We start from the raw sequence: 72089 nt of genomic DNA, 5'->3' as shown, positions 1-72089 counted from the left end.
TGGAAGGGCACTATTCAACATGAAAACAGACTGCATAGTTGCCACGTTTTAGGAGTGCTTAGATATGACATTTTCAAGGTTTCAGAGTACTTATGAATGACATTCAACTGTTAAATGTATGACACTAAGAGTGACACTTTTTTGCGTGCAAAATCAAGAAATTAGGTACATGTAAACAGATAAACATAAAAAATGACACTCATTTAAGCAAGGACAAGCTGTGAAAAGAAAATTAAACTGATGCAAATCACCTTATCCTACTGACAAACGATTGTATACCCACAATCTAATCCTACATGATTTTACACTTGTGATCACTTGTGATCACCACTGCTGCTTTCTGAACCACCAAGAAATTGCACTGACAGTGTAAAATTGGATGTATGACGTTACAACGCATACTTTTACAACGCCTACCCTTACAATGCATTTTTTACAACGCAACATCATTTACAACGCAGTCTTTTACAACGCATGCATTACAGCGAACTTTTAAAAACTACCTTTACAACTACCTTTACAACGCATTCCCTTACATCGCATACTACCTTTACAACGCATAACATTACTTTGCATGTAAGGTAAGTATTGGATAGTGTAGGGGTAATAATTACTATTCTAACTCCAGGGGGTGCAACAGTAGGGTAAATGTTGGATAGTGTAGGGGTAAAAATTACTATTCTAACTCCAGGGGGTGCAACAGTAGGGTAAGTGTTGGATAGTGTAGGGGTACTATGTGTTGTAATGCTATGCGTTGTAATGGTATGCGTTGTAAAGACTGCGTTGTAATGACATGCGTTGTAGTGGTGTGCGTTGTAGTGTCATGCGTAGTAATTGTTGCATTGTAAATGCATGCGTTGTAATGGATGTTGCGTTGTAAAAGTTTCGTTGTAATGGTAGTGCGTTGTAAAAGTTGCGTTGTAAAGGTTGTTTACCTGTAAAATTGCCAGATCATGACTGGGTCACAAAGGGCAAATGCTAGAAGCAGTAGAACTTAAGTTTACACAGTGAGCTATGTGTGTCTTTTAAAAACAGCCTCACTGTGATCGAAAACAAGTTGTTTATTTTATTTTGCCTATGCCCTCCCTAAAAGGATCGCAGCAATGACATCCTAGGACCCGGCAGGACTTGTAAAAAAAAAAATGCCTGATCCTGTCTGATGTTAGACACGTGCAGAGTCATGAGAACACTGAAAGGAGTTTGCCCTGCCAACAACAGTGACTGATTTTCAAATAGCAGAGAATATATTACTTCACTTACTATTTGCTGCAATTCAAAGCTGGCGAGCGTGGCAATTCATAACGGGCCGCTTATGGCAGCAATGAGGACTCCCAGTGAAGTCACAGGCTGGCCCCGGTCTGGAGTGGGACTCGTGAAGTCTGTTGCAGCATTGGTGGGCACACTTAGTCACTCACTTTGCCTCAGTCTTTTCCATGATGACAAGACAGTATGACTGTGACACGATTGTTGAGCGATCCGGACACCAGTCGCCACCCTGCTGAGTGTGCTTCGTGCGCCAAGACTGCCTGCAGCAGCAGCCAGCATTTTCAGGAACAGTGGCGTTAGGCCCCACTGCGACCCGGCTTGACCCATCACTGCTGTGTGTCTATTGTCCAGCAGCCTCTCCTCCTAGCGGACACTGTGACCATTGTCGGGGTTATCTTATCGGCCCTGCCTCAGGGTAGAGGGCGCTGCTTGCCAGACCACCCGCTGGTGCCGCGCTGTGCGGGTGACTTCCTTCTGCCTCCAGGGACATGTGAGTACTGCCTGTCGGAAGAGGGAAGACGCTACTGTGCTCCTGGCACTTGCATATGTGATTGCGGGCATATTCAACAGCGCTTAGCACCTGAGACCCCACTTAATACTTGCCCGTTGAAGCTCTCCGCTTTATACCTGCCTTCTCCATTCAGGAATCAGATCAGGAACAGTCAGCGCCGTGCACGGCTGTCAATCATTGGTAGCGCTTTCGCGCGCTACAAGATTGACAGCCCTGGGGACTCACATCGCCCCCCACCTACTACTACCAAGCTAGGTGGTGGTTGTGATCTGGTGCAGCGCTGCGCATGTGCAGGTGTGCTTGGCTGCACTTACCAACTTCACGCTCAGGCTGCACTCGTGTGATGGGAGGGTAGAAGGTGGGTGGGGTCATGTGCGCACAGGCAAACCTTGGTGGGTCCTCCACCAATGATTCGCACTGTGCTTCCTGCACTGATGTTAGCGCGCAATGCGCACTCATTTGCCAAAGGACCTTCTGCGCCATTGTGATAGGCGCACGCCACGGGCACTTGCCCCAGCCAGTAAATTCCACACACAGGCTTAAAACCAGCCCAAAAAGTAGCCCCCCGCCAGGCATGGGTTTTTCACGCACAATTGGGAAAAATTTCACCCAATTGTGCAGGAAAAAGCCCAATCTGGCAATACTTCACGTGGTACGTGTTACGGGGTTCTGCGTGTGGAGCACGGGGTACACGTGGCATCTGCATGTCCATGAGAATTGTAGTTTGTAGGGAAGTATCCCTGTCTATACTAGATACACCAGTGTGTCAAAATGTATCACCACTGTCCTTATCAGAGACAAGGTTCCAAGGTCTGGTACTGTATTTATATAAAGAACCAATAATCCAAAATACAAGAAACAAAAAACAAAGGCAATAATTAGCTGAGCCTCTCTGGCCCCAACAATGCATTAGCAGACCTATTCTGGAGCAGCGTTCCGGGGCAAGGGAAAATGTATTAACCAAAAGCAGACGCAAAAGGTCATGGTGCCTATATGGGTGCACATAGTCTCAATGACGTAATGGTCATATTCTGGAATGAAGTGCCGAAGCAAGGGAAAAAGTTGTAATATGAATTAGAAGTACTTAGAAGTATTATCAAAGGGCCAATATAGTGCCCAAACGTCTGCATGTTAACTTTAGGTGGTAATACAGGTGTATCCACTGTATAGTAAGGATGAAAAGTAGATAGGGGCAGATCAGCCTGTGAAGTTCATTATATTGATATTGGTGTTGGTAAGGAGCCCTTACGTGCCTGGCATGGGTTTATGGCATCACGAAGACCCCATCAAGTCCTACCGTCAGTTGTCCTTTGAAATGTCCCTGTCTCATGCACCTTTATGGAGAAATCTAAAGAGCAGGTAAGTCAGTTCATCAGTGTCCCAGGCTCATCTAGGCTGTATCGTCATTTAACCCTTGACTATCACTTTTCAACCTGTAGACCCAACATTGTTCCCTATAAAAGAGAACTGAATCCAAGTCACCATAGTAGGTATGTAGTTTGGTTTGTCAAATATTAGCCAGGTGATGTCATTCTCAGTGTGGGCACGCTCCAGAAATGCCTAGTCAATTTTGTGTTATTTTTCTTGCACCGCAAAGAGCAGTGGTGTTCAACGATCTAAGGGGCCGATTACGATGGCGGGCGGACAAAGTCCACCCGCCATCGCTGCTGGAAAAGGGACCGCCCGCCATAGGTGCGGCAGACCCGCAAAATGAATTAGGATGCGCCCGCCACACTGGCAGGCGCATCCTGTATGTTTACATTGTGGAGGGTGGCACTAGCCACAATGTAAAATTACATGTTTTACATTTGCATGTACAACGTAGCAGGCACCGTGTGGTGCGTGCCACCTTGTACATGCAAATGTAAGGGGGTACCATAGGTACCCCCCACATGCAGCCCCCCACCCCCATGGGGGCCCGCAACGGGCCCCCGAAGGCATTTTCCACCTGTCTTTTTGCAGCTGGAACTCCGCCGCAAAAGACAGGCCTCATAATGCCCACGGCGGTGCCTGCACGGCACTGCCCCCATTGACCCATTGTACCTGGTCCCGCAAGGAGGGCAGAAAAGACCCGACTTGCGGGACCGAGGTACCTTTCCCCTTGCCATCGCCATCCTAATTTGGCGGTGAGAATTCTAAGGGTGATGGTGGGAAGTCTGCCACCGCCGGGCCGGCGGTCCTCACTGCCAGCCCAGCGGTGGCGGATTGCCACTATCGTAATCAGCCCATTAGTTCGTGTAGAGACACAAAGAGATTCTGTCTTTCCTGTATTGACCTATAACATGGAAAATACAAACATGCTGCCATAAATATCTTCTTTCTACTGATAATGTTTAGCTTTTAGAAAAGATCAAAAAAAGAAAGGCTGGTTTCCATTTTCCTTGTTTTAAAAGCAGCTGTGTGAGTTGCCTTTCGCCCTCTCTGCTGGCTACTGACTCTGGCAGCAGACATTGTGACTTCAGAACTCAATTTTAATAACTTATTATAGGTGAGCCACTACATCATTTCTTTATTACAGGTGACAAGATGAGTCATAAGCCGTCTGTAATAAGCAAATAAGAGATTGGATTGCCAGCTCCCATATATTGTACTTTGATAACCGCACCACTTGCTCAGCAAATCCTATACCCTGAAATTTGTGAGTAGATCAGAAAAGGGTCATCCAAGTATGCAAATATAAATGTTTTCCCAAGACTGAGCTACCGAAGAAAAAACAGAAGCGGTAGTAGGTAAAGTTACAGGACTGTACAACGTTTTTAATACACAACCTAAGGGGCCTATATATGAGAAGGTTGAATTACATTTGTACCATGCAATGTGGTACATGCGTAATGCAAATCTCTAAGTCAGATTTTTGAGGCCAAGCAAAGGCACTTTTCGCGGCTTAAAAATCTATAATAATGCAATGCAGCGCCAGTCATTGCCTTGCGTTACTATGCCCTGGGAAGGCATTCCGTGGGTGTTGCATGGGTGTTCCTACACACAACGCCCATGGATTTTGACACATCCCCTGATTTATAACAACTTATAAACCAGGGGATGCGCCAACTTCTTACACCTTTCCAGGAGAGGAATAATGAGAAAAAAACGTATATATTTCTCCTTGTTTCTTCCTCTCACACATAGAAAGAGGAATATGCCTCCCAGGATTGGTTTTGAGCAGGAAGGTGCTCTTTCCTACACAAAAACACTCCTGCATGCAATAGAGGCACCCTTGCACCGTAGTGCAAAGCTGCCTGCGTTGGCACTAGGCAGCCCATTGTGCTCCAGCACATAGGAAAGGAAAGTAATATGCTGTATTCCACTAATACGGCACATTCCTGCCCTTTCCCTGTCATGCAGCGCAGTGCAGCGAAGCACGGCACGGTGTCTGCTGCACTGCGCCACTTTGTCATAAATAAGTCCCCACATTTGGTAGAGTTCCTGGTTAATAAGTCCGTCCAGAGCTGATGGAGTTTCCTACCTTCTCACCCTTACACTCTGGTAATTGTTTCTCAAGAGTGTTAGTTGGTGCCACCTATTCTCCCGCATTTTGTATATCAGTGCATTCCTTGCTTAGATTTGATTGAGAGTATTCTGAAACCATTTCCTGCCAGTAGTTTGTGACCATGTTTTCTGGGGGTGCATGCCATGCTCACCTTTTGTCATGGGTTGTCATGAAATATGTTGCTCTTGTAACTTGTGAGCATTTTGTATACGAGTGTGAATCTTGCTTACTGTTTCCTCCCGGTGACTCCCCCAAAAATTATTGAGTACAAAATGGTTTCAAACATCTAGATTTCCTTGAGGAAGCCCCCCAGATTTTGGATTTTGGATTTTTAGCCAGAATTATTCATGCTTCTAGCTACTCAACTTGGCAAACTCTTATATGTAACAGATAGATAGGGACTCCTGTTGCGTGAGCATTCTGGAAGAATTCCCAATGGGCCCTTATGCAGATTAAAATAAGCAGTTCCATACTACCAGGATCCACACAGGTTGACCACACACTAATGGCTACTGGAGAAGCAACCCAGGCAAGCTTGCATCATGGTGCAAGGGGGCCTGAATTGGAGCTAGGCTGCCTGAAGTGCTTCAGTGGTATGAGAGATCTGAAGTGCACCATATCTTAGTAGATATGACCTAGGTCAAACATGGGCATTGGGCATTTCCCCAGGAGTCGGGAAGGGTGGGGTCCTGTTTCGCAGTGGTGGGGGCCGGTTGTGTTACTGGGGGCCGGCTTTGCAGCGTTGCTGCAATATCAGCCACCAGTAACAAAAGCAGCATAGCTTCACACTAGCATGCCCCACTCACTGGGGGGGATGGTTCGACAAAATTGCCCAGGCTGCCTTCCGGCACTGTATATATGACCCATTTCTGTTCTCTCCCTTTCACAAAACGGAGTGAAACAAGATACCTTCCTACACTGTGTTGCGTGAAAGGCTAGTGAACCTGTCCCTCTCTTAATGCTCTCAACGTTAATTTATAACGTGATAATATTACCAAGGATGCCAGAAACAGAGTACGAAGAATATGTTCCTAAAAGATAAACGACGTTTCAATTACGATAAAAACAAAAATCAAGTATATTCAGATATCACTTTTAATTAAAATAGAAGGCATCCTTTTCACTTTTTTAAAGTTTTTTTAAAAACAAACAGATAACTGGCAGATAAATGAATTACCTTATGTGGGCAGCGTCACGCCAAAAGCTGATCTTCACCAGCCTGGAACAAAAAACTTCAAAAGAAGAAATTTCGAAGGCAGGTATTCCCTCTCTATGTTCCCAGAACCTACAACAAAGTCACAGTCATCTTCATCAGGACTGCCCCAACTTTTATGCAATTTCGAAAGGATCTAAAACCCCATCTCCTCGGAGAGCACTACTACTCCACTCCACGCCAGTACGTCAATTTTTCCCATATTAAAAGTGATGCACTTGTGGTGCAAGGGGCTTGTAAATAAGCCCCTAGATTTTACTACCAAGTGTATCCTGGTTCCTGGTCAATGACACAGAATCCTGCAGCTCCTGCCCTTGTTCAGAGTTCCATTGCTCCTTAACTAGCTTTGCTCTGTACAAATACCTAAACATACTAAAATAAATATGCGGACCCAAACCATCTCATCCTGTCTGTTTGCTTTAGGCAAAAAAATAGCGCTGATTCACATTTTCTCATTTTATGTTGGCTCTTTCAGGTGACCATTGGGCACCCACTTCTGTAGGAGAGATGCTGAGGGGTTTATTGTGACTATATGTGTTCAGGTGGAGCACCCACTTTTGTGCACCAATAGTGGAAGATGAAGTCTTATTTGCAGGCCAGATGGCCAGAACGCCCGTGCATGAACATGCAGGAGCTTAGTTATGAATAGTGCAGCAGGTGCAGTGGCACCTGGGCCCAGTGTGAAGGACCCACTGCACCTAATATTGACTGCCTTTTACTACTCAGCCACTCTTCTGGGGCCCATTTTCCTGACTTGCATTGTGGCCCAAGGAACTCTTGCAATGCCACTGATGATTTGCAGTATCAGGCATAAATTCCAAAACGAATCAACTTTTAGATCTTGTAAGTTCAATATATTGACTACTTTTGACCTGAGGTTTTAACATTTATGCAATAGGCTCCTAGAAAGAAGTATGTTTTGGAACTCAATAAATGGTCATTATTGTAGTGCTTATGGCCCTAGTGGCTGTACACAGGGCAATTGACAGCGCAGCAGGGTGAGGATGGGGTGAAGGCCTGGAAGCCTCGATCCTCCCACCCTGTGCTTATTGGGATGTATTTTAATGCTGCTAAATTTACAATTCCTATATGTGTGTTTTACCTGTATTTTTCCATGATATGTGTTTCTATCTGTGCAAATTGTTGTTTATTTTGTCCTTTTTATGGTCTATAGTGACAGGAATAAAGGGGCATATTATCAAGCCTGTGCGATAAAATTATCTCCGCTTTATCGGCCGAAAACGGCCGATAAAGCGGCGATAATGAGCTTGATAATATGCCCAATGGAATTCCAATCGAAGCCCATGTTAGATGTGAAGACATCTAACATGGGCTTCGATTGGAATTCCACAGAGCATATTATCAAGCCCATTATCGCCGCTTTATCGGCCGTTTTCGGCCGATAAAGCGGAGATAATTTTATCGCACAGGCTTGATAATATGCCCCAAAGTTTGCTGGAATGAAATGGAATGGTAATTATTGTAAAATTAATATTCCTATCTGTTACCGAAGGGTTTTCTCTGGCAGCCTCACCGCACGACACACAGCAACTCTAGAGAAAACACTTGCATTTTTTATTCATACAGTGGTATGGATCTTTATTTCTCGTGCTCTGGGAAGGCATGCGTGGCGAGTCTCAGAGGGAGAGGTAGTCAATTCATTCTTGAATATACGCTGGAAACACAAACACAACTCTGAATTTTTAATGTATGCAAAGAAATGAGCGAATGACAGCACACCACTATTAACATATAGTCGTCTGATCTTCAGTTTTTTTTCCGAACTGTCAGAGTGTATAAAATACAACTGGGTTTGCGGTAAATATGCTGTATTCATAACTTTACCAGAGAAACAAAATAAACGAGATACCCAAAGTGGGCCTGGATGGAGAGGGCCTCAGTGTTCCAATAAGGCACAACCATGGGACATGTCTGTGTGACAAAAGACAACTAACATTTGCGAATAACAAAGCTGTGCATTTCACTTGCTGGCTTGACATTGCATAAGTCTCTTAGGGGCATATTATCAAGGAACAGCGTTAAAATTATCGCCGCTTTAGCTAAAGCGGCAATAATGGGCTTGATAATATGCCGTAGAGAATTCCAATAGAAGCCCATGTTAACACTAGAACATGGGCGTCCATTGGAACTTTCAAGGGCATATTATCAAGCACATTATCGCCGCTTTAGCGGCAGTTTCCTGCCGCTAAATGGCGATAATTTTAACTCCCTTCTTTATTAATATGCCTGTTAGTTATATTGTTACCAAGGCTTAAAAATCAATAAAGGGAGGGCGGGGCCAACCAGGATGGCTGAGTGGATGTAATTTATGAGGTCTCCACGGCACTGTTGGAAATAATCAAGGTTCAGATGTCACCAAGCAACGCCATTGTGCACCTTTATTTATCGCAAGACCCTCGAGTCATGAATGAGCAGCCACGTGAAGGTCTGCTAAGTCCAGGGATGTAGAAGGATTCTACGAGATACGGGCTCTGAGGGGAAGTGGCGTGTAGGCTGTGTGTAGGCCAGGCCGCCTGAGGTGGTGGGGAGCCTGGAAGGACAGGGACGGAATGGCTGGCTAGAGCCTTAAAGAGGCATCGGCACAGCGGTGACACGGCATATCCAACTACAGAGACTTGTACTAACCTTTGGTCCTGGGAGAGGAGGTGCAACTTGCTCCTTGCAGTCACCGGGGCCATATATGGCAGCTGGTACTCGTCGCGCTGGTGTGCTACCCTGACGGAGGTAAGGCCAGACACGACGACAAGTGGAACTCTGGAGCTCCCAAAAAGCAGCCTCAACCGGATGTCAAGACCCGATAGGGTAGACATCAGTAGGCAAGGCCGATGACTTTCCCAGTAAGTTTGCCGAATGACGGTGGCAGTGCAATGCCTGACCCTAAGGTAGCGGCTCTTCACCTGTTGGAATGGGATGCATAACTCATGGGGCTCTGAGGTCAGTGAATAAGGCAATGGTGTGTCGACGGGAGCGAGCCTGATGCAGAACGAGCTGTAGACCAGCCTTTAAGGTGACAACAGGGTCATATTGCCCTAACACCAAACTGAAGCAATCACTCATGCCTGTCCAGATAGAGGGAGAGAGGAAACGGGCGCCCTTCCTAGCCATCTCTTGTCTTGAGTGGAGTGAGCTACAAACTATAATCTTTTAAAAAATATTTTTATTTGCATTTTCAAACAAACAACCAACATGGTACAGATGGTCACACTCACACCCTAATACCCCCCCCCCCTCCCCCACCCGCCTCCGGTATTCAATCTTGATACAGTGGAGGAAACAGAGTGCTTGACAAGATATGATTGCAGGAGAAGCTATATGAAGATCCCATCACCTATTCGTGATGAGGAGCAGTAGGATAGAAACCAGAGATTCTCAGATGAATTGGCCATGATGTTCCAGAGGTCAGGCTAGCGCTGCTGGGGAGCACAATTACAAAGGAGGAAGTTCGCAAGTCGATATCAGACCTAAAATCTCGTAATTTATCAGGTTGATGGGATACTTGCCCAATTCTATAAAAGCTATAGCTCTTCATCTGATCCATCACTTACTAATCCTTTTTAACTACTTGGCAGGATCAGGGGCTGTCACATCCTCCATGAGTAAGACAATTATCCAAGTAATACCAAAACAGGGCAAAGACTCAAGCCTTGCAGCTCCTTTCGTCCCATAGCCCTTTAAAATCTAGGCGCTAAACTGTATTAAAAAATACTTGCTGCCCGATTGAATGCTCCATTACTGAATTTGATTCACCCATGTCAATCCGGCTTTATAAAGTGTAGACATTCACCTGATAATATCCGACGACTGATGAACCTGGTCAAGAAGGTGACTAAAACGTCTATATCGGAGGTCTTATTGCCCCTCAATGCCTAGAAAGACTTCGACCGGAGGGACTGGCCCTTCCTATTCCACACCCTACATATATTCGGTTTTTGAGAGCAATTTATCAACAAGATTTGGGACAACTATTCGATGCCCAGATCCAGGGTTTTAATAAATGGGGTAAACTATGAGCTCTTTCGGTTAGAGAGAGGGACAAGGTAAGGGTGTTCTCTGTTACCCTTGTAATTCGCGTTCAGCAACAAATCTCTCACTGCCCAAATACATCATACTCCTAGCATTCAGGGTATTAACTCTGGTGATACAGAGCACAAAATATACCTGTTAGCAGATGATGTGCAACTATCCCTGACTTCCTCCCAGACTTCCCTAAAGACCCTCCTAGTGGAGTTACACCAGTTTGAATGCATAGCGGGGATTCCTATCAACTTACCCAAATCCTTCCTGCTGAACCTAACCCTATCAACCAGATAAATAGAAACCTTTGGGGAGCCAACGCCAATCCAGTGGGATAGGAAAGAGAATACATAATTGGATATTAACATCACTCCCTTTAGATCTCTATGGTGCCAATTATCCTCTGCTGCTCCAACAACTGAAACTTGGCCTTAAAATATGGGCACCCATGTACAATTCCTGGCTTGGGAGAATCCATGCCATTAAAATGACTTTTTACCTAAATTGCTCTACTTATTTCAGTGGCTCTCTATTAAGTTAGACTCTGGATTCCTCCTGGCACTGCGAACCCTAGTGACTCGCTTTATTTGGAAAACCGTAGGGCACGACTTCCATACACTGCGCTTATCTAAATCTTCGGGGGTCTTAACCCTGCCAGATTTTCAAGTGTATTACAAGGCAGTACAGTTGAGGGTAATTCCTGAGTGGTCTGTGCGTGAGTCAGATAATACTGGCTCCACATGGACAGAGAGTGGTGGTGGTGAGATATATCTAGGATTTGTTGTGGAAGCCTAAAGAGGAGCGGCCCCCTAATGCGCATCTGAGCACACCCACTAGGACCACTCTCAGGGTTGGGGACAACATGAATAGAGTGGCTTCATGGATATCCTTCCCCGCTCCATTTGCCCCGATTCACTATAATCTGCTCTTCACACCAGTGCTACCACTGTGCCCCTTTGATGCCTGGTTGCCTGGAGAGCTGGGACTGTCTGGTGATCTCTAACCTATTCCACAATTGGGACATTTTTACATTTGAGAACTGTCAATAAGACTTCTGACTACTGCCTAAAAAATGATATTGCTATAATCAATTAAAACACTGGGTGCTTCAACTGGAGGTACGAGTGACTGCAACCGGGGAGCTACCCCTATTGTGAAATTTTCAAGGAGGGGGAAAAGCACTAAGGGGTGTATCTCTTTTCTCTGCGCACTCTTGTTAAACACTCCAAACACCCACAGACCATGACACATGGAATTCTGTGACCAGACTTTGGGAAGCTCCATCCCTGCGACATACTGGCTTAAATCATGGAGAGATATCCCCATGTTCAATCAGGTACACAGTCAAAATATCGAGTATTAAATATCGACCTACCAAAATATTGTGTTTGAAATTTCGAAGGTCATGAATATCGATGTCAAGAATATCGTTGGACAGAATATCGATCCTAAGGTAAGTAATATCGATTTCATTTATATCTATGTAAGTAATATCGAAGTTAGTAATATCGATGGCATATATATCGATGTAACTAATTTCGATGTCACTAATATCGATATTTGTATTATTTTTATGTTTTATATTATGTATGTGTTATATGCATTTGTTAAGTATTTAAATTAATTTATATTATATGTGTATTTTTTTTATATATTAATACATTTATTTTTAAGTAAATTATATGTTTTAGTACCGGAGCGGGTTGTGGGTTTATAGGGGAATTGGGTGGGAAGTAATTTAATTGTAAATAATTAATGATTATTTTATGTGTAATTAATTTTTATTTTTATTATTAATTGGCAAATAATTATTTTAATTGATAAATTAATTATTTAATTGGTATTTAATGCAAATTTGTATTAAATGTTATGTTTTAGTACCGGAGCGGGTTGTGGGTTTATAGGGGAATAGGGTGGGAAGTAATTTAATTGTCAATAATTAATGAATTTTTTATGTGTAATTAATTTTTAAATTAATTAATAATTGGCAATTATTTAATTTAATTGATAAATTAATTATTTAATTGGTAAGTAATGTTAATTTTTATTAAATGTTATGTTTTAGTACCAGAGTGGGTTGTGGGTTTATAGGGGAATAGGGTGGGAAGTAATTTAATTGTAATTAATAAATTTTTTTGATGTGTAATGTATTTAGTAATTATTTATTTTTTGGAAATTAATTATTTTAATTGATAAATTAATTATTTAATTGGTAATTATAGTTAATTTTTATTAAATGTGATGTTTTAGTATTGGAGCGTGTTGTGGTTTTATAGGGGTATTGGGTGGGAAGTAATTTAATTGTAAATATTTAATTATTTAAACAATTTTTTTACTGATAATTAATGTATTAATTAATTATTAATTGGCAAATAATTATTTTAAACATAAAAAATGTATTTAATTGTGAATTAATATTTTTAAATGGTAATTATTTTTTAATAACGAGAAAAAATCATTAATTAATTGGTAAACTTTTTTTTAAATATTTTGTATATTGTTTCTTACATTTTAATAGTAATTTAAATGTTTTCTTTTTTTTATGATAAATAGTTATTTTTATTATTTTCATTATTTGGTGAGTAATATTTAATTATTATTATTTAATGGTGTTTGTTGTTAATTTATTGTCAATTAATTTTTTTTAAATTTCATTGCTTTTATTAATTAGTAATTGTATTTTATTGATGTTGATGTATTTAAAAATGTATTTATACATTCTTTCAAATATAAGAATTATTTATAAGTATGTTAAAATAAAAATCTACGCTATTAAACGCTTTCCCTGGTGTTACACCCTCTGGAGTGGGAATAGTAATTTTTACCCACCCGCTATCCAACGTTTTCCCTACAGTTGCACTCTCTGGAGTGGAAATAGTAATTTTTCCCCCTACGCTATCCAAATGTTTTCCTACTGTTGCACTCTTAGGAGTTGGTATATTCATTTTACCCCTATGCTATCCAACGCTTTCCCTACTGTTGCACTCACTGGAGTGGAAATAGTAATTTTTACCCACCCGCTATCCCACGCTTTCCCTACTGTAGCACTCTCTGGAGTGGGAATAGTGATTTTTACCCACCCGCTATACAACGCTTTCCCTACTGTTGCACTCTCTGGAGTGGGAATAGTAATTTTTCCCCCTACGCTATCCAACTCTTTCCCTACTGTTGCACTCTTTGGAGTTGGAATAGTGATTTTACCCCTACGCTATCCAACGTTTTCCCTACTTTTGCACTCACTGGAGTGGGAATAGTAATTTTTACCCACTTGCTATCCTACGCTTTCTCTACTGTTGCACTCTCTGGAGTGGTAATAGTAATTTTTCCCCCTACGCTATCCAACTCTTTCCCTACTGTTGCACTCTTTGGAGTTGGAATAGTAATTTTACCCCTACGCTATCCAACGCTTTCCCTACTGTTGCACCCACTGGAGTGGGAATAGTAATTTTTACCCACCCGCTATCCAACGCTTTCCCTGCTGTTGCACCCACTGGAGTGGGAATAGTAATTTTCCCCCTACGCTATTCAACTCTTTCCCTACTGTTGCACTCTTTGGAGTTGGAATAGTGATTTTACCCCTACACTATCCAACGTTTTCCCTACTGTTGCACCCACTGGAGTGGGAATAGTAATTTTTACCCACCCGCTATCCAACGTTTTCCCTACTTTTGCACTCACTGGAGTGGGAATAGTAATTTTTACCCACTTGCTATCCTACGCTTTCTCTACTGTTGCACTCTCTGGAGTGGGAATAGTAATTTTTCCCCCTACGCTATCCAACTCTTTCCCTACTGTTGCACTCTTTGGAGTTGGAATAGTAATTTTACCCCTACGCTATCCAACGCTTTCCCTACTGTTGCACCCACTGGAGTGGGAATAGTAATTTTTACCCACCCGCTATCCAACGCTTTCCCTACTGTTGCACTCTCTGGAGTGGGAATAGTAATTTTTCCCCCTATGCTATCCAACTCTTTCCCTACTGTTCCACTCTTTGGAGTTGGAATAGTAATTTTACCCCTACGCTATCCAACTCTTTCCCTACTGTTGCACCCTCTGGAGTTTGAATAGTAATTTTTACCCACCCACTATCCAACGCTTTCCCTACTGTTGCACTCTCTGGAGTGGGAATAGTAATTTTTTCCCCTACACTATCCAACTCTTTCCCTACTGTTGCACTCTTTGGAGTTGGAATAGTAATTTTACCCCTACACTATCCAACGCTTTCCCTACTGTTCCACTCTTTGGAGTTGGAATAGTAATTTTACCCCTACGCTATCCAACGCTTTCCCTACTGTTGCACCCACTGGAGTGGGAATAGTAATTTTTCCCCCGACGCTATCCAACTCTTTCTCTACTGTTCCACTCTTTGGAGTTGGAATAGTAATTTTACCCCTACGCTATCCAACTCTTTCCCTACTGTTGCACCCTCTGGAGTTTGAATAGTAATTTTTACCCACCCGCTATCCAACGCTTTCCCTACTGTTGCAATCTCTGGAGTTGGAATAGTAATTTTTCCCCCTACGCTATCCAACTCTTTCACTACTGTTGCACTCTTTGGAGTTGGAATAGTAATTTTACCCCTACGCTATCCAACGTTTTCCCTACTGTTGCACCCACTGGAGTGGGAATAGTAATTTTTACCCACCCGCTATCCAACGTTTTCCCTACTTTTGCACTCACTGGAGTGGGAATAGTAATTTTTACCCACTTGCTATTCTACGCTTTCCCTACTGTTGCACTCTCTGGAGTGGGAATAGTAATTTTTACCCGTACGCTATCCAACACTTTCCCTACTGTTGCACTCTTTGGAATTTGAATAATAATTTTTACCCTTACGCTATCCAATATTATTTATATTTATTTACGTATTTAATATGTTACATAATGTTGTATTTAATTAATTTTAAAAATATTGAAAGTATATTTAATTGTTGTTATGTATTAAATATAATTATTTATTATTATTTATGTTATTATTTTATGAGTGTTGATGTATTTTTTATTTATATTATTTGTTAATATTTTTAATTAATTTGATATATATATATATATTAATTAAGTATATATTATATATTGTATGTTTAATTTTAATTAAATGTTTAATATTAAATATGTATTATTTATTCATTTTAAACATTATAACAAATTTTAAAATAAGTTTAAATTATATATAAGTATTTTTTATTTAGTTTAACTTTTTTTTTTACTGAAAAAAACCCGATATTTTTAATTACGCTATTTTTAACATCGATATTTTATTTTCGATATTTTTGTACTTACCATGTTGTAGATAGGGTGTCGATATACTTGCCTTCGATATTCCACCGCCGATATTTTGTCTGTCGATATTTGCATTCTCGATATTCTGTCATAGATTCGTTCAATCACTCGACAGGTATGAGGGAAGTTCACTATAAACTATTACATGATAGGTATCTATACTATACCCAACCAAACTTTAAAAAATCTTCCCTAACTTGTATGACCAATGTTGGAGGGGTGTGGTATGCTGAGTGATTTTAGGCATATTTGGTGTGACTGTCTGACGGATCCTCTATTCTAGACTGAAAATTTGGCCCAAATTAAAGCCATTTTGGGGTATCCATTGCCCGATAATCCTGGCTTTGACCTTCTGGGATTAAGGGAGGAGTCTCTTAAACATCAAACAAATGGTGACCAAATGGTAATGTGGCTTTGTCTGTGGGCAGTGAAATTGGCAGTGGCTGCCGCATGGAAACCTAAGGAGGTGCTGTTGCTGACTCAATGACATGCACGGCTATGGCATGCAATTACGATGGAGCGCATGGAAGACATCCTCTCTGACACATATAAAAAAATGTTGAATTTGCCTGGGGCCCTTGGTGACTTACCTCCCTAAAGACCTACAATTGTGCACATGTCCCACTTGAACACGGGCCCTGCATCGCTATCAATTTTAAGGGTCCCCTTCAATCGTGACCTTGGTGGGAGTGAGTAACCTTGGCCCTTTCCCGTCACACCTATTTGGTGTCAGGCCTCCTAGTTCATCACAGATGTCCCTATGTACCACTAGGCAATTAGTTATTGGGTTATGATTTGAGCTATGAGGGGGGGTAGAGGAATGGGTTTATTTATTTATTTTGGTTTTACTCAGTGCAAATGCTTTGCACATTATTGGAAACTGTCTGATTCCACTTAAATTAGAAACTGTGTACTTCAATGGCAACACTGTATTACGAAACGTACCAAGTAATTTGGGAAACTGGCACTGCATGTTTGTTAGAAGAATTAATAAAACAGTTTTGGCAAAAAAATATATAAAGAGCACACTTTGACTCGACCAGAGGAGTATTACTTTTACAATATACTATTGTTTACTTGGTGTATTATTCAATCTTGCAGGAAAGTCTTCCATTAGAATGCACAAGGCCTAATTTGCATTTGAAAAGTGCACTCTATTATTAACATATTTGTAACATTCAATTATTCATCTCTGAAATGCATTCTATATAGAAATTAATATATTTGCTACTTTTTCCAGGCGTCCTCAAAACGCACTGGTCATGCCTGAATGTGATAAACAGCATTTGTTCAGCAACCTATGATTGCAGCATTTGTGAATTGCTGTGTTTAAAAGTGTTGGCGTTTTGATGTCAGACCTTTTGGCTTTGCCAAAGTTTGTTTTACTCTGGCAATACACAGTGTTGTGGTACATTTACTTTGGAAGCTGCTCCTCGAAATGATTGACAAATGTACCTATGCAATAACATCAATGCAAGAGCCCAAATCGGTGCTACTAATACTCACAAATCTTGATAGTGCACAGAAGTGCAATTGTATCTTTCACTTGACGAAGAAATTATGAAGAAATGCTAGCTCCACATCCCTAACTACATCTGTCAACTGCATAAAATATCAAACTTGTTTACAATGAACAGATAACAAAATAACGTATAGATTGAACGGTAATTTGTTTGTAAATTATGTACCAACAACAACATAGAGGTTGGCTCATACATTTGTAAACATAGGCCCTATTGTACAAAGGTGTATGTGTGTATGTTACTTTTGTACATGTCCAGCAGCAATGTTTGTATTTCAAACACAGATGGGAAAATATATCATGCATATGTGTGCATTCGACACAAGTGCAGTTGGAATGTACACACAGGCATAGATCTATATGGAAATACATTGCCCAGATGTATGACATTACAACGCATGCTTTTACCACGCATGCCTTTACAACGCGGTTTTTACAACGCATGCCTTTACAAACCATAGAGCTTTGGAGTGCTGGATAGTGAATAGTTTAATTTACTATTCCAACTCCAGTCCCCGTTGACACTAGGGAAGGTGTTGGATAGTAAATTAAATCTATTCCCTATCCTAGAGGGCCCCCCAGCGCAATGCGTTGTAATGGTTTGCGTTGTAAAAGTTGCGTCGTAAAGACACTGCGTGATAAAAGTTGCGTTGTAAAGGATGTTTCCCACATTGCCCACTGCCGCAAGATCGCTAAAGCCACACCACCGGCCGCTCAAGAAACGCGTAATACCACGGCCGGAATGCCACAGGCGCAGCGGTTCCCTAGCGGTTGCTTATGCGGTCCATAGGCAGTCAGACCGCCGAACTCATAATAAGGCCTCAAGTCTGATTTGAAAACTGCCGTATTTTTGTCTGATGTGCGAGATGGCAAAAAACGTGATGGAGTGGGTCATAGCCCTGAGTAATTACCTGTCTGTGAAAGTTATTCAAATATTCCACCCATCATTTTTTTGTTTTCTTTATCTGCAATGTGGCACTGGCACATGGCAAAGACTTTGATTTTCATGGAGCCAGCCATGAGTGCCCCCTTCAACTGTGTTTTTGTGAATTGTGTACTCACTCTATTAATTTGATAGATAGGGATGGGCAAACATCTATGGCACTTTCTGTAAGACTTGTCCTGTGAAGATAAGAGTTAGTGCAAATGCAATCCTGGGATCAGTAGTACCCTTAGGGATCCAGCCCCTGTTTTCGAAATCTGGCTTAATAACTTATCCACAAGGTGTTGCCTGGGACGAATTGGGATACATGGGAGGGGATTTTTTAAAAAGTCACGCAACGCAGCGCAGCCCCCCCCCCGTGAGGCTGCGTTGCATTGTGCGACAGGGAGGGAGCAGGAGACCGCCATATCTTCAGAGCTTTGGCTCTCTCCTCCCCTTTCCCTTGCGTCGGCGCTGATTATAGCTGCTGTGCGCCATGCACACACCTTAGCGCTGCGGCGCTTGACTGTGTGCATGAGTCTAGCATAGGTTTTGTACTTGAAGGGTACCCTTCCTGTGCAAAATACTATGCTAGGCTTTCCCCACTTTGTATACGTGCTGCACAGAGCAGCACACATGGAAAGTCGCAAAAGCATGAATAAATGTAAGCATTTCTCCTGTTAGCTCCTCCTTTGAAGCCGAGTTAACTTTTGGCAGAAAACTATGTTTACAAATCTTTGTAAATATGGTATTTGCATCAAAAGGCATGGGTGGTTGCAGGGGAATGCCCATATACAACCCATGCAATGCCCCCTCTGCTGTTTTGTGCTACTTACAGGGTACTTTCCGGCGCAAAACAAGTTTTGCGCCGGAAAGAAAATAGCACCCCAAAAAAATGTGTGCTAGTTTGCGTCACTTTTGTGGTGCTAAACCAGCGCAAAAGGTTTGAAAATCACCCCCATGGTTCCTTCTTCCTCCTTTCTCAAATCAAACACAAGTGTGAGTGCAGTGCTTAGAGAAAAGCAAAATTGAGGCTTGTAGTGTTTCACCCAAAAATTGTCCATTTTACCTTAATGTGATCAGTCTCATCCCTATTCAAGAAATTGCCACACACATCACATTATTGCGCGCTTATTAACTTTACTTATGCAGCCAGTGGTGGTAAAAGTGGCATAAGAATCAAGAATACAGTAAGTAGCATTTGAGAAAGTATCATTGCAGTAGTTTGCTATGACAACCTCATCCATTATACCCTGACATGGCCAGCTGTCCTGTGAATGCTCTTGATGCTACAAGTATCCATTATACAGTGGGAAACCCATGCCTGGAATATGAATTTCAGTAAAATGACAATGCTCTTCACCAGTCATCTGCCTGCATTCATACCACTGTCTGCGAAATCGCAGATGTAAAATTGAGACAGTAATAGCGAAGCCTGAAACAGAATCTAAACTCTGCCTCGTTCGAAGTCATTTTTTGATGTACAGAGGTGGAATATAGATTCCTTTTGTCAGAATATCTGATGAACTGATGGCCAGTCGCCAGAAAAATGTCAATGCATGATTGACATTTCTGTGCTATTAAATGATACCAATGGCATGTCATTGTGTGAGATTCTACTTTCATTGTGAAATAGAATCATTACTGTTCTATCTAATGTGACCCACTCCAGTTTCCATGCCTAACATGAAGGTACCCTGTGATGCTATTCATGTGACAGGTGAAGCAGTATTGGCTGTCTATTTGCATCGATCACCAAGTTAGTGCATTTTCGTTTTATACTGCGAGTGCTGAAAAATACCAACATGCATACGATTGTACCGCACGGTTTGATCTAATAAAATGGGTGGGGAGCGTTCTCCTCATTATGCATTGTTCCAGCAAAGCCTGCTCTACCGCCATTGGCGGAGGAAACAAATGTAATGTTTAAAAAGCATTGGCAAAGCCAACAGATCTGCATCACTGACAGACTATGAACAACATTATCGTAGAACAAAAATATTGTGTCGAAATATTGTTTAAAAAATAGTGTCTTCCTATGTTCATAATGGGGAAGTACAAAAATATACAAAAAGAAATATAATTCCACACTAATTTCGTTAAAAAAACATACAAAATGTAGTTTTTTAGGATCTATATAGTTTAAAATAATACATTTTAAATATTTTAACATAACATCAATATAAAGTAAATTCAATAAACAAATATAATATTTAATCCTAAATTTAAATATATACTAATGAAAACACACACATTTTTTTTGTGGTATATTTGTAGAGCGCAGACCTGTCACCCCAAGGGCATCCATGAACACACACTTGCGTGTATATGTTAATATATCCATACTAATATTATAAAGAGAGAGCCCAAACCTTTGAGGCGGGTAATCTCAGTAACCCCAGCACTAATCACAACACCCAATACAGCGTTGGAAAGGGCAGTTGCAGCAGAAGGACATAGGCTATGCAGACGGCCACCATATCTTATTTTTTTTGGTTTATTTTTTTGCAGGGTTTTATATAGCGCGAACTTGACCCGAACTGAATCAGGTATCAGAGCGCTTTACATAGCACCAGTTACGTTACATGAGGACACACATTCATTTTTGTTAGGCACGGGGAGATTAGGTGATTTGCCCAGAATCACAGGATGTTTGGCGTCGTTACCAAGACTCGAACCCAGATCCCCAGGTCGAGCGCCTTAGCCGTTAGGCCAACTCCTCTATACATTTAAAAGTTAAAAGAACGGTGCCAGCAAAGTAGTCCCTTTTGGGCGTGTCTGCGTTGTGCCGTGGGCGTGGGCTGGGGGCGTGACTAACGCTGGGGGCGTGAGGTACGGCCATCACATTGTGGGCTGTGGGCGTGTGCTGGGGGGCGTGACAAATGCTGGGGGCGTGTGTCCGCCCTTCATGCCATGTGAGTCGTACACACAAGCGCCAATTACGTTGCTGCGCAGCATCAAGGGGCACGCTAGGGGCATGAGAAACACTTGGGGGTCCAGTCTTCATGCCATGTGAACGCAATTGCGCCGCATCAAGGGGCACGCTGGGAGCGTAAAAAACGCTCGGGCGTGTGCTACGTTCTTCCCTTCATGTCATGTGGGTCGTAAATTAATCAGAAGATCGTCTGCTGTGGCCGTGTGCTGGGGGCGTGACAAACGCGTTCACCTGGAGTCCTGGTAAGTAACGTTACTGCAGCCTCTCCTGCGCGCTGTTACTGAACTCTCTCATTCAACGAAATTACACGCGCCTGCTACCATCAACCAGGGCTCTAGCTGGGCTCAGGCGGCTGATCAGTACACTAATTACATGCGCCTGATAACATCAACCAGGGCTGCAGCTGGGCCTCAAGTGGGGGAACACGCGCCTGCTAACATCAATCAGGCCTGCATCTGGGCCTCAAGCGGGGGAACAGGCAAATGAGCGTGTCGGCGGGGACAATTACTGCAGCCTCTCCTACTCGCTGTCACTCAACTCTCTCATTAAGCGGATTTACCCGCGGCTGATAAATCTCTCATTAAACGACATTACATGCGCCTGCTAACATCAACCAGGGCTGTAGCCGGTCTCAGGCGGCAGATCACTACACCAATTACACGCGCCTGCTAACATCAACCAGGGCTGCAGCTGGGCCTTCTCCGTCCCTATTCTAATGAAACAAAAAATTTGACTACCGCGAGATTTTAAAATAAATTGCCCTTGCCAAATACACACATTACACACATTCTATTTCATACCCGGACAACGTTGGGAAGGGCTGCTAGTACCTATATATAATGTAAAGCTACTAGTAAAAATACATATTCTACATTATGTAACAATTAATTGTTTTTCTATTTACTATTATAAAAAGCATATATATATATATATATATACACATATATATATATATATATATAGCATAACCACCGTCTCCTCCTGCAATCGCTCTCACCGCGACCCCGATGTGGAAACAGACACGAACCAAATTTAAGATGCTGGTAAGATTTATTCAGCTGTCCCCATAACGTTTCGGCCCCAAGGCCTTGATCACATCATATATATATATCCCAACAAAGATAGCTCCAAGCCTCGGACCCATGGGCTTCTCCTTCCGGTGCGTGATTCGCAGCAGAGCTTTGCAGAAATAATATCCACAAACACCCTCTCCAGAAGGAGAGAGTAATGAATCTCGCACACGCTGGATTCAACTTTGTCCACAAATCTTCTTTATTTCTTGTTACATCAGAAATAAGGCAAACTTCCAGGTCATAACCAAAGAAACCGACGCGTTTCATTATCCCCTGATAACTTGGTCACGTTTGTGAGTTGTCAATTCAAATTCAACCATTAAAAACACTCCACATTACATCATGTGATTTGTGATGTCATATAGACCAAAGGATTGTGGTACTCGTAGTTTGCAGTATTTAGAATTATTTACAATGTCATTATGTTGGCGTGCACAGAGCAAAATTTGTTATTTTTACTGTCATTGTTTATTACATAGCGACCCGTATGTGAATATATTACGAGTTCTCATGACTATTGACTCTTGAAATTAGTCAGATTTGGTATAAATAGGTAATTCAAGGTTTATAAAGAACCTCTGAAATTCCGAGGTAAAGACATTTACCTAACCGTCATATTGGATCCAATAATACGGAAATACGGAAGCTTTCACGTGTCTCAGCTAGTATAGCGGGGACAACGCGAAGGCGAGCCAGACTCACTACCCAATAGGTCATTTATTAGTCCTCTGCGAGAATATAAGATTGAACCACAATTTTTTTTTTGTTTGAATATCTTTATTTGGTTTCTTTATGCGCTTACAATACGTGTCAAATTCCACAAACAAGCAAACGTAACATATCATCTCATCTTCAAAATATAATCGTCAGAGGATAGCACATTTTCCCGTAACACAGTATTTACACCTCATTCCACCCAACACAAGGAAGGAGTGAAAGCGAGTAAAAGCAAATATGAGGGAGGGAGGAGAAAGCAGAGATCAGTTTCCCAGGGCACTATTTTCACTATGCCAAATCATATATTTTATAGTACAAAATGATCGATTCTGAGAATTGGAGTGTGCTGGGTATCTGATAATCCGAATGTGCCCCAGGCCGTGATTAAAAATAGTCATGGGTTTAGTGTGTTGTGAAAAAGGTGCGCGAATAGTGTTCAGCCAGTGGGTGCAGAGTGCCATGCGCCGTATGGTGTTTAAATGTAATTCCCTGTGGCCTAATCTTCCAATCACGCGTCACTGTCAACTCTCACTCTTTAGTAAGCATGTGATGTCATGTCCAGCGTGCATTCGTGTACAGGCGTTGTGAAGTGGAAAGCGATTGATATATAAATCCGATATTCTAAAAACAGTGCGATAAATGCGTTAATCCGTTTATAATAACTATTCCAAGGCTAAAATGTGTAACTAACGAAGAAAGAAAGGGGGGAAAATTAGAAAGGTAGAAATTAAAATGGGTGAAAGATTTAAAATAAGAGGTAGTACCATATATTGTCATGAGTGGGCGTCTTTGGTGTTAGAGAAGTGTTAGCGTGGGGGGTGCTTAATACGCTGGAGCCCGCTGCCGCGAGGAGCCCTCCAGGGGGGGCATAGCTGATCCTGCATGGCAGGTAGAGAGCAAGCTCTCAGCGCCAAGTGGGGTTAGTGTCGTCGTTACATGGGTCAGTAGCATTAATGTGTAAAGTGGGTGCAATTCATTACATGCAGATGCGTGTCAATTGGCGGTCATGTGGACGTGTAGCCCTGTATCTCATCCCCTTCCCAGGCGAGGTCCCAGGTGGAAAGTGGCTACGTAATGCCCTGGGCAAGGCACACACGGTGGAAAGACTTCAAGGTATCATCCCAGAGTTGCGCATTGGGGAATTTTCTCAGTCCCGCAGTCTCCTCTCTATGTAGAGTAATGCTCTCTGCCCTAGCCCAGTTGTCAAATGAGGTACGCCAGTGCTTCACATGTGGGGGTTCACTGCTCTTCCATCGTTTAGTGACCAGTCTCATGGCCGTTATGAGTCCTAGGTCCCAGAATCTAGAAGGAACTTTGTTGTGTTTTGTTCTTTTGTAGAGACCCAGTAGGCATACCTCCCACGTGGTTTGATGGTTCTCACCCGCGCTCTCCACCAACAGAACCGTCACTGTGTGCCAATATGTCTGTATGTTGGGGCAGGACCACATCATATGGAGTAGGTCTGCATCAGTCAGCGAGCATCTCGGACACGGAGTAGTTGCGATCGCAAAGTACTTGTTAATTTTATTAGGCGTCAAGTACGTGCAGTGCAATATATAAAATTGGATACGTTTAAAGCGGGAGTTGCGTGGTACAGTATGGGTACTGGCCAGTGCCATCCCCCATTCCTTATCCGCCCATGCCCTTCCCCTGTCTGCCTCCCATTTGTCTCGGAGTGGCTGTAAGGAACATTGCGTGTGTGCCAATAGTGCCTGCGCTAGCCAATGGACCACATGGGAGCCATTTCCCATGACATATAAGTATTGGATTAAAAGGTGTGCGGGCAACTCCTCGGAGATATCGTTCCAGGCACACGTGTACATGTGCGTGTAGGTCGCGTGTAGCAGGAACTGCCCAGCTGGGAGTCCCGTGTCTGCAGCTAGTGTTGCAAAGGGAACCAGGGCTCCATCTGCGTACAAGTCCCCTAGCGTGTCTACCCCAGCCCGCATCCAGGGTGTCAGTGCGGCCTCCATTACTACACCGCCTTCTCTGGGTGTTCCCAACAGTGGGAGTGCTGGGGCGTAGGGGGTCACTGCTCTGGTGAGCTTCAGGCTGCGTATATAGCATTTGCGGGCCACTGCTAAGTGTAACTGCGAAGGGCATGTAGTTATGGCCAAAGGGTGGAACAATGCGTGGATCTGCGCGTTGGTCCAGACTGTAGCATCCGTGGCAGTATCACTTAGGTGCCGTCCACCCAACCATCCCGTCACCCACTGCAGCTGTGCCGCCAGATAGTAAAGCTCCTGGTTAGGCACTGCTAGTCTACCCGCTTCCACAGGTGCGTATAGTTTTGTCAATGCAACCCGGGGTCTCCCTGTATTCCATATCAGGTTCCTGACCAAAGTTTCCAGTTCCCTAAAAATTCGCCCCGGGACATACACTGGGATGTTAGCATAATAATACAGTAATCTTGGTAAAACTATCATTTTTGTCAGTGTAACTCGACTAGGCACATTAAGGGGGAGAGTCTTCCAAAAGACCATTTGCGCTTGTAAGGAAGAAATTGCCCGCACTAGGTTGCTTTCCAGCACATCTGGCAGGGTTCTGTAGATATGGATTCCCAGGTATCGGAACGTAGTGGGGTACCAGGTGAGCCTTTCGTCGTTGATGCGGACCTCACATTCCTGAGCATCTGGGTTAAAGGAATATACTCCAGATTTGGCCCAATTGACCCTGAGGCCTGACATAGTCTCAAAGTTGTGAATGGCATCAGACAGCGTCGGCGGCAAGCAGGTCAGGTCTTTGACGTATAAAAGGAGGTCATCCGTATATAGGGAGACTGTGTGGAGACCATACGCCAGGGGGATCCCCCACTCCACACCTTGTGTCCTCAGTAGCACTGCCAGAGGCTCGATTGCTAATGAGAAAAGCAGCGGGGACAGAGGACATCCCTGCCTAGTGCCTCTCTTTACACCGATGGTGTCTGACAGTAGGTGTCTGATACAGTAAACTGACCATATCGATATACTTATCGCCAAGGCCATATTTCTGCAAGACAGTTAGGAGATAAGGCCACTCCACGGAGTCGAAGGCCTTTTCCAGGTCCAATACTAGACACCCCGAGCGAGGCCACTGCAGCGTAGCGTACCGTTGCACCCTGAACAGCCTTCTTATGTTGTGGGAGGTACTGCGAGTGGGTACAAAGCCGTTCTGATCACTACGCACAAGGGTAGGAACCAAGGGGGCCAAGCGCTGAGCCAGCGTGGAGGCAAGTATCTTATAATCGGTGTTCAGGAGGGCCAGCGGTCGGTACGAGCCCAATTGCATTTGGTCTCTGCCAGGCTTAGGGAGGGAAATGAGGTTAGCTTTGTTTATCGTGGGGGGGAGGGAGGAGTCCAAAATAGCCGCCTCGTATACCTTTAGTAGCTCAGGGATTAGAATATCAGGGTAGGCTTTATAAAATTCAGCAGTCAGCCCGTCCGGGGCTGGGGACTTGCCATTAGAAAAAGCAAATATGACCGTACGTAACTCATCTGGTGTAAGCGGAGCTTCTAATTCGTCTCTCTGTGTGTCATCAATCTCTGGTAGTGGTATGTCCGAGAGGTATGCAATCATCTCAGTGCGGGGGGCTCGTAACCTTGAACAGTATAACATTCTGTAATGGTTCACGAATGTCACGTGTATGTCGCTTTGAGTGTACGCAATGTCTCCCTGACTAGTACGTATCACTGCCACAGGTGTCACCCTGTCTTCCTGTCGGATCAGCCAAGCCAACAGTTTCCCGGGTTTGTCTCCAAGATGATGTGTGCGTGCTGAATGAGCTGTGTAGTTAATATGACATAACCTCTCTAGCAAGTGTTCATGTTCTGCGCGTGCTTCCGATAGTGATTCCTCATTGCCCTCCACTGTGTCTTGTTCCAAACGGAGCAGGTCGGCTTCTATGTGTGTTAGTTCCCCATCTAGTTGCTTCCGCATGTTAGCTTGTGTACCCAGGCAATGGCCCCTAGTGACAACTTTAAATGCGTCCCATTCGATTTGGGGGGCTGATGCTGTGTCAGTATTCTCCTCAAAGTAGTGTGCAATCTGTGTACCTAATGACTTGCGAAAAGGGGCATCCAGCAATAAAGCCGGTTGTAGCCTCCAGGTGGGGATGGGCGGGTGAGGGCAATCCCAGGCCAGACCTAGTACATGCGGGTTATGGTCGGAGTGAGTGCGACCCATGTAATAGATGTCAGCGACATGTGGGAGCAGTTCGCTAGATATCATAAATCTGTCCAACCTGACATGCAATGCGTGTGCGCCTGACTAATAGGAGTATGTTTTCGTATGGGGGTTGCGGTTTCGCCAGGCATCATGTAAGTCCCATTGCAAGGTCCAGGCAACCAGGGCCTTCATCGCTCCCTGTGCAGGGGTACCCGGCAGGGGCGGGCAGGAGCGCTCTAACCCAGCATCAAGGATACAATTATAGTCGCCTCCCAAAACCCAGGGGACCCCGTGCCAAGGTGCCAGGTCTGTTGATAGTTTTGCAAGAAAGCCTCCCTGATCAGTGTTAGGTGCATATATCGACGTTAGGACCACAGGTCGCCCGTCTAACTTGCCTTGCACGATTACAAACCTACCCTCCTGATCTATGCGAGTGTGTGAGACTGTAAAGTGGGTCCCAGGCCTCACCCATATCAGTGCCCCACGGGCGTATGATGAGAACTCCGTGGAATAAAGTTGCCCCCGCCATCTACGGTGTAGTATATGCACTTCCGCCTTGTTGAAGTGCGTTTCCTGCAAGAGGGCAATGTGAATTCGATGCCGCTTAAGGTAGGAGTAAATTTGGTACCTGCGTGAGGGTGTATGAATGCTGCGCACGTTCCATGTACATATGCTTATCACTGACATTGTGTTACTTCAGGTAAGTCCCCACCCTGCGCTCTGCCACAACCTCACAGCAGCATCTCCACCCCTCTTCCCCATCTCCATCGCACCAAAAATCGCCAAAGACATCTTGTTAGGTACTTTTGAAAAGTGCGTGGCAAAAAAGAAAAAAGGAATAAGGGATATGTCAATCACTGAAAAATAATATAACAACCACAACCAACATGTAATGCCAAAAGGTCGGCTGCTAAACATGCCGCCATCAAAAATCTCCAATGAGATGAGTAACCTTTAAATTCAGGGGGGGTTGCTGTGCACTAGGCACAACTGTGTCTGTTGAGCAATTGAACAAGCAAAAGAAGCTTCACCTACTCCAGGCAAAGTGGACCAGTCACAAAATCATTAGTCATTTCAGCTGGAAAGTACATTGCTCCTCGGAAGCCTCCCTCTCAGTGAGGGGGAGCCTCTAGTGAGTACAGTGGGCCTTTTCCAATTCCACTCATTCGGGGCGCTACCGCCTAGGCCCCAGCAGACGGACGCATCAGCATGCCCCTGTCTAGCGGGGTTCTCCGCTAAGGATTAGGTATCATGGACTCGGTACTCACTGCGTCTCGTACCTACGAGTGAGCCTCATGAAGGCGGTCAAGTCCCGGGTGTCATCAGGGTCGGGGCACTGCCATAATTCAAGGAAAAAAGAAAGAAAAAGAAGGGGGGAGGAAAAAGAGAGAAAAAAAACGCCCCACCTAGGCACTGTCAGTCGGTATTCCATTCCGTTCGGCGAGGCCGCTCAGTCAGTGTATCAGATCTGCCGTCTGTGGCGTGACATCTGGTTGTTCCGTGGAGGCCTGAGAGTCGGGTATGCCATAGATAACCTCATCATCGCTTGGCAGATCTCTAGGGCTGCCAGCCAGGGCATCTTCTGTGTTCACGGAGCCGCTAAGTTCCGCCACCATCCAGAGGGCATCTTGTTGATCATCACGGACAAGATCCGCTGACGGACTGGAATTCACCGCCGTCCGCGCCCGGCGGGCCGGCGACAATCTGCTCCTGCCGCGTCGTCTTGGGCCGTGTAATCGTCTCAATGTCGAGTTCTCTGATGTTTGTCGGGGCATCGTGTGTACCCCGCTGTCTAGCCATGCTTCCGTTTCCTCCGGGGATGTGAAAAAATGCGTTTTGTCTTGTGCTATCACCCTCAGCCTGGCAGGGAAGAGGAGGGAGTACTTGAGACTTTCCTTTTGTGTTCTTTACTGTTTTGAAGTATCCTGCTGATTTTTGTAATATGACGATTTTTTTTTTGCGAAAAATGTAGATTTTTGTAAAAGGTGATGTCTATTTTGGTGTGCAGACATTTCTATGGACACACATAAGAAATTGATTATTTATGTTTCATACATGTCTTTTGGCCCACTGGAGGGCAATATCATAAATGCCGGACTTAATATCCACATATAAATAGTTTCAATCAATGATATTCATTTTTGGGATACAATAACTATACAGAAAACCCCAAATAGACTGGAATATCTACTAGGCCCACTAGAGGGCTACAACATACAAAATCGGTAATTCTAAATATCATGAAAGGATAAAATGGGATTACCTATTATTGTGGTTCAATCTTATATTCTCGCAGAGGACTAATAAATGACCTATTGGGTAGTGAGTCTGACTCGCCTTCGCGTTGTCCCCCCTATACTAGCTGAGACATGTGAAAGCTTCCGTAATATTGGATCCAATATGACGGTTAGGTAAATGTCTTTACCTCGGAATTTCAGAGGTTTTTTATAAACCTTGAATTACCTATTTATAACAAATCTGACTAATTTCAAGAGTCAATAGTCATGAGAACTCGTAATATAATCACATACGGGTCGCTATGAAATAAACAATGACAGTAAAAATAACTAATTTTGCTCTGTGCACGCCAACATAATGACATTGTAAATAATTGTAAATACTGCAAACTACGAGTACCACAATCTTTTGGTCTATATGACATCACAAATCCCATATATATATATATATTCACTGAAAAAACCATAGGTTATAAACCATATATAGTTAGGAATTAGCATTTACAAAACCTTGAAAATTCACTGAAAAAACCATAGGTTATACACCATATATAGTTAGGAATTAGCATTTTTAAAACCTTATTTTACTCACACAAAACCATTGAAATTCCATATATAGTTAGTTGCACTAACTATATATCGCGCACCCGCAATCCACTGCTGATGATGTCACATATTACATCATTCATGACATGGTCAGTGACATCACTGATGACATCACTGATGACATCTCAAATGACATCACTGATGTCACTGACCATGTCATGAATGATGTAATATGTGACATCATCAGCAGTGGATTGCGGGTGCGCGATATATAGTTAGTGCAACTAACTATATATGGAATTTCAATGGTTTTGTGTGAGTAAAATAAGGTTTTAAAAATGCTAATTCCTAACTATATATGGTGTATAACCTATGGTTTTTTCAGTGAATTTTCAAGGTTTTGTAAATGCTAATTTCTAACTATATATGGTTTATAACCTATGGTTTTTTCAGTGAATTTCAATGGTTTTTTAATAGCAAATATCTATAGCTGTAAAATGTATTCTTATTTAAATCCAAAAATATATTTTATATGTTTATGAATAATTTTTTTTAAATATTTTTTTTGTTTCGCTCCCGGTCCGCGGACCGGGAAGCTTCCCGTTAGCTCAATTTGATGCCGCGACCCGGTCCGCGAACGGGTAAAAAATCAACATAGTGACGGTATCGCGTTGCCGCGTAATGCGTCTTATGACGTACTGCGTTAGCGCACCCGGAAGTGCCCCGGGGCGTGGACCGAGGCGCGAAACGCAGCTCCCCGGAAGCGATCCGCGGTGCGTCGTGAAAACGCGACGTATCGCGTTGCCGCGTAATGCGTCTTGTGACGTACCGCGTTAGCGCACCCGGAAGTGTCCCGGGGCGCAGACCGGGGCGCGAAGCTTAGCGACCCGGAAGCTAACCGGGGCGCGTTCCGCAGCGCGTAACATGAGCGTGAGAGGTCATGTGACTTGTTAATAAAACTTTTCATTGGTTCATTTCACTTTTGGTTTCATAATGATGTAAGGCTAGGTCAGGTGACCTAAAAATAACACTTTTCATTGGTTGAGAAGTATTGTTTTTCCCAAATGATGAAAACCCCTCCTTCTTTCCTCACTCTGACTTTCATCATTGTGAGAGGAAGACCTATTTTGCTTGTTGGAAAATGGCTTCATTGGTAGCTTCAGCTGGTGGACCCCCACCACCACCTCCACCTCCTCATGGGAAGAGAGGACCACCTCCCCAGGTCATTACCAACACTGAGGAGGAAGATGAAGAAATGGATGAGGAGGGAGAAGAACCACAGTTCTTAGAAGAGGTGCCCCGGGTTTCCAGAAAGAAAGCCAGTTTCATCTGGCAGTTTTATTCGATCCCTCGTGGCCAAAAAAAAGTCAATGCGAGGTATGTCACCTGCCGCATATGCAAAGAACAATTGTCCAGAGGGACGGACAAAAAATATAGCTATGGAAATCACACAATGCACAGGCACATGACAAGGAAGCATCCACTAAATTACAGCCGGGCGGAAATAAGGGATATGCAGGACAATCCAAGACCAACTCCTGTGGCCAGACCAACAATACCGATTTCTCTAACACCAGAAGAGGCACGGGAAACTGTGCCAAATATTCAAGAAAATTTTGGGCACATGATTCACTTATGTATGCACTGTCGTGCATTATTAGCTTGTGGCAACATGAGCATCAATGCACTCAACCTGGCGTATGAACACCATGATTGCCCTAACCGCCCCCAGTAATTTTTTTTTGCTCCTGTTGAGCCCTTTTCAACGCCTGTTTTGTGTTGTTCCCCCCCCCCCAAAAAAAACCAAAAAAAATATAAAATCGTTCAAAAAATACAAAAAAAACAAAAAATGTTCAAAAAATAAAAAAAAATATAAAACAACAAAAATATTAAAAAAAAAGTTCTTTTCAGAACTACCTTCCCTTTCAAAAAAAATTGCTAGAATGTTTAGCACTCTGGCAAGCTCTATTTCTTTTGGTTCGCTCCCGGGTTAGCTTCCCGGTACGCGGACCGGGAGCTAACCAAAAAAAAAAAAAAAAAAAAAAAAGTGTAAGTATAAGGAAAGTAAACAGAGAGTGATGTTAAAAGAAAGACGGCTATAGGGAGTAAAGAAGAGATACTGTTTAATAGATCTATTTACCGAAGAAAAGACAGAAGAGGGTATAATTGTGAAAAACAAAATAGATAACGAAGTGAAAGAAAAAAAAAGAGAGTATAACATTAACAAAGAAGAGTTTCTTGGAGAATGTGAGTGAATGTTCAAAATAAGATTAAAACATGAGGAATAACAGAGAGAAAAATAGAAAACAGAAAACAAAAAATAACAGAAAAAGATTAATTGAAACAGCAAAGAAATGTAAGTAACATAGAGCCATATCATCAACATAGGCAATAAAAGTGTTGCAGCTTTTATTGGCAGAAATGTGTCGCTAAAGCTGCTTTTGTGGCAGAAAACTGCCGCTAAAACCACTTTTGCACCAGTTTTCTGCCAATAAAAAGAGCAATAATTTTATTGGCTGTGTTCATAATATTCCCCTTAGTGTGCTTCAACTACACAGAGAAAGCATTATGAACAAGTAGTGATAGAGTGATCAGTCAAAGACACTAAGAGTAATAGAGACGGAGTGAGTGAACAAGAGTGAGGAACTATGAGAAGAGAGGGACTGAGAAAAAGAGTGGAAGGAGTTGAGTAAGTAGGTAATAGAGAAAGGAATGAGGGAAGTAGCAAAGGCAGGAAACTGAGGGTTAAAGAAATGAAGCAGTGGAACTAATAGTAGTTAAATGTGATAGAAATGTAACGAAAAGAGTACAAAATATTTACCTTATAATTGTCGTTAAATTACTCACTTTTTGTTTTTATACTTTCAATCTGTGAAAGAGAGAACAAACATTTGAAAAATATTAAAACATGTATTTAAAAATTAGAAAAGACAAGGGAAAAGATTGAAGGACAAACAGTTTTTCAACAACTTTGACACTTACAGAAGCTTCTGCTTCTCCAGGCCCCCTACACAGTCCTAAAGATATACATTTTAAACTAACAGTATCTTGATGCAGATGAAGTGAGGCCTATCTTAAAACATGGTGCATCTTTTGCATTGCTGTTGTTTCAGAAAAGTGTCGCAAGACACTAAAATTTTAAATAATTGCTTCAGGATGCCAATAAGATGTCTACTATCCAGAGGTTTGTTTGAGGTGAGGCCTACTCAGGGTTGCAGATGAGATTTACACTTGTTGAAGAGTACAGAGGAGATAATACATGTGAAGGTCTACCAATGAAGTGAGTCATGTCCACTGCACTCTTCAACAAAGTCCAAACCTCCTATGTTTCCCTGGACAGACCTAAACTTGATCTGCACAATGTGATTCGTAATGATAGGAAACACAGGTGATGTAATTGAAATACGTGCAATTTATTTTGCTCATTTCACAATCACATCACTTGTGTTTCCTTTGCTTAGGTATCTCATTGTGCAGATGTAGTCTAGCATATGAAAGAATACGCAGAAGTGCAGCACTGCATGCAACAACTTTGACACTTACAGAAGCCTCACCTTTTCCATGCCTCCTACACAGTTCTACATATACATCATAAATGCAAACAGTACAGAATTAATTATACATGTTAAATGGTTTATTTTTGCTGTTCTCAGAATGTATCAAAATTCACTAAAAACAGTGACTTGAAGGTATTCATCATATAACAGCGGGGAAAAAAAAACACAATCAAAATGATTGTGTTTAAAAAACCCATACAACATAAGAAATCAAAATTCAGAACTCCTTAAAGTTAACTTACTTTCCATGACGTCCAAGGATGTCCTATGAACAGCTTACACTCTTTTGTGCTGTTATTACTTTCAGCCCGCCACTTTCTGAAAGAAAATCTCCATCGTTTTTAAAAACACGTTACATGCAATAAATGACTTCTTGCTCTCTACCACAAGTTTCCACAAGGCCAAATCTGGTCAGAGCCATTTATAACTCTTGGATTTCTTGTAAGCCAATCCCGTCATTTGGCATTTCCGCAACTTTCAGAATTAAAATGTTGAAGATCATTTTCACAATCCTGGAATAGTAATATCTTCCCCTTCTTGCTCAGTCATGTTCTACATTTCCTATGACACTGATACTGCTTACTATGAAGCAGACTTACACTACCTCTATGACTACTACAATTATGTAATTCTCTACATCACTTTTAATCACAAAGCAATGTAAAACAGTAGACAGCATTGAAGACTTACATTCCCTCTACTCCATGTTTTGATTGGCTGCTTCAATTAGCTTATAAAAAGAAACAGTTTTTCTGAACTCATTCAAAGTGCACGTATTTCTCCATGACGTCCAGTCCTATGGTTAGAAGTTATGTCTCTGAACTACACTTATCCTCAAGGCCAAATTGTGTAGGAGCCATTAGAACTTCTTGAAATTCCACAGAGCACATCCCGAGATTATTTCCCTAAAATTTTGGTTTTAAAAACACCAGGTAAGAGTTTTTAAGGTCATACGTCAATTTTTTTTTGAAAATTAAAACAGAATCATTGCAGAATGACCAGCCATTTCTAGACTTTAAATAAGCTGTGTAATGTCCTGATGTTATTGAAGGGCCGTCATGATATATAATTGCTGCAGTTACAAAAGTCCTTCCTGATATTGACAACTGCGAAGCTACAAAATTTTTAATTAAAGTTGTCAATTTTGTTCCATCAGGCCTACATCGTTGGAACATTAAAATGACATACTGGCCATATGTTCGTATAAATAATGTGGACATCATTTCAGATTTACATTGGCTACACTCCATGTTGTGATCAGCTGCTTTTACTAGCTTATTAAAGGAGACTGATTTACTGTCTGGCAAAGTTAAATATATAAATCTTTCTGAGTCTACACTAGTAGTACTTGATACCATACAGTTCTCGCAGTCATGCTGCCATTGATAAGAAAGCCCAAACAGCTGATCTACATCTACACCTTCAGCATGTAATACATCAAGCATATACATTAAAAACTCCTGACAATCTTGCTGAATATTTTGAGAGAATTGTGTTTGGCCTGAACATCTGTCTAACAGATTTCGAATTTCAGACACACTTTCTATGTTTCTTCTATCAGTGCTACATTTCTCTAACACAGAATTTAACAAACTGCAAAATCTTTGATCAGAATTGACCACAATCTCTTCTTTTACATTTTCTAGAGAAAACAAAACATTAACCACTACATTAGCATAGCAGTTGACACCAGAACTGTTTTCAAATTGAAAACCAACAACATCTTCAACAGAATCCTTTTTGTTTCTGCTTGTAATTTTAGGTTCATCGACTTTTCGTCTTTTTGCTACAACCTCCCCAGTATTGGTCACATTTCTTCGTTTCCGGCCTACCACACGTTTCTCAAACAAAGGATACTGAGGCAAATGTGGCGCATACTCTCTTCTTAACCTATTGTATTCCTTAACACAATCTAGATCAGCACAAATGTTTGTGACATCACACTCAATCAAGTACAATCCCGATAAAGTTCTAACTCGTGACAATGCCACATATGCCATACCCTCCTTGAACACAGAACTGCCAATATTCACCAATGCACTGTCTACACTTAAACCTTGCGATTTATGGATTGTCACCGCATATGCCAAGCAAACAGGAAACTGCTTACGGCGAACATATAAGTCTTTTACAAGCAAAAATCTAGCAGAGCAACGACCAATTAGCTGTACTTCCTCAATGCCATCAAATTTAATTTTTAAAAATTCAATTCCATCTCTATTTCTGTATTTTACAAAATCAACAACATTACCCATTGATCCATTTACCAGACCTCTTTCAACATGTAAATTCCTTCTTAAAATTATACGGCAGTTCAAGCACACATTCAGAGTCTTTTCAAAACCTGCAGTTTTAGATATACTCTTCACTAATGAATCCAATTTTGTTTTCAGATTCTCAGACAAAATAATTGTTGATCCCATATGCTCTACTCTGTCAATAGCTTCCAGTTTCACAATCTCTTGCTTTTCTAAATGCAACATTTTGTTGTTGAATTTGGCACATTCTGCAAGAGTTGGCATCAAACATATTCCAGATTTCTTATCAGTAATTTTCTGAAAAATATTCTCAGGCACAACATCTTGTTCTGGATATAAATTTGACAGTAATCGTGCATGTAAAGCTTCTTTCCCATGCTCGGTCACTTTTCCAATTCTAACATCTTGTAGAATAGTCTTGTAAACTTCATCCTTCGCCTGACGCATATTTTCATGCAGTTCAGCATAATTGAAGTTTAACCATATATTGACGTTGCCAATGCTGCCTAGGCACTTCCTGGTATCTTCATGCGTGAGCATTTTGAACACAGGTTGCCCTTTCACTGGTGTCAGCTGCAGAAGATCTCCGAAAACAATGATGTGTTTGCCACCAAATAACACATCATACTCTGTTTTGAGAACTTCTTGCATTCTCAAATGCACAAAGGCAAGCATGACATTGGAAACCATGCTTACTTCGTCAATGATAAGAAGTTTCATTTTCCTCAAGATTCTTGAAACTTCAAAACAAGCATCTCCAGATAGCTTGTGATATTGTAATTTGTTGTCATGCTCCACTGGCAGCATCAGTAAACGATGTAAAGTAATCCCTTTAATGTTATGTGCTGCCAGTCCAGTTGGAGCGGTGACAACACAAGACAGCGATGACTCTGTCCTTTCCTGCAAATAGCATGAAATTGCTTTAATGAGGAAACTTTTTCCAGTTCCCGCTTCTCCACTCACGTACAGTCGGACAGGCTTCAACGACGTACATGAGCACTCTTTCTTGTCATGACTTAATCCATGATCAATTTGCATGGTAACTTCGTCATATATTTTCCTCTGCTCAACGTTGAGTTGTCTTTCCAACTCTTCTAAGTTAACCGCATCCTCCTGAGCATGTGCCATGGCTCTTTCCACTTCATTCATGGCAGTGGCAGCTTCATTTTCGAAAACAGGTCCTCCTAGTGGATCCTGACTCAATGAAGCAGAACTCTGACTGTCCTGAGAACTGTCTCTGGCAATCTCGGCTGCAATCGTTGCTTCCTGCTCAATTTCCGCATTCAACATTTCTACATATTTGGGAAAAGCAGGACATTCTATGGTCTCCTTGGCGGCATTGAAAGAGTCTTCGTAACAGAGGAAATCTCCAAGCAGTTCCTCTTCTGCACGCCAAGGCTTGAAAAGTTGCAAAAGTGCTAAATAGAAAAACTCCTTTTTTTCAGGAGATTCGCCACTCAATTTTCGATGGTTTACCAAGTGGCATTTTCTTTGCTTGACCAGACATCCCTCACTTCCTATTACAGCATACACTCCTTTCTCAGTATCTTCTTTGATGTTCCTCTTGAATATGTAATTTTGAAGAACCTCATACAGACAAACATTGTCGAGGTGACTGCTTCTATTTGGATAATATGTATCCAACATGTTGGTCTTCAAAATGTCGGTACTGTTTGGCTCCTTTTCCGCCAAATACTCAATTTCCCGCACAGGTTTCAGAACTCGATTACGCGTTGCAGCAAGACCAAGACTCGCCCAAACGATACTCCTGGACTTGGCATAGAGACTTGCTGAAGACAACCGGTCAGAGCATTCGTAAGCTCCAATTTCTCGATGCGACAACATCTTCAGACTGAAACTGTACAACTTCTTGCTGAGGCTCTTTTCATGGGAAATGTCCTCCCACATATCCTTCAATTCTGTCTTCTCTTTTTTGGTGATGTAAGACGTCACATACCGAGCCACAGCCATACAGTTATCAGCCACAAACTGTATATCCATGTTAGCATTCCACATGGACAAAATCACCGGGTTGTAGTCGTTGATGTACTTGGACTCTTCGTTCCTCTTCAAATTGTATGTGTTTTTAGGTGATTTCTTCATGACATTATGTCGCAGCGAAGACATCAAACTGTTTACTCTTCCTTTAGAAATCACCGGTCGTGGAAAACCGAAACGACATTTGGTGTAGAACTTGTCCTTGTTTCGGAATTTACGACGGCAGTACTTTCCACATCGATGGCTTTGGAAACGCAGAACTTTTTCTCTTAGGCTTTTCTTCTCCTTTGCGTTTGGAACAGCACACGTAGAATACTGTTGGATGAAACTCATCACTGAGTCTTCTGGATCCGTTCCAAATTTAGGTGCATCCTTGATCCACAGCAACATATGTATATGAGGAGCACCTCTTGCTTGGTACTCCTTTCTCCAGAAGAAATCCAACACCTCTCCAAGAGGTGGATTCTTCTTATTCATGATGAAAGACATCATAGCTTCAAATCTATGATTGAAGTACCTACATACATTGACTGGATCCAAAGAGCACAGTTCTCCGGGTGTCTTGAATTCGATGTTATCTACGTTAGCATTTGCCTCTCGTAGAAATTCAAGTAAGTCTTCCCAGCCATACTCGGCACAGCTCAGAGTGAGGAACCATGTGGGAGTACCTAAGTTCCTCAGCATACATTTTAAATCACCATGACGACGGTACCAGTACTCATTAGTACCACGCTGACACGCCATGAGATTAATCAGGTGAGAATCCAAAATACTGTCTTGGACATTGACTTTATCCATAAAGTCACTTGCCGAGATGTTTTGCATGTGTATACCACTTTTCAAGATGTGGTTCACTGCATATGACAGTCCAGACAGATCGCTTTCAAACAGGAGATGAAACAAATAGGGAATGCATTGTCGAAACCTAGCATCTCCTGCATACAATCGCAAAGTCCGGTATTCAGAAGCAGGAATTTGATGAGGTCGCTCATCATATCTTCCTCCCTGACCTGTTGGAAAAAGCTGTGGGAAACACCGAGCTTCCAAACTTTCCTCCCAAACACTAATGGGACTCCCTTTGGCTTGTTTCATTTGAAACAACTCAATAGCATTCCCCATGACTTCCTTGGAATGCAAAGGATGAACACTATAATGTTCATATATTTCTTCACTAGTAGAGGGTTCTACTTTCTCAATTTGACCAGCACACAAATCGCTATCCTCTTCCTCACTTACTTCCTCTTCTGCAACATATACATTCTTATAGTATTTTTTTTTTTTTTCAAATACAATGTTGCCTTTTTAACTTTCCTAACATCTACTAAATCTTGCCATATTTTCTTATTCTTTGTCGGAACCCCATTAACTAAGATAACCAGAGGTTCCTCTTCCACTTTTTCTACTCCAATTGTGTTAATGTTTTTCTTCAAATCTAGAGGCAAATAAACAACTCTTCCCTTTAATCCTCTCTGTAAATCTGATGGAGGCAATTTCCCTGTCTTTGGCTCCATTCTTACAATAGCCTGAAAGGGATGGATACTTTGAATCAAAATAGATTCATAAGTATTTAAATCCTTCAATTCAGAAGGAATCTCAACCAATTCCAGATTATTATGAACTGCTCTAGCAGGCATCTGGTTTTGATTTAATTTGCAACAACAATAAGTACACACACGTTGATCAAATCCCAAATCAAAACAATTTTCTACCATCAAGTATGTTGCAAAATCCTTCCATTCACTATTATTTTCCCTTTCACTTTTTGCATATAAATCCACTAACTTAGTCTGATTCTTATAATAAGTGCGTCGACAACACACACAAGTGAAATTAGGCCTCTCACTTGATTTCACCTGAAACGTCGCAATTTCCCTCTGGAAATTATCTGTACTGGAAACCTGTACACTATCTTCCACATTACCCTCTTCTTCTGGGTCAATTTCAACATTCTCCTCTTTACTTCCAAAGTAACAAAACTCAATTTCTTCACATATGTTCTTCACATCTATTTCAGAACCATGCAAAAGAGCAGCGCATAATTGTTTAAGCATAATTGCTGGACTCTTAGCATAATACAACATTCTAACTAATTTCCTCACTTTATTATGATGCACTGCTAGCATCCTGAAATGATGAAAAACACCCTGGCATACTCTCCTGGAAAGACAAGCCAGTGAATGACCATGCAAACCTGTCACTTCTCTCACTCTGCAAGGATCTAATTCTTGCAACAACTTCATTTTCTGCTTCAAACTTTTCTTATTAAATGACCGTACAAAATCACAAAGCAAATTGATGGAATCCTGTCGCACACTGCAAATACTACTACACTTCCAGGTGTACACAGGACCCTTAGCACGTCTTCCTAAAACCTCATTACCTAACACCTCTTCTGCCTCTGTTGTCACAAGTTTTTCTTTTTCAACTGGACAACCATCTTTCACTTCATAAGCACGACCACTGGTGTCAACTGCATGCACCAAATCATTATCCTGGAAATAACTCTCCTCATTAAAAAATGCCTCACAGCTTGAACTATGCATCCATTCTCCAGAAAAAACTTCACAAAAATTACTACGATTAACTATTCTCTTCCATCTGCTATTTCTTTTGAAATCATAAATTGCCTTGTTTAGCTTCCTAATTCTATTGATTATCAAAATAAATAACTTACGTTTAATTTCAAATGCCTGATCAATAACTTTCTCAACTTTTTTTTTCTCTTATAAAAAACCAGTTTCTGTTGACCTTTCTTAATATTTTTTAACAAATTGCCAATTATCCTGTTGCGGAACATTCGTTTACGAATGTCCCTAAACTGTTGTTTCCTTCTACTATCATGCACAGAGTTATCTCTTGCTCTAGCAGTAACATTTTTGATTGGCCTTTCCTTTCCATTTGATTTGCTTATCTTTTTATGGACTGAAACATTTTCTGTAGTAATATTTTTTTTACTACACATATTTCTTATGAAATATTTTGTGCTCTTACCCGGTGCTTTCTTCGTGACTTGACAAATCTTTTTGTTAGAGGACTGCTGCTTATTTTGTTTCACCTGCTGTCTTTGACGTTTTGCAGCCTTTCTCTGTCTTTCTATTGTTGGCATGGTGAAATCTTGAAATGATCTGCAGTTGAATCTGTGGTAAAATATAATAAAAAATGTTATTAACCACTATTACCAAACAGTAAATCAATAACAATGATCAAAAACTTAACACACTACTTGACATTTTAAATAGAAGATTTTTTAGTCCTTGTCAAATTTACAATACAGAAATAGCAGAAAAGAAATGACATTTATATTTATGTTACCTGTGCTATTTTATATGTGAATCTGATCTAATTTTATGAGCATATTTTAATATTTTATTGAAGACACTACACATAACCTGTTTTTGAAGGTGTGTTTAATTTTAAACGAAACGGTTTACATTTTTACTTTTTATTTATTATAAATTTTTAAAATAAATGTTTATAGTTCCATAGGCTCAAGCACGTCAGCTTCCCATCCTATGTCATATAATTCGGACAAATCTGCATCCTCATCACGTTCTTCTTCATCCTCAGGATTTAAATCATCCAAGGGATCAACATCCACTGATGTTTCAATTACGAGTTCAATGATGAGGTCGTGATCAACTGATTGCAGATTGTCACTCATGTTGATGTTGTCTTTATCTTTAAAGAAAGATAACAACAATGAGATGTTGCAGAGTAAGAGACAAATCTCAGAGATTATAATAGTAAAATTTTTAACAAGAGTAATATTTTGCAGCTATTATTTAGCCATGTCCAGCAATGCTGATCAGGTGAAGACTATGTCTAATTTTTCAGTGAACAGGACTCATCTCTTCTTAACCTTGGATAAGCCTCACCGACTCTGTGTGTCCTGCACATACTTAAATGTAAAGGGGCAGATTTATGTTAAATGGCACATCCCCAGGCATGCACCAGTTAACGTGCACCGCTGCTCTGCCACCCATGGTGTGCCGTATTTACAATCAGATAGGAGAAAACTGCGTCAAAACCCTGCGCCTGCTTTAAGCAGGCATAGGTCTTGATGCAACATTGTGGAGATGGGGCACCCCTGAGCCTAGCTTGAGCTGCATCGCACTTGCGATACAACTCCAGCAATCACTACCTTTACATCACAGATACATCACGCATCTGTGCCATTTTTGCCCCATGATGCCCCGCATTGTAAATGCAGCACACCATGGGTGGCGGAACAGCGGCACAGGATGACTGACACATCCCTGGTGATGCACCAGTCATCATAAATCTATCCCTAATCTTCTTATCTTGTTACAGATGAACCGCCATATGTACCATCAAACTATTTTGCATTTCCTAAATAGCAAATTTTAAGGAATAAATAGCAATTCTTTACCATTCCTAATTTGCAATGAGCAAATTGCTAATTGCAAGTTACCCATTCATTTCCATGGGCTAGGAGCCTCATAGGAATGAAGGTTTAATTTGCGATTAGCAATTTCCTCATCACAAATTAGGAATTTTTCCAAGGGTGCAGGGGTGTCTCAAGAACACCCTGCTGCACCCCCTGAAAAAGAAATTTGAGGGCATATGGCGCACATACATGCCCTAAGGGCATGTATGGGCGTCATATGGCACCTTTTGTTTTTTGGAAAAAAAGCTTTTTGAAAAGAATTCACAAATTACCACCAACTAGAAGTTGGTGGTAGTTTCCAAATCCTTAATGTCATTTTTTTACATATTTTTTGTTTGATACATTGCATTTAAGTAATCGCAAAATTTGCAAATCCTTCAGTGCAATCGCAAAATAAGGAATAGCAAATTTTGCTATTCCTTATTTTGCATCAAACTTGTTTGATATATACCATTTGTCTAATTAGCATTCGCAAAGGCCGAAATTCGCAGAATTTTGATCTTTGTGAATGCTAATTAGCTTGATACATATGGCCCCAAGTGAGGCCTGTCTTGCAACATGGTGCATCTTTTGCATCACTGCTGCATCGGTTTCATGTGGTACATTTTTTTTACACCATGACATATCTGCCTAAAAGCATCAATTTGTAATTTTGTCGCCTCATAGCAAATCTTTTGCACCGCCGCTGCATCATTAAAGTGACGCACAGTGGCGCAAAAGAGGCATACACCTATCATAAATCTGTCCCTAGTATTTTAAATGATTAATTCATGATGACGATAAGGTGTGGCCTATCCAGAGGTTTGTTTAAGGTGAGGCCTACTCAGGATTGAAGATTAAAGTTACGCTTGATGAAGAATACAGAAGAGATAATACATGTAAAGGCCTACCAATGAAGTAAGTGATTTGCACTTTATTTCGCCAGTCATCATAAATGTATCCCTAAGCTTCTTATCTTGTTACAGATGAACCACCATATGTACCATCAAACTATTTTGCATTTCCTAAATAGCGAATTTTAAGGAATAAATAGCAATTCTTTACCATTCCTAATTTGCAATGAGCAATTTGCTAATTGCAAATTACCCATTCATTTCCATGGGCTAGGAGGCTCATAGGAATGAAGGTGCAATTTGCGATTAGCAATTAGCTCATCACAAAATAGGAATTTTTCCAAGGGTGCAGGGGTGTCTCAAAAACACCCTGCTGCACCCCCTGAAAAAGAAATTTGGGGGCATATGGTGCACATACATGCCCTAAGGGCATGTATGGGCGTCATATGGCACCTTTTGTTTTTTGGAAAAAAAGCTTTTTGAAAAGAATTCACAAATTACCACCAACTAGAAGTTGGTGGTAGTTTCCAAATCCTTAATGTCATTTTTTTACATATTTTTTGTTTGATAAATTGCATTTAAGAAATCGCAAAATTTGCAAATCCTTCAGTGCAATCGCAAAATAAGGAATAGCAAATTTTGAATTAAGGACATTTTAAGTCATTTCCACATGTGCAGTGTTTTCAAATTATGATTTGAAAATCGTTTTTGGGGAAAAGTAATGGTTTGCAAATTTATGACAAGGACATAATGGTGTATGCTTCTCTATAAGGCATTTCAGTGTCTCTGATGTCATTTTTCCCATATTACATTATAAGACCTTTCCCCATGGAGCACATTCCTTGTAAATATGCTCCCACCTGTGCATGGTGAATTTAGATTTTGACTGTTTGAGTCACATAGCCATGTTAAAAGTGACCCAAAAAAATTGCAAACGCTTTAAAAAAACACATTCATGTGTCTTAAGGACATTTTAAGTCATTTCCCCATGGACAGTGTTTTGTAAGTGGCGCAAAAGAGGCATACACCTATCATAAATATGTCCCTAGCATTTTAAATGATTAATTCAGGATGACGATAAGATGTGGCCTATCCAGAGGTTTGTTTAAGGTGAGGCCTACTCAGGATTGCAGATTAAAGTTACGCTTGATGAAGAATACAGAGGACATAATACATGTAAAGCTCTACCAATGAAGTAAGTGATGTCCACTTCATTGCGCCAGTCATCATAAATCTATCCCTAAGCTTCTTATCTTGTTAGACATCAACCGCCATATGTATCATATAACTATTTTGCATTTCCAAAATAGCGAATTTTAAGGAATAAATAGCGATTCTTTACCATTCCAAATTTGCGATGAGCAAATTGCTAATTGCAAATTACCCATTCATTTCCATGCGCCAGGATGCCCATATGAAAGAAGGTGCAATTTGCAATTAGCAATTAGCTCATCGCAAATTAGGAATTTTTCCAAAGGTGTAGGGGTGTCTCAATAACACCCTGCCGCACCCCTGAAAAAGAAATTTGGGGGCATATGGCGCACATAAATTTTAACAACATTCCTTTACCTCAAAAACGATTTTCAATTCATAATTTGAAAACACTGCCCACAGGGAAATTACTTAAAATGTCCTTAAGACACATGAAAGTGTTTTTTTATTGCCTTTCCAGCATGGTTGGGTCACTTTTAACATGGCTATGTAACACAAACATTTAAAATCTAAATTTGCCATGCACAGGTGGGAGCATATTTACAAGCAATTTGCGCCACAGAGAAAGGTCTTACATTAAAATGGGAAAAATAACATCAGGGACAGTCAATTGCCTTATAAAGAAGCATACACCATTATGTCCTTGTCATAAATTTAAAAACAATTCCTTTTCCCCAAAAACGATTTTCAAATCATAATTTCAAAACACTGCACATGGGAAAATTACTTAAAATGTCCTTAAGACACATAAAAGCGTTTTTTAATTGCCTTTGCAGCATGTTTGTATCACTTTTAACATGGCTATGTAACACAAACATTAAAAATCTAAATTTTCCTTGCACAGGTGGGAGCATATTTACAAGCAATTTGCGCCACATAATTCATAATTTTCTCCTTAAAGCACACTATTCTCTATCTAAATTAAAGAAATATTTTCTCACCTTAGCAAATACTTTGAGTTTGAAAACAGTCTCAGAAACACACCAATTTGTCTTCAGCAGAGCAAAAGGTATGCACTCCAGAGTCTGCAGCTATCAAAAGCACAGAAATGCTGTAATTCTTCACACATATCTCTCATGTCACCCAATCAAAACTCTTCCCTCACTTTTTTTCAAATGAAAACCCTTCCCCCCTCTGCCATTTCATGCCTTTTCTGCATAGCAACCACCTCTTGGAAGACTTCTGGTGTTTGCAAGTTCACACAACAATGTTGCAATTGAACTCTGAACTCTCAGTGCACCTGCATATCCAGTGCATTCTTTCATTTAATGATTTTTTATTGACCATTCAAAATACATCTTTCAAATAACTCATCCGTGCACCCTAACTTTCTGTTTTCAGCAATCAAAATCCACCAATCACTGTTACTGCTTCATGAACACAGAAACTCCACAGTTTTTTTCATTTTAAACTCTCATTTTTTCAACTGCCATTTCATTGCCACACTTCATCTGACTGCAGGAGAACCTTCTCTCACCATGTTTTCTGTCTGGATTGTTGGACATAGTTATATTCACTGGGCTCAAAGGTACACTGAAAACAGGAATTTACCTAACCTCAATTTACAAGATGTGGAAATTAAGTGGTTTGGCCACAGAGGATTAAAATGTCACCAATTGATACCATTGGTGAAAACCTTTATGCATTTGCCCAAACCTGACCTGTTAATTGTGCACTGTGGAGGTAATGACTTGGGCACTTTGACTGGTGTAGGTCTGGAAATGCTTTTAAAGGACACCTTTGAGCAATTAATGGCACTTTTTCCTCAGACTGCCTTGGTATATTCAAATATATGCCAAAGACAGAAATGGAGGTGGTCAAACCAATTTTGTCCACAAATTGAGAAGTCGAGGAAGCATGTAAACAAATCTGTTTCAGCTTACATGAGAGACCATGGAATGGGCTCCCTGTACAACAATAACTTGCGTTACTACATGCACGATATCTACAGAGGAGATGGAGTTCACTTCTCAGATGAGGGCAACAGAATTTTCACTCTGAATTTAAGAATGTGCATTGGTACCTACTTATAAGTACCTAAATGTACCATAAACCCAAAAGCTCTTCTCAGAGCTACCCTACATCTGATCACTCACAATTATTATTTTACTCTAACATTTTTCACTAATTTTCAACAAAGTACGCTCCCTGGGGCGCTACCCGGTACGCGAACCGGGAGCTAACCTCGCGAAATTTTAAAAAAAAATGTTTTTTTTTCGCACATATGGGCCTCCTCAGCCACCCTCACAAAACCTAGGGGGTCAAGATAAGTCTACCGTGCCCCCTTCTACCCATTCTGAACATTATTTGCCCTCCATCTTGTATCTTAATTCGACCGAAACACAAAATGGTGGACTCCCGTTACGCTTAAGGTTCGCGAACCGGGGCGCTCAACGGTTCGTGTACCGGGTCGCTCCCTGGGAAGCGCACCATCAAAAAAGGTGGGAAAGTAGTTCACAGAAAAGCCACTGAAGACAATTTCACCAAATATAGACTAGCTCATACTACATACCAATCCCTACCATTTTCACAAATTTGATTGGAATTCCATTTAGCCATTTAGCCTGTAGACCTCTCTAAATACCGTGAGGTAAATTACTTCACAAAACACATCTGAAGTGTTGGAATTGACAACCAATTAAAATGTTACTTTCATTTTCTACTTTTTTCACCTGACATTTGATTGGTTATATACCTGAATATATATAAAGGAAGAGAAGAAAACACAGCCATTTTGACTACTACTTCTTGGTGTACATTTCAATAGGATTTTCACTAATTCCTTCAACTTCTATCTAAAGGTAAGTTTTTATTTTTAAAACTGAAGTATATTGTGCACTATAAGTTAATATGGTAAACTTTTTCTGATAGTTATATACTATCCCTCTGTAGTAGTTATAGATTTAGATAGACTTCTCTGTTATAGTTATGGATGGAGTTAGGCTTCTCTTGTATAATTATGAATTTACTTACGTTAAATCACATACACTTTTTTATATTCCTACTTCCACTCTGATACTATACACTGCCCAAAATTAATCCCAACAGTGCCCTATCTCTACTAATATATATTTTTTTAATCTACATTTCAGGCAAAATGGAAGGCGAACAGAAAGTTGAATTTCAAATTGTCCTGCAAGAGAGCAGCCAAGAAATCAATGATGAAAATGATATTGAATTTTTCGATGAAACTTGGGACAATGAACTACTGCAATGTGTACAAGCAGTAGATAACCTCCTTGAAAATGAGGACATTTTACACCCTCAGAGACTACAATGTATATTCCATGATAATTATGAAATTTCTGACAATGAAATGTTCGAAAGTTTAATAAATTATGAAACACAATCACAATAAAAAAAAAATGCTTAAAAAATAAAGAAAATAAAAAATAATCAACAAAAACAACAATCAATTAACATACAGCATTTGAAAAGTCTATCATTCATTTTTCATTGCAGTACGCTGCCCAGAACGCTTCCCGGTTCGCGGACCGGGCGCTCCCCACGCAAAAAAAACAAAAACATTTTTTTGTTTTTTTTGCCCCGCGGGGCCCTTTTAAAACCTCCACATTAAACCTAGGGGGTCAGGGAGGATCTAGTATGCCCCCTTATGGTCATTTTCGCCTTTGTTTTGGCCTCCTCTTGTCTCTCAATCCTACCGAGAGACAAGATGGCGGCCGCTCCGGACTGTTTAGAATGTTGACAGACACCGGAGAGCCAATCAGCTTAGCTACGCGAAGTTCCGGTACGCTTAAGGTCCGCGGACCGGAGCGCTGCCCAGAGCGCGCTTACAGATATATATCTTTTTTTAAACGTTAATTTCTCAAAATCCACTGGAGCACATATATTGAGACCTAGAAAAGGCACATCGGGCTACCAGTCCCTACAATTTTGCCAAGTTTCATGCACATCCATTCAGCCGTTCGGGCTAAAAGTGAGGCCAACCGCCCTATGGAAAACTCAATGTTAAAAACATGTTTTGGGACCCCCCTTTTTTCTCGGCCCCCCCTTGACGAACCCCCCCCAAATTTCCAAGGGCTGCTCAGAAACAAAATGTTCCATTTTCCAGAAAATTTCAGCCAATTCCGTCCACAAACGCCAAAGTTATTAGACATAGAATTTTCAAAAATCCCATAGGGAAAAAATCCTAACTATATATACCTACTGGCGACCGCCAGTAGGTAATATATATATATATATATATATATATATATATACATTACCTACTGGTAGTCGCCAGTAGGTAGTTATAGTTAAGACCTAATTACCATGGGAAAATGGCAACATTCTATTCCTAATAACTTTGACGCCGATTGATGAACCTTCGCGAAATTTTCAAAACGTATTTTTAGTTGAGATCAGCTCCTAAGTTGAAAGCTTGGGGGTGATTCATCAAGGGGGGGCCAAGAAAAAGGGGGGATGCCAAAACTTGTTTTCGCCATGTTAATTACGATAGGAAACTTTAGACAAGACTACAGGTCGAACGGGTGAACGGAATTACCCCAAATTTGGCAGGGAGAAGGGTTTTGGTCTGGAAAGCACACTTTTAATTATTTGGTGTAAATTTGTTTAGTAGTTTTTGAGAAATATCGAAATTTACAGATATTGATATTTGGGAATGCTGCCATCTGATTGGCTGAGGCGTTACGAGCACGAGCTTGTTGCTGATTGGCTGCGAGCGGTTACAACTAGGAAGTGTTATCTGCCATTTTATGATTCCGTTGAAGCAAGTAAGGTGAAAAAAGGGGGATAAAAGTGGGAAATAGGAGTGTAGGAGCACTGTAACCTCTGTGGGGTGTTTAGGGTGTGCTATAGAGGGGGTGCGAAGCAAAATATTTACCTCTACCGGTGTGTAAGTGGAGGGCTATGGAAATTAAGTGAGGTATTGCGTAGAGTCCGATGCAGGTAAGGTGAGCTGGTGCGGGACTCGGGGATTAAAGCGTGAGCCCAAATTGTGTGTCTTATGCTGTGAAGTCATGTCCCTTGGCCTCTGCACTACAGTTGTGGAAGTAGTGTCCGGATGTGTTTATAACCACTAGGATGAACTACTGACCCGTACTGGCATGAAAGTCCTGGGGTACAGAATATATGTGAGGTATTGTCTAGAGTCTCATGCTGCTGCCAGAGTCGGGGATTCAAGTGAGAGCCCAACTGTGTGTCATATGCTGCAAAGTCATGTGCTCTGGCCGCTGTGCCACATCTGTGCATGTAGTGTCAGCATGTAGTTATAGCTACTTGGATGAACTTTTGTTTAGAACGTTGTAGCTTGTGTATGGTGCTTAGGTGGTGTTGTATAGGGAGTGCAAATGTAAATCAATATGGTATTTGTAAAGCACAAACTACTTACCCCTATGGGTGAGTAGAGCTGGGGATCAAAGCGAGAGGTCTGTGCTGCAAAGTGAGATGGTCTGGCCGCTGCGCCACAGCTGTGTGGAGAATACATTTTGGCGAGGGTGCGTGAGTTGGCGTTATATGGCCCTAAAATAGCGCGCCTAAGTTGTAAGGTATAGGGTGGCTCTAAAAAGAGCCCTTGTGTTCATTAGTTGGAGCTACATATAAGTGTGGATGCACAGCTTCAAGTTATTCAGGAAAACGTGGTTTCCCTGATCTATGAAGTGTACTCCATCACTTCTGTAGATATCCGCCATATCAAAATGAATGTTTTTGTTGTATACGGACCCCATTTTGTGGTCTCTGAGGTATACAGAGACAGCTTTGTTGCCTTTTTTCCGAGATTTTTCAATCTGAGGACAAAACTGTTTGGACCATTTCCACTTTTGTCTTTGGCATATATTGGAATATACAAAGACAGTTTGAGGCAAAAGTAACATCAATTGTCCAAAGGTGTCCTTCATAAGCATTGCCAAACCTACCCCAGTCAATGTGCCTAGGTCGTTTCCACCACAGTGCACAGTCATGAGGTCAGGGTGTTGGAGATGCAAACAGGTTTTAACCAAAGGCAACAATTGGTGCCACTTCAATCCTATCTGTCCAAACCATTTAATGTCCACATTTTGTAAACCTAGGTCTAAGTCAATACGTCTCTGTTCTGCATACCTCTTGTACCAGAAAACATAGCTATGTCCTACAATCCATACTAGCATTTTGAAGGTATGGCTGGAAGGTATGGAAAAATGTCTGTAGTTCATGCAGTTCCTTCGTAGAATAAGAGATATGTTTAAAGATGGGGAACTAGTTTCTTTTCACATACAAAACGGTACCTGATTGGGAGATGAAAAGTATTGTTTTTTAAAAGTAGGGTGCACATTCGTTTTGTGGAAAAGTATCTTTGTGATTGGTTAAGAAAAAGCGGTTTGCACGTGGAGTACATATTATAGGATAACATTTGCTCAACTCAACCACACCTGCTACTTGCATTTGGAAGGCACTGTTCAACTTAAAACAATCGTGAACTTTTAACCTGCACATGCCATTAAATGTTCGAAAAAATTTTGCAAAAAAATATCGTTAGGTTTAAAAAAAATTGATTAGCTTTTAACCTCCACGTGTTGTAGAATGTTCTAGAAAGTATGTTGACAGAATACGTTGCATTTCTGACTTAGATGTGTACTTGAATATTAAAAAAACTATTTATATGGAAAAGTAGAAAGACAGTAATAGAGAAAATTTTGAAAGCTAAAAGAATTAAGGAACTTTTGTAATTTGTTCTTTATTACCTACTGGCGGTCGCCAGTAGGTAGTTATCACTGTTAACAGCCTGAAAGTGTGGTGTTGCTCAGAGTGGCATGGTGGTGATATGATATGGTGCTACAGAGTCTAAACCGTGAGGTCATTGCTGTAAAGTGATGTGGTCTGCTGTTTGTAGCAATAGTGTGCAAATAGTGTTAGAAGGCATTTATACCATACAGGGAGTGGGAAGCGAATTACTGACTACTACTGTGTGTTGTTAGTATACCGGAAGCGGGACGCGAAGTAGTTACACCTACCGGTGTGAAGACTTGGGGATGAAATCGAGCTGATTGCTGTAAAGTGATGGGCTCTGGGTGCTGTAGGATACTAGTCGCTGTAGTATAAGTGTGTAAGTAGTGTTAGCATGCGTTTCTAGTATATAGGGAGTGCGAAAGCGAACTACTAATCAATACTGGTGTGAAGACTTAGGGATTAAACCGTAAGCCTAAATTGTGAGCTCATTGCTGTAAAGTGATGTGCTCTGGGTACTGTAGCATACTTGTGGAAGAAGTGTTAGTTTACGTTTAAACGATATAGGGAGTGGGAAGCGAAAGTCTTACCCCTACCGGTCTCAATACTTGTGGATGAAACCATGAGATCATTGCTGTAAAGTCATTTGCTCTGTGTAGTATTCCAAGTCATAGTAGAATGTCAGTATGTAATTCTACTAGAATCTAAGGGGCATATTATCAAGGAATGGCATTTAAATTATCGGCGCTTTAGCAGCAGGAAACTGCAGCTAAAATGGCGATAATGGGCTTGATAATATGATGTAGAGAATTCCAATAGAAGCCCATGTTAACACCAGAACATGGACTTCTATATGAATTCTCTACGGCATATAATCAAGCCCAGTATTGCCGTTTTAGCGGCAGTTTCCTGCAGCTAAAGCACCGATAATTTTAAAGCCGATCCTTGATAGTATGTAATGTTAGAATGTAGGGTTGTCATGAGGGGAATCTGGCAGAGTTTTGGACACGGTGCTGGATGAAACGGCTGCTTTGCTGTCTGCTCCTGTTGGTGGTTGTTTTCAGGTGTCTTGGTTTCTTGTAATAAATCTACTTATTTGATCCACTGCTGTCTGGCTCTTCACTACATAAATTTGGTGACACGCGGGAGAAGGTAAAAAGAAGGCACCACTCACCAATATTTCAATATTGCTTGCATTGTTCTGAAGACCCGTGTTGTTCGTGTAGCTGTTTCTACTTATGCCAGGGTCATCGGCTCATTGAACTATGTCATCCGACTTCTGGTAGGATTTATATTTTTAGATTTTGCACTTCCTCTGCTTCTTCACTGTTCACTGTCCTACACATGTGTAAGTAGTGTTATTGTTTGTTCATACCAACAAATGCATCATGGTCCTAGGGAGGGCGACCTCTCAGGCGCAGCTCATACAATGTCCCGGAGTGTGCATTCGGTGGACATTTGTGTTTGCTATTAGAGGGTGTTGAATGGCTTCCACCCTGTGATAGCAAATACTTGTTCGACTACTTGAGGCGAGAAGAGGAAAACCTTGTATCGCTGTAATAGAGGGGATGCAGGTCGTAAAAATGGAGAGAAAATAACAAAAAGCAAATAAAAGCGGGGTCTCACCCTTTCTTTTAAATGATGCCCCTGGTGGGTGGGTAATGTTCCGTGGCCTATCCAATTATTATATTGCGGGGTCTCTGTTGGACTGGGGATCCTAATGTCACATGTAAATTAGGCGCTGAAGGGCACAGAGACATTTTGCAGCATAGGGGAGCGCCACCTTCCCAGGTATTGATTACTAATTGTTCGGGGGTTCGAGGCCAACTGAAGTCCGGGATCGCCACACTCCGGGTCTTTAGTTAAATATGCAGGGTGGGCCTCGGCAGTCCCTAAAGCCTCTGTGGTCCTAGGCAGTGCCCTATTTGTTCTGTAATCACACAGGCAGTACCTATGGTGTTATTGAGTGATACACTCACAGAACTCTTACAGTTGTATAATTACCCAGGCTTCATTTGTCTAATAGTCTGTTAGATTATGTTTGGTAGGTGCACTCTAATATTAAATAATGTTGTCCTTAAAATCTCCTATATACAGATGATTTTTACAATAAATAATAGACAAGTGTTGTCAGAAAAAGAAGACCTATACACTCAGTTATTTATTTGAAAAAAAAATAATCTTTATTAAGACAGAAATAAATAAAAATGTAACTTAATATAGAACAGTATAATAAAAAAATGTGGGTTGGACTCCAGTGGAAGCAGCGTAGGAAACCTGCAAGACAAAAATGAAACATACGTATGTGTACTATGTGGAAGAGGTGGAAGAGGTAAAGAAAGGTAGTCCGAATGAAAGGACCATAGTGAGAATGGAAGGGAGGGGTAGTGGGTGGAAGGGAGAAGGGGATGGAGAGTCAAAAAAAGAGAGGGAGGAGAAGACAGAGCGTCGGCCTATTGCACCCAGCCGTTAGTGTTTACCCTCCGTCACCGGTTTGTTTAGGAGACTGGAGTCTGCGAGAAAGTGTGTGGTTCAGCAAGTCCTTAAAATTAAATACATGAGGCCAAGGAAGGGCGATAACATTATCGCCGCCTTAGCGGCAGGAAACTGCCGCTAAAGCGGCGATAAGGGATTGATAATATGCCCTTGTGAATTCCCATAGAAGCCGAGGTTCTGGTGTGATCCTGGGATTCTATGGGAATTAACAAGGGCATAATATCAACCCCTTATCGTCGCTTTAGCAGCAGTTTCCTGTCGCTAAAGTGGTGATAATGTTATCGCCGTTCTTTGATAATATTGTCTTACGTTATTAGCTACGGGAAAATCGCTTGTATGCATCTGTGCACCCAGGGTGCTGCACCCCAACCCCTTACCCCGCTTAATTGTAGGTATTGCACACTGAGACTTCACTGCTCACCTGCCACCACTGGTGTGTCCCACGATGTGTTGGTGCAAGCTACTAGTCCAGAGTACGTTTGTACGGTAGACAAGGACTGCGGTCGGGGACGATGTCTTGATACGACGATGGAAGGTGTCAGAATGCCGGGTCATCATTGCTGGGTCAGCTCCCACTCCACCCTTCTTGTAGCAATCAATGGAATGTCTTAAAAGGGAGAAATAATTTAATGGTGGAAACGTCTGGAGGTAAATGAAGGTTTATTTCAAGCTTGATAGAAAATAGGAGTTGAGTGCTTCCTTTGTTTTTGAAGTACGATCTACCAACTGTTAGTAGTAATCGTAGTTCAAAGAGAAGTAGGAGTGCAGGAGAATACACCAGGTTAAATAAAACTATTGTATGCCAACGTTCACATAGAAAGGAACAGAGCGCATGCTAGAAGCATAATGTGCGTGTCTAATGCAGTGGCGGGAGCCTGTGTGCAAGTACACTTAGTAAGGAGCTCACTACAGTGTCCTAAAAGCCAATGGCACGTGTCTGTAGGGCAGCGCTGCCCGCTGGCTCAGGCCTACAGTACGGTCCAGCAGGTCCTAGAAATTAGACTGATGTGACTGAATGAGGTCAGAGATCACATTACACACATGCGCACTCAGGGTGATGCACTCCACCCCTCCCGCAGAACCGCCCTCAACTGATGTCTGTAGGGCAGCACTGCCCGTAGGCTCAGGCCTACCTTATGGTACAGCAGGTCTTTAAAATGAGACAGAGATGTGACTGAATGAGGTCAAAGATCACATCATAACACATGACAGTATCGCTTATTCGCACGTGCGAAGTCTGGCTGATGCATCCCACCCCTCCCGCAGCACCGCGCTGAAGAGGTGTCTGTAAGGCAGCACTGCCCGCTGGTTCAGGCCTACAGTACAGTCTAGCAGGTCTTTAAAATGAGACAGAGATGAGACTGAATCAGGTCAGAGATCACATCATTATGCACAGCAATATTGTTTCTTCGCACATGTGCAGCCATGCTGAAGCACCCCACCCCTCTCGCCGCACCGCACTCAATTGGAGGCCCTGTGCACCCAGGCCACTCTGCTTACCTGCTGTCATTGTTGTGTGAGCAAACCCTACGGGCAGCAGTGCTCACAATTCAGATGGAGTGTTGAGTGTAGGAGAGTGTACACCTCATGGATCTCTTTCGTAGACGACGGGCAGTAGGGCTCACAATTTAGAGCCCGTGTTGATTGCCAGGATGGTGTACACCCCATGGATCCATTTCTTTTTTTTATTGCGCATTTTAATATGCGAGGTGGAAGCGGTATATCATTTGAGGAAGTGTGGAAGAAGAGGGATGTGTGGAGTCGTGGTTATCCTATTCATACGTATGCAAAGTGATGATCTTAAAGCATTCGAATCATAAATCCAGATTCATAGTATTGCACATAAAGCATGATATTATATTTCTGTATAAATACATTATAATATTGTCATTTTTGGCAGACTTCCCATAATACATAGCATCTATTATCGGCAAGTGCTGAATAAATAGATAGCTGTCATTATACTTGGTACCAACACCGAAATTTACAAAACATATGTCTTATAGCCAAATCTATTAACGTTTATCAAAGCTTGATAAGAATTGTGTACATAATGCCGTTCAAGTATTACACTTTTCAGGATGAATCCTTCTTTTTAGAGACATGTCTTTGCATTATTTTTAATTTGAGATTCGAAATTCAAGTTGTATTTCAAAGATCCATGTTTGATGTTGATTAGAAAACTTTAGTGCATAAGTGCATAGCAGCAATGACAAAAGTGCAAAAAAAGTGCTAAAGTGCAGCTGTATGGAATACATCTAATAAAAGTGTGTTAGTATGGTGTGTGCAAATTTAGATATATGATTAACAGTAAAAACAACATCAAGTCAATACTGCTAAAATCATAGAAATATTCTTGCTAAAAAAACATCATACAAAAAATTCATGATTGTAAAATCAATTACAACAGCAGATAAGGCACCAAAAATCATTACATCATGATCAAGTGGTAACTGCCCTCGTACATTCACTTTAAATCTCGAATTTTAAGAAAACTGCTCCAGCTATTGTCTATCATAGCATCAAGTGTCTGAACCCTCCAGAGTAAAACTGTAACATTATCCACATTTTTAGGGAAAATTATGCATATCCTTAGTATTGTTGAGGCCATTGGGCCACAGGCTATCAAATTCCAAGATCATTCTGGTCTCCAGCTGCCTTAGTTGACGTTCCCTAGTACCCCCATGCCTTGGTTTGGGAATAGAACCAATCACAAAATACGTGAGGCAATTCACGTCATTACCATGTATTCTTTAAAAATGCCTCGCTACTGGATATGCCGGATCACTGTGTAAGATAGCTCACAGATGTAGTAAAATTCTGACATGCACCTGTAGCTTAGTACTACCGATGTAGTTGAGACCACAGGTACATGTCAGAACATACACTGCATAATCAGTAAAGGGGGGTCACATAATGAGTCTTATTGGTACCAAACTTGCAAGCCCTACCAGTTGTACATTTCTCTAAAGCCCTGAGCTGGTCTTAGCCAGGTAGTTGACTGTCTTGTCTCAGGGCAGCTTTTATCCAGAATAGAGCCCATACATCTCGCTCTCCTGAAAGTAATCAAAGGAGTTGCAGGTAGTCTGGTGCGCAACACACCGTCAGTAAAGACAATCGGCCAATTCCTTCTGATTATAGATTTTTCTTTCCTCATTGCTGTAAGTAGTAATTAATCTGGGGCCCTCATTTTCTTTGCGTAGGGTTCCAGAGTCAGCAGATGGATCATGTGTGGCACTGACACTACTCTTAAAAAAACTCATTCTTGGTCTGATGCTTGCCTTTTTCATAGCTTCATTCAAAATTCTGTTGTTATACCCTCTTGCCCTGAGTCTACTCATAGTGTCCTGCAAACAATTGCTAAAATCAGATTCTAGACTGCAAATCTGTTTAAGTCTTAAAACTTCCCCCGAGGGTATACTCGCTGTGAGGTGTTTCGGATGGGCACTACTTGCGTAAAGCGTGACATTTCCTGATGTTGGCTTTCTAAATAAATTTGTTTCGAATTTGCTTTATCTGTAGTAGATTTTAACATCCAGAAATTCAACATTAGACTTTTTTATGTGGGAAGTGAAGTTGAGGTTCATCGAATTGATGGTAATAGCTTCAAAAATTCTAGAGCTTCCCTTTTATTTATTAGTATTTTGTAGAGCGCCTGGTTACACTAGCAAGTGTGTCCCCGCGCTGTAAATGCTGATGAGGTTGTTCATTGCTGATGCTTCCTACGATTTTAGTTTTTGGGGAAGAGTAGTGTTTTCAGGTCTTTCCTGAATTTAGATTCTGAAGGTTCAGTACGCAATTCCACTGGGAGTTGATTCCATTTCTTGGCCGTTTGGACTCTGAAGGATTTCCCCCCCATTTTAGCTGTCTGGACCCTCGGGACCTGCACCTGCCCTGTCCCGCAAGATCTCAGTTGTCGGGTAGGTTCATACCATTGCAATAGACCGTGAAGGTATCTCGGACCTTTGTCATGCAGGATGCGATGACCTGTGCATAAGGCCTTAAAAGTCACCCGTTCCCTGATCGGGAGCCAGTGGAGGGCCCTCAGGGCTTTTTTTGATGAGGCTCTCCTAGGTAATTGTAGGATCAGCCGGGCCGCTGCGTTCTGTATCCGTTGGAGTCTGGAAAGACTTTTTTCGTTGGCTCCAAGGTACAGAACGTTCCCGTAGTCCAGTCTAGACGTTATTAGGCTGTGTACTACGGTTCGGCGCACTGATACCGGCATGAGGTCAAGCGTTTTCCTGAGGACTCGTAATATCCCTATATAGTTCCTGCTACCTGTTTTGTCTGGTGGTCGAGCGTGAGGTTTTTATCTATCCAGACCCCTAAGTTCTTTACTAAATGACTAGGTGTGGGTAGATCTCCCAGCTCTTCCGGCCACCACGCTGAAGTCCATACTGATGGAGCTTTGCCTACGATTAGTACCTCCGTTTTGTTGCCATTCAATCGTAGGCAATTGTCTGCCATCCAGAGTGCCACCTTCTGCATACAGGCTGCAAAGTTGGAGGCGCTTTGCTTCTCAGGTTGTGTAAGGGTTACGGTCAGTTGCGTGTCGTCCGCGTACGACACTATTTCAACCCCAAACGTTTCTGTGATTCCTCCTACGGGGGCTACATATAAATTGAAGAGGGTGGGGCTGAGACTAGAGCCCTGTGGTACTCCCTGATTAAGTTCAATTTCCTTAGACTTGAACTGTCCCTGGGCGACCTGGAAGGTTCGGTCTGTTAGGAAGGATTTCATCCATTCCCAAGCTTTCCCTCTCACTCCGCCCTTTTTCAGGCACTGTAGCAGGGTGTGATGGGCTACAGTGTCGAAAGCGGCACTAAGGTCCAGAAGAATTAGTGCCGCCGTCTGGCCTTTGTCGGCATATCCTCGTAGGGCTTCTGTTGAGGATAGAAGGGCTGACTCGGTCGAGTGATGGGCTCGAAAGCCCGACTGAGAGGGATGGAGAAGTCCACTAGCTTCTGCAAACGCTGAGAGCTGTGTATTAACAGCTTTCTCCGCGATTTTAGCGAAGTAGGGCAGGAGAGAGATGGGTCTGAGGTTTTCCAGTTTGTCAATGCTAATGTTGGTTTTTTTCCTCAGAGGTAGGACAGTCGCTTTTTTCCATGTAATAGGGACTTGTCCTGTATTGAAAGAGAGAGCCAGGAGGTGTCTGATATGGGGTTCCAGGGTGATGATACTACCATAGAGTCTTTTAGGGGTTGCTGGATCACTAGGTGAGCCAGATTTGATACTGTTAGCTATATTGAGAAGGTTTTCTTTGGGCGGGACAGTAAATGCTGAGAGGCATTTATCCTCCTGAGTATGCAAGTAGTTGTCATCCTGTTCCCTGCCTGTTCTGGCTTTGTCTGGGAAGCTAGCGTAGATTTTGTCCACTTTGTTAGCAAAAAACTCGGCTATTAAGTCGCATGTTTTAACTGATCCCGTCATGGGTGTTGTTAGTGAGGTAAGATCGGAAAGTTCCCTGTAAATTAAAAACATTTCCTTCATGGAGTTGTCAGTGTCTTTAATTCTGTTACAGAGGTAGGACTTCTTAGTTTTACGAGTGAGTGCGTGGTATATTTTGAGCCTGTTCTTATACTCAATTCTGTCTGCCTCATGGTAGTATGACCGCCATATCCTCTCGTAGTTTTTGCATCACCCTTCCACAATATAAAAATCTTGTCTATATATCTGAGATAACAAAATACATGCTGATCAAACATTTCGCGATGTTCATTCTACAGAACCTGTTCCTCCCACCAGCCAACCTGCAAGCATGCATAGCTGGGGGAGAAACAGGCTCCCATTGGTACTCCTCTCAATTGCCTGAATATGTCTTTGCTGAAAAGAAAAAAGTTATTGTTAAGACACCACGAAATAAGATCTAAAACAACCTTATTGTGTTCATAAAATTCACAAGGTCTCTTATCAAGAAAATGTTTGACAGCACGTAAACCCATATTATGATCAATGCTCGTATAGAGAGACTCTATATCTAGGGTGATCAGCAGCAAGTCATCTGTCCATAATATAGGGGCCGATTATGATGGCGGACGGACCTGAGTCCGTCCGCCGCCATAGAGTAGGAGGGAACCTCCGCATTGCCTGCGGAGTTCCCTCCTGTGCAATTAGGATGTGACCGCCACCCTGGCTGTCACATCCTCAATCTTTAACATTGCGGCGGGAGCAGCTTCAAGCTGCACCCGCCGCAATGTTAAAAATGCATGCACGGCATTTGCATGCACAAAGCAGCAGGCACCGCGCGGTGCCTGCCGCTTTGTCCACACAAAAGCAGGGGGGTACCATAGGTACCCCCCATGTGCACCCCCACCCCCCCTTCACCCAGGGGGCCCGCAACGGGCCCCCGAAGTGAAGGTCCGTATGCTTTTCCACGGCAGAAAAGCAGCTGTGGAAAAGCATACTTTCTACGCGAGCATAATATGGCTGGCTGTGTCTGACAGACACCGCCAGCCATGTTATTGCTTTTCCGCAGCGGTCGAAAGGCGACCGCGGCAAAAAAGCAGCAGACTGAAAAACGATCTCCCAGCCATCCTAATCTGGCGGGGGGTCTTTTTCAGTCCGCAGCGGTTTTCCCGCATCCTCCGGGCCGGCGGTGGATTCCGCCGGCCCGGAGGATGCGGGAAAACCGCCATCATAATGTGCCCCATGTCTTCAGTTTTATTGAAGAAATCTCCTGTGTCCTTCACATAGCTGGGTAATTCCCTTTTTTTTATTGAAGAGGATTTGCAGAATCAAATTTCATAAACATTCCATACATACATCAGCCTTTAACATCCAATTAGGCAGGAGCTTATAGTCCAATATTTCACGTATATGTACATAATATCAATAAAAAGCACAAAAAAAAGCGTGAACCACATGTGAGCGAATAGCATCAAAAGTCCAGAAAATAACATTTGCATATACATAAAAATCCGTTTTTGCAAATCAAGCCGTCCGATAATACAGCTACGGCATTTTTCTTTTACACACCAGCTTGTCTAATGATCCATTTATCTAAAGGTACCCAGATTTCTCTACCTCACTTGCGAACGCTCAGACCTTTACATGTATATAAAGATTTCTCAAGATAATATATAGCTAGTAAACGGCCTATTCACGCTTGAAATCGAGTAGGATCTGAATCTTTCCAGTGGGTAGCAATAAGGAGTCGTATTACAACAACTGCAATAAAAACTAATTTGCACCTGTGATGATTGCATTGTATATTCTCATCACACCCCAGTAACATTAAACTTATGGATATTTTAATAGGATTCTCTACAGCTGCTGTCAGGAAAGTTTCTATTTGTTTAATTAATGGATCTAATTTTACACAGCTATAGAACATATGAATTGTGTCTGCTGGTCCTTGATCGCATCTAGGACACTTATCGTCCTTTATTTTCCCCTAACGGTGTAGTTTCTCAGGGGTATAATAAAGTTCATATATTGTATAGTAATGCTGGGCTTTTAAATTTGCTGCAAGAAATATCTCGCTTGATAAATTCAGAGAACGACATACATCACTATTGCAGTCTCCAGTTTTCATGACCCATTTAGCCTCTACTGCTTCCAAATCATCCGGAAGTGTACCCATTAAAATGTTATATATGTTCCTAATTCTAGTCTGAGACTGAGAGATAGTTTCTATTAAGGAGAAAAAAGGTTATCTGGGAGCTACCCTTTCTATCAGGAAAAGGATTGGGTCAACAATATTAAAAATCAGAGTTCCTTCTCCTGGGTTCACTATGAATCAGATCTCTAATTATTCATAGGGGTATTAACTAACAGCGCAAGGGGTTGCAGTGTTACATTAGTTACCAAATTTACACTTTGATGCAAATGGTGCCTAAGAGTATCAACAATGACATGAAACAGTGGTGTTTTGTATAAAAATATTGATCAATCATTTATTATAAAACAGAATAAAAACAAATTAGATTAAATAGCGACATGTACAAGATGCCCAATTTTATCATAAAATTTTCAAACACAAACAAAAGCATACATCATATTTAAAAGATTGCTCTTAAATCACTATACCATCATTTATACAATAAATTTGTTAAAAACATATTTGTCATGGGAACGAAAAAGTGTCGACGCAGCGTTTCGGTGCCTCTTTATTTTGCACCTTCTTCAAAGACTCGTTCACGATTCAGTTATTATACTCCAGGTACAATTCTCCTGGTGATATTTCTTATAATTCTAACTGAGCACGTTTGTTCGTGCGCTCGCTGTGTTTCCTTGTCTCTATCTGTCAGCTATCCTTTAAAGTGGACCGCTAATGTGCTAAAAAAGCCCCACTAAGATGAAGTCATAAGGAGAAGGAAATAAACTCAAGCTATTTTCGTTTTGACCATACAGAGTAAATGGTTGACGAAATTAACAGAAGGTAGCTACCAGAGGCGTCCTCCATTACTCTCAAAAGATCAAGAGTAAAGTGGACCGGACTGAAGCGTGTCCCCAATCTCTCCTAAAACAAGTGACGCCCAACCAAAGGCACTTGCACAAGAGAAAAGAGACAAGGAAACACAGCGAGCGCACGAACAAACGTGCTCAGTTAGAATTATAAGAAATATCACCAGGAAAATTGTACCTGGAGTATAATAACTGAATCGTGAACGAGTCCTTGAAGAAGGTGCAAAATAAAGAGGCACCGAAACGCTGCGTCGACACTTTTTCGTTCCCATGACAAATATGTTTTTAACAAATTTATTGTATAAATGATGGTATAGTGATTTAAGAGCAATCTTTTAAATATGATGTATGCTTTTGTTTGTGTTTGAAAATTTTATGATAAAATTGGGCATCTTGTACATGTCGCTATTTAATCTAATTTGTTTTTATTCTGTTTTATAATAAATGATGGATCAATATTTTTATACAAAACACCACTGTTTCATGTCATTGTTGATACTCTTAGGCACCATTTGCATCAAAGTGTAAATTTGGTAACTAATGTAACACTGCAACCCCTTGCGCTGTTAGTTAATACCCCTATGAATAATTAGAGATCTGATTCATAGTGAACCCAGGAGAAGGAACTCTAATTCTATTAAGGAGATCCTTTGCAGGGAGAACCCCTTCTCCTTCATTTTGTTCAGATAACTCGTAATCTGCCTATATTTAAATAATGATCCATCAGATATACCGTATCTATGCTGAAGCTCCGAGAATGACAATCTTTGTTCGGCCAAATATAGATCCCCGACCCTCAGAATTCCCTTCTCCTCCCACTGCCTATCCAACCTATCATATATTGATAAAGGAAAGAGGGAAGTACGCCACAGTGGAGTATATCTGTTATATATGGGAACATTCACAAGGGCCACCATCCTTTTCCAAATTTTCCAGATTGCTATCATTATCCTAAATTTCGTTTTTTTAGAATAACTTGGCTCAATTTGCCGAAGAAGCACCCCTTGAACGTTGATTCCAACGGCTAGCTCTTATATTGAGGGAAGATCCCCAACTATATTATACTGTCTGCTTCCTATGCCTGGCAAAATTACAAAGGCCATTTGCTGTAGAAAGCATGCATAATAATAATACCTGATATTCGGGGTGGACCATCCTCCTTGCTCCCGTGGCAGTGTTAAGAACTTAAAGGATCACCGATTTTTAAATATATTCAGGTGAAACTGCTAAAGATGCTGTCTATTTTCTTTAAAAACTGATCTTTGATTGCTACTGGTATAGATCAGAACAGGTATAACATTTTCGGAAACATAACCATTTTTAAAACATTACAGCGCCCTATAAGTGACAGGTGAAGCCTATTTAATCGGCAAAGATCTGTACTAATATCATTAATTACTGATGTCATATTTATTTTCCAGATGGCATCTATATCCCTGGTGATATTAATACCTAGATAAGTTACCTCAGTTGACCTTCGAGGATCACTGCACCCAGTGTTGATATTACATAAAATCTGAGTTTTTCCTGTATTTAACAGGTGCCCTGATTTTCGGCCATATTCCTCCGCAAATTTCTGAATTTGCACGATTTCTTTCTCTGGGTCCCATGTTACTATAGCCAAATCATCAGCATAGGCCAATAGTTTTGTCTCATGGCCATTACATTGTACTGGAATGATAATCTGATCTTGAAGAATTTGCTCTATAAAGATGTCAATATACAAAGCAAATAATATTGTAGAACAGGGGCACTGTCTCGTCCCCCTTGCAATCCCTATAGAAATCGATTCTTGCCCCATTAGATTTAATCTGGCATATGGCAGATAATACATTGCTTGTATGGCTGTTAAAATACCTGGTCCCAAACCCCTCTGTACCATTGTTGTCCATAAATACTGCCATGCCACACGATCAAATGCCTTCTCAGCATCCAGGAGGATCATAGCCATCTTCTCACCAGTTGTCTCAGTGATATCTAATAGAGCTACAACACGTCTAATGTGGTCTGTTGTGCCTCTTGTTGGTATGAAGCCATACTGCCATGAGGAGACAAGATGAGCTATGATCCTCCCTAACCTGATGGCTAGAATTTTTTAATACAATTTTGTGTCAGCATTCATAAGAGATATGGGTCTATATGAGGCGGGTTATCGGCAGGCTTCTCCTTTTTTAGAAAAACCACAATATCTGCCCTTTACCAAGACTCGGGCGGGGTCCCACTGTATTGTATCCCCAAGAACAGATCTAACAGTATAGGGATTATTTATTTTTGAATTGCCTTGTATAGCTCTAGTGGGATCCTATCTGGGCCTGCTGCTTTCCCTATAGCCATAGCTTGAAGGGCGGAGAGCAGCTCTACTTTGGTTATTTGTCTGTCCAACTCTTGCCGCATTTCTTAAATAAACCTGCGTTGGTTACCAAAGATGTGCTCAGTATCGTTAGCCAGCATAGGATCAGTGTTACCTTGCTGATATAAATCTTGATAACATTTCTCAAAGATTTTAATAATATCCTTTTTTTTTCTGCTCCATCACTTCCCTTAATTTCTGTTGTGTTATTTCTGGCTATTTTCTGCTTGGTCCGTAAAGCAAGAACCTTACTGATGGCTTCGCCGTATTCATATCCTTCAGACTTGTGTGCTTGATAAATAGTGGCCCCTTCCTAGTATAGTAATTATTTATTTCTGCATTAATAATCGCTATGTTCTGGCGTACTATCGTTTCTTCGCTTTCTTGATTTTGTCTAACTGCCTCTGTATATTCTTTTTCCAGTTCTCCCAATTTGCTTATCAGCCTATTAGTGTTTCACTTTTCTTATTTTCTAGCTTTCCCTACGAAGCTGATTGTCTCACCCCGAAGACCAACTTTCAAACTATCCCAAACTACATTGCGTGTGGAGCTATATTGATTGGCTTCATAGTTTTCTATAGCCCATTTTTTAATATGTGCCAGATAGCTCTCATTATGTCGTAATGATCTATCAAACCTCCATTTCACTTGTGAATGATCTAAATTTGAAAGTATCAGACCCATAATTAAAGGATTGTGGTCTGAGAATAGTTTGGGCATTTTCTTTATATCTACAGTTGGAATTAAACAAGATGACACCAAAAAATAATCGAGCCTATGAAAGTTCTTGTGGGGATTTGAATAATACGTATAGCCAGGTATAGCTGGGTAATTCCTTCACCGTATCTTGTAGGAAATATTCAATGTATTGTCCTACTTGTTCTACCATATTATTGATGGCTGAGATGGTGGGCCTTCCTGGGGTAGGCATAATATTTTTGTGCACTTTGGGAACTAGATATAATATGGGAAGGACTGAAAATTCTTCATACATAAATTTGTATTCGTCTGTGGAAATAATTCCTTCTCGTCTCCATTGTACCAATTGTTTCTGTAGAGACTCCCTTGTCTTGTTGTACTCCTTTAGTGTAGTTCTCTCATAACATTCAGGGTTGTCAAGTTGTCTTTTGGCCTCCTTGATGTAGTCATTTTTAGGCCATATCACTAGGTTGCCTCCTTTATCTGATTTTTTTATTACTATCTCGCGGTTTTCTGCCAACTTTTTCATTAATTTGCCATATTCGTATTTTTTATTTGTGTTTTTCTTCTTGTTTTTCATTTGGTAATACAATTTCCTAATGTCCTCAGTGACTCTATCCTGAAAAATGTCCACAGCGTCTTTGGACATGAGTGGGATGAAACATGAATTGGGTTTAAAAGGGCTGCTCCCAGCCCCTTTCTGTAGCAAGTTAATTTTGCGTAGTCTTGTTTGCGTTGCTACATCTATGTCAGAAACTAAGGGCTGCAATCCTGTTTCTTCATTTAAGTCGTGCGATGTCAAAAGAGTGGGTATGTCAGACACTGCAAGCGCCTGACCTTCGCCATCATCAAAGTCCAATGCCATGAGTGTTTTGCTTTGACCAGGTTTGATGGCAAAAATCTTAAGTTACCTGATGAAACAAAATACATCAATTTGAGTGCTCGCATAATCAAAACTCTGTCCGGGGCAATTGATTATAGTGTTGTCATTTTTTACCGTTTCCTCTGCCATTGTGATTTTTTCTTTTGATTTTTGTTTGCGCATTTTTCTCTTGTCGCGCCTTCTTGTGTTTTTTTTATTTCAATTGGCCTCCTTTGTTGCCTCAGCCTCAGGGTCTGTAGTCTTTCTTCCACTAAAAACTTTCATTCTTCTCCCAGACTCAGCTTCATTTTTGATGTTTGCATGTTGTCAGGTTCTAGGCTCGAGTCACTTGTTAATGATATTGTGTCAGCACTAGAGATTTCATCAATTGGATCTGCAACTATATTTGATGTTACATTTGTTGTACCGCTCTTGCTTTTATTGCTGTTTTGTTGTCTTTTGGCATTATCGAATTTACGCGCAAACGTATAAATCTGCCCATTGTCATAATCAGCTTCATCGCGCGCAAATTTATGAGCTTTTATTAATTAGATTTTTCCTTCATGTTTGCGTAGTCTTTCTTTAATGGCTTCCCTGTTTTTTTAAATATATTCAGTTTCTTCTAATTTATTGAGCTCCTCCTTGATCTTATTGATTTCATCTAGGATTGCCAAGCAGTCTATTTCAGCATACTTAATTAAGATATTGACAAGGTTCAATGAAGCAGCAAGATTTCTTTCTCCCCACTCTTTAAGCATACTCAGGTTTAGTTTATCGAAACTTGGGGCAAGTAAAATTCTCAGTCCCCGTGGGACTCTCCCCACTTCTGCATATTTGGTCAATGATTTGTGCTCCCACCATTTCGTGACTTCTGTTCTCATGTTTTTCTCGAGATTCTTCAATAATATTTTCACATCAGTTTCTTTGTTAACTCCACTACTCTATGGATATGATTGATTTGTAAATGTCGGTGGCAGGTTACCAAATACCTTGTATGATGCTGCCTCTCTTTCACTGACTGTTTCCGCAAACATCGTGAGGTGTTTCTTTTTGTTATCCATTTAAAGCCCACTCCGAGCTTACATTCTGAATGCCTTCCACTAAACCTCCCCACCTACGCCTTATGCCGTGTTACTCACCACCTGATTCAGATCATCAACGGGTCCTCCGACCCAGTTGTTTCTCGTCCTCCGGTCGGTGAAGGTATACTTGGCTGTAGTAGGGGGCGGCCGCCAAAGTTCCACCACTGATCCTCACAAGCTTCGGTTGAGGGCCAGCTTACAGGGAGGGGTCCATCTGCGGAAGCAACCAACTTCCTTAATGATATTCAAAGATTCACGAACTCCCACAACTTCCTGATGGCGATGAAAGAGAGATGCACCCACAGGGTATCAGGCAAGATGTTTTAATAAGACCTTCTCCTCATAAAACAATGACGCGTTTCAGGCTGTGGATGCATAGTCATCCGTGATTGTTTTAAGTGTTGCTGAGTGCACACCCCCCTCTCGGGTTCCGTTTCACGTGACCACAAACAGGGAAAACAGACTTTACACTCCAAGAACTTCCCATATATAAACAACAAGTTACGAAAGATAATGATCTTAAAACATTTGAATCATAAATTTAGATTCACAGTATTGCACACAAAACATGATATTGTATATAAATACATTAGAATATCGTCATAGTTGGCAGACTTCCCGTAATACATAGCATCTATTATCGGCAAGTGCTGAATAAATAGATAGCTGTCATTATACTTGGTACCAATACCGAAATTTACAAAACATACGTCTTACAGCCTAATCTATTAACGTTCATCAAAGCTTGATAAGAATTGTGTACATAATGCCATTCAAGTGTATATATTCACTGCCGGATGGCTGAGCACAGTTGTGTTCCCTCTCAATGCTTTGGGCACTTGGTATAACATATATATATATACATATATATATATATATATATATATATATATACATATATATATATATATATATATTCACTGAAAAAACCATAGGTTAGAGACCATATATAGTTAGCTGGACATTTTATTGACATAAAACCAATGAAATTCCATATATAGTTAGTTGCACTAACTATATATCGCGCACCCGCAATCCACTGCTGATGATGTCACATATTACATCATTCATGACATGGTCAGTGACATCACTGATGACATCACTGATGACATCTCAAATGACATCACTGATGACATCACTGATGACATCTCAAATGACATCACTGATGACATCTTCTAGTGTCTGTGTGTTTTTGTAAAGTTTAAATATGTTTTACATATTGAAGAATGAGTGGATGTATGGAAGACTGAGTGTGTGTGGGGCTGGCTGGGAGGTGTGTGACTGTGCATATCAATGTTTACTTGTATCAGTGATTGTATAAGAGAGTAAGTATGTGTTAGTATATGTGTGAAAAGTATGGTGTTCTGTGTTTAACTGTATAGATGAGGAAATCGAAGTGTGATTGATTCTTCACAGGACTGACTAGGTGTATGAGTGCATATGATAGTGTTGTAATAATGAGTGACTGTATGTATGAGTGATTGTATGGGTGAATGAGTGAATGTGTGTGTAGACGTAGGAATCAGTGAGTGCGTATGTAGTAACTGGTATTGGTGTGTCATGATGTCATCAGTGATGTCATTTGAGATGTCATCAGTGATGTCATTTGAGATGTCATCAGTGATGTCATCAGTGATGTCACTGAAGTATGGTGTTCTGTGTTTAACTGTATAGATGAGGAAATGGAAGTGGGATTGATTCTTTACAGGACTGACTAGGTGTGTGAGTAACTCCATGGATGAGTGGCAGTGTGTGAGTGTCTGCATAGGTGTATGAGTGCATATGATAGTGTTGTAATAATGAGTGACTGTATGTATGAGTGATTGTATGGGTGAATGAGTGAATATGTGTGTAGACGTAGGAATCAGTGAGTGCGTATGTAGTAACTGGTATTGGTGTGTCATGATGTCATCAGTGATGTCATTTGAGATGTCATCAGTGATGTCATCAGTGATGTCATTTGAGATGTCATCAGTGATGTCATCAGTGATGTCACTGACCATGTCATGAATGATGTAATATGTGACATCATCAGCAGTGGATTGCGGGTGCGCGATATATAGTTAGTGCAACTAACTATATATGGAATTTCATTGGTTTTATGTCAATAAAATGTCCAGCTAACTATATATGGTCTCTAACCTATGGTTTTTTCAGTGAATTTTCAAGGTTTTGTAAATGCAAATTCCTAACTATATATGGTCTATAACCTATGGTTTTTTCAGTGAATTTCATTGTTTTTTTAAAAGCTAATATCTATAGCTGTAAAATATATTCTTTATTACGTGACGTATCACGTAGCCACGTGAGACGCCTCATGACGCGTCGCATAACCGTGACGTATCGGCTCTGCAGCGCAAACAAAACCCGTAACGTAAGCGTGCCGGAGCACGCTTACAGATATATATATTTTTTTTAACCTTAATTAGACAAAATCCACACGTGCACATATCTTGAGGCCTTGCAAAGGCACATCAAACAAACAGTCCCTACAATTTTGCCAAGTTTGCTGGAAATCTATTCCCTTAATTTTTTTATTACTGTTTCTCTTGGTTTTCCCCTTGTTACGCTTACCAGGACGCTACCCGGTACGCGAACCGGACGCTCCAAAAACACAAGATGGCGGACTCCCGTTACGCTGCCGGTTAGCTGCCCGGTTCGCGTACCGGGAAGCGCCTCTACCGCGAAAAATCGCGGGGGACTTTAATATCCCCCTCATCAATCCTAGGGGGTCAGGAGGGGTTTACCTTGCCCCCTTTCCTTCATTTCCCCCTTCTTTTTTCACCACATCTTGTCTCTCGAACCTACCGAGAGACAAGATGGCGGCCGCTCCGGACTGTTTTCAATGTTGACAGCTACGCTGCCGGTTAGCTGCCCGGTTAGCTGCCCGGTGAGCTGCCCGGTTCCCGTACCGGGACGCGCCTCTACGGTGTAAAATCGCAAAAAAAAAATATTTTTTATTTTTTGCCCCGCGGGGCACTTTAATATCCCCCTCATCAATCCTAGGGGGTCAGGAGTGGTCTACCTTGCCCCCTTTCCTTCATTTCCCCCTTCATTTTTCACCACATCTTGTCTCTCGATCGTACCGAGAGACAAGATGGCGGCCGCTCCGGACTGTTTAGAATGTTGACAGACACCGGAGAGCCAATCAGCTTCGCTTCGCGAAGTTCCGTTACGCGTCAGGTACGCGAACCGGGGCGCTAACCGGAGCTCTGTCACAGATATATATATTTTTTTAAACGTTAATTTCTCAAAATCCACTGGAGCACATATATTGAGACATAGCAAAGGCACGTCGGGCAAACCATATCTACAATTTTGCCAAGTTTCATGTAAATCTATTCAGCCGTTCGAGCTAAAAGTGAGTCCAACCGCCCTATGAAAAAATGAATGGGAAAACACGTTTTGGGACCCCCCTTTTTTCTCGGCCCCCCCTTGACAAAACCCCCCCAAATTTTCAGGGGCTGCTCAGAAACAAACTGTGCCATTTTCCTGACAATTTCAGCCAATTCCGTCCACAAACGCCAAAGTTATTAGACATAGAATTTTCAGAAATCCCATAGAGAAAAAATCCTAACTATATATACCCACTGGCTATCGCCAGTAGGTAATATACATATATAAACATATATAATCTGCATATCTATATAAATATAAATGCATGCATACATATACATATATGCATACATATGCATGTTATTTACATGAAAGTTTTAAAAACACTTATAAAAGCAAAGCTAAAAAGCCACCTCATTACAAACAGAATGGCTTTAACTTAAACGAGGGCGAGATCTATTGCATTTTCAATGCTTGTTTACTTTGGTTCTATCAAGAAGGCATTCAGATGTGTCACACATTTGCCATAAATTCTGAATGTTAGCACTCTAGTTGCTCATTAGATCACTGTAGTAAAGCTAGTGCTCACCAGGGAAGTCTGCTGCTAATCATGGTTTGCAGCCATTTTCCCGCATTTTTTATCCCGCAGACTTTCAGTCCGCATACCATTATCCCGCAAGGTCATTGACCTCGCATACCATTATCCCGCATTTTTTCAAAACGCATGTGCATTTATCGCGCATGCCTTTACAAAGAATTACGTTTTAAAGGCATGTATGGTAAATGCATTTGCGTTGTGAAAACCACGATGACGAGAGAGGTAAGTGGGTTTGTGTTAATTTTTTCGTGGGTTAGTGATTGTGTAGTGTAGTGTAGTGTTGTGTAGTGTAGTGTTGTGTTAGTGTAGTGTAGAGTTGTGGTGGTTGTTTAGTGTAGGGTCATGCTGGGGGTAGTGTTTTAGGGTTTAGGGTTGTGTTGTAGTGTTTGCGTAGTGTAGGGTCATGCTGGGGGTAGTGTTTTAAGGTTTAGGGTAGTGTTGTAGTGTTTGCGTAGTGTAGGGTCATGCTGGGGGTAGTGTTTTAGGGTTTAGGGTTGTGTTGTAGTGTTTGCGTAGTGTAGGGTCATGCTGGGGCTAGTGTTTTAGGGTTTAGGGTAGTGTTGTAGTGTTTGCGTAGTGTAGGGTCATGCTGGGCGTAGTGTTTTAGGGTTTAGGATAGTGTTGTAGTGTTTGCGTAGTGTAGGGTCATGCTGGGGGTAGTGTTTTAGGGTTTTGGGTAGTGTTGTAGTGTTTGCGTAGTGTAGGGTCATGCTGGGGTGTAGTATTTTAGGGTTTAGGGTAGTGTTGTAGTGTTTGCGTAGTGTAGGGTCATGCTGGGGGTAGTGTTTTAGGGTTTTGGGTAGTGTTGTAGTGTTTGCGTAGTGTAGGGTCATGCTGGGGTGTAGTGTTTTAGGGTTTTGGGTAGTGTTTTAGTGTTTGCGTAGTGTAGGGTCATGCTGGGGTGTAGTGTTTTAGGGTTTTGGGTAGTGTTGTTGTGTTTGCGTAGTGTAGGGTCATGCTGGGGGTAGTGTTTTAGGGTTTTGGGTAGTGTTGTAGTGTTTGCGTAGTGTAGGGTCATGCTGGGGGTAGTGTTTTAGGGCTTTGGGTAGTGTTGTAGTGTTTGCGTAGTGTAGGGTCATGCTGGGGGGTAGTGTTTTAGGGTTTTGGGTAGTGTTGTAGTGTTTGCGTAGTGTAGGGTCATGCTGGGGGTAGTGTTTTAGGGTTTTGGGTAGTGTTGTAGTGTTTGCGTAGTGTAGGGTCATGCTGGGGGTAGTGTTTTAGGGTTTAGGGTAGTGTTGTAGTGTTTGCGTAGTGTAGGGTCATGCTGGGGGCAGTGTTTTAGGGTTTAGGGTAGTGTTGTAGTGTTTGCGTAGTGTAGGGTCATGCTGGGGGTAGTGTTTTAGGGTTTAGGGTAGTGTTGTAGTGTTTGCGTAGTGTAGGGTCATGCTGGGGGTAGTGTTTTAGGGTTTAGGGTAGTGTTGTAGTGTTTGCGTAGTGTAGG

The sequence above is a fragment of the Lissotriton helveticus genome, chromosome 11 (genome assembly GCF_964261635.1).
Source record: "Lissotriton helveticus chromosome 11, aLisHel1.1, whole genome shotgun sequence".
NCBI classification, from domain to species: Eukaryota; Metazoa; Chordata; class Amphibia; order Caudata; family Salamandridae; genus Lissotriton; species Lissotriton helveticus.
The sequence above is the reverse complement of the archived record's forward strand: the minus strand, read 5'-3'. Positions refer to the sequence as shown.